Source organism: Pan troglodytes, chromosome 16 (genome assembly GCF_028858775.2).
Source record: "Pan troglodytes isolate AG18354 chromosome 16, NHGRI_mPanTro3-v2.0_pri, whole genome shotgun sequence".
In the NCBI taxonomy this organism is placed as follows: Eukaryota; Metazoa; Chordata; class Mammalia; order Primates; family Hominidae; genus Pan; species Pan troglodytes.
The window spans coordinates 80291454-80363176 of NC_072414.2; the positions used below are offsets into that span (position 1 = coordinate 80291454).

Consider the following 71723-nt stretch of genomic DNA (forward strand, 5'->3'; position numbering starts at 1 on the left):
GCCAGAAGCCTTCCTCAACCCCCCAGTCTAGGTCAGATACCCAAGGTCTCTGTGCTCCCCCAAACCTTGTGCAACTGTCACCTAATTTCAGTGAATCCCCCCAGCCCATTTACTTGTCTGTCTCTGAACCTGGTCCGTAAGCTCAGGGAGTCCAAAGACCACACTGTATTGATCTTTTTAGCCTAGTGCCTAGCTCAGGGCCAGATACTCAAAAGAAACTCAATAAATGTTTGTGGAATGAATGAATAAATACGAGGTGGCCCCTGCAGACACAGCCATGCTCACCATTGTGGCTAGAGAAGGACACAGGAATCTCACACTCAAACAGGGTTGAAGGAGTGAGGAGGGGACTGTGTAAGCTGGAGAGCACACATGCTCAGTCTAAAGGGGGCCCCGATTATTGGCATGTGGGACTGTTAGGCTTCCTGACAGCAATCATGAAAAAGCAGGATATTCTTTAAAACTTCAAAACTGCAAACATACCAAATAAAGCATGTCAGTGTGCAGCACCTCATCTCAAGGCCTCCAGTTTGCAACCTCTGCAGAAGCCCTTGGGAGGAACCAGCCTGGTCTGAAGTCTAGTCTCTGAGCAGCCATCTCTCAAACCTGGTGAGGAAGGCAAGTTCAGACTCACAGTGGTGGCTGCTTTGGATATCTGCCATCACACTCTCTCTTTCCAAGGGCCCTAGTTAGCCAGTTAGCCAGTCACCTAGGATGAGGCTGAAGCTCCCCTTGCTCCTCTTGCACAAGGTGGTGTGGTGCCAGGGCCTCCAATACCTCCCCTCCCTAGTCCATCCTGAAAGGCAGGCCTCCCAACTGGGGCTGAGGTCATTCCCTCTTCCTCAAAGTCTCTCAGCTGTACCTTAAAATCCCAGTGGACTTTTCTGGGCCATGTTGCTCGGTCTGTGTTATAGCTGGTCACATTCTGTCTGCTCTAATCATGAACCTGAAGGAGAGGCGTGGTGGAGCTCCTGAACCGCTAGTAGGCAGTTCAAGGATCAAGAGGTTCAGTCCCACAGCTGGCAGGAATAACAAGTTCAGACCACCCTCTTCTGAAGAGTTAGCCCCAGACCCAAGGACACCCCTGCCTCCACCCCAGGCTATGACAGCAGGTGAACTGGCTACCCCCTCGTCTGGAGAGAAAGGGCCCTAGAGCAATCATGTGAGTACTTCATGTTGCTAGGGAGCAACAGGCAGCAGCTGGCTGAGAAATAAGTCGTGTCCTTGGGAAAGCATGTTCCTGGCCACTAATTAAATGCTGCTGCAGCATCTCCTCCTTCAGGGAGCTATAGAAATGTGCTGAATTAATGCAGATGGGAGCAGCTGGTTCACAAGCCTGCTAAGCCTCCTCCTGTCTCTGCGCAAAGGAAAGGCTCAGGGGGCAGGAATGAAATTGCTAAACCCCTGGGAGGCTGGTAAAGAAAATCTGGCCTCAGACTACTCAGTTCAACTAGCCCACAGAGTGTCTACCTAATACCACCTCTACTGCTGCAGGTGAATTCATCTGTTAAATACTTTTAAGAAAATCTCATTAAATGCCACTTCTGGGTATATGCCCAAAATAATTGAAAGCAGGCTCTCCAAGAGATAGTTACACATCTATTGTTCATCACAGCACTATTCACAAGAGCCAAGAGGTGGAAGCAACCCAAGTGTCTATTGATGGGTGAATGGATAAACAAAAGGTGGTATCTACCCACAATGGAGTATTATTCAGCCTTAAAAAGGAAGGAAATTCTGACACACACTACAACATGCATGAACTTTGAGGACATGATGCTAAGTGAAATAAGCCAGTCACAAAAGGACAAATACTAGTATTCCACTTATATGATTAATAGAGTAATCAAATTCATAGAGACAGAAAGTAGAATGGTGGCTGCCAGGGTCTGTGGGGAGGGAGAACGGGGAGTTGTTGTTTAATGGGTATGGAGTTTCAGCTTCGCAAGATGAAAGTTCTGGAGACTGGTTGCATAACCACCTGAATGTACTTAGCACTACTGAACTCGCAGTGGTATTACACTTAGAAATAGTTACGATGATAAATTTTATGTTTTTTACTGCAATGAAAAAAATTTTCTTAATTCATGTTCACAGTGAAAAAAAATTACAAAGATAAAGGGAAATGTCTATCTTCCCTCACTTCCATGCCCACTTCCCAGAGAAAACCATTAATAGTCTTCTGCATCCTTTCAAAAGCATTCTATGACTCTACAAGCATGTATGTATTTATATGCAGACTGAATTTAAGTTCAGCACGGTTTAGTTTTTTCTTCACACGAAAAATAGCGTCATGCTAAACACAGTTCAACTAATGTCTCAGAGAGCTTTCCAAATCAATATGTACAAATTTGCCTCATTACTTCTAACAGCTCTATCAGATCCCGTTGTATGGCTGTCTGACGATGTATGTAGTCTGTTTTCTACCGATGCACATTAAACAGTTCTCACTTTTTCATAAAAAGTTGCAACGAACATATGTCTTGTTCACATATACAAATGTTTTGCCCTGACACATTTATCATTTTTTTCTTCTGATACCTTTGGTATTGACACATAGAGTTAGAATTTAACTGGGTTAAAAGTTATATGCATTTTTTAACATATTGCTTTTTTGTCTTTCAAGAAATCTGAACCAACTTACTCTCCCACCAACAGTGGGTGAGCACCCTACATCCTTGTCAATACTAGGTCATCAAACATCTTTAACCCTTGCTAATCTGATGGGTGAAAAATAAATATTATAAACAATTGTCGTGTGGTTGTTGACCATGTTTATTTATTTTTTTCTGGGAACACTCTGCTAATAACATAGTCCATTTTTTCTTTTCTAGTGTTCATATTTTTATTAGATATTTATAGGATGTTTTGTAGTAAGGAAATCAATCCTTTGCTGAAGGTGTTGTCGTTTGACTTTGTTTTGTTTTTGCTTTTTTACCACGCATAAATTTTCATTTGTGGGATTTTTATGGGACTTTTCCCCCCTAGAAGGGGCTTTCTCACTGCAAAATTATAAACAGAAACCCAGAAGACAATGGCACCCCGGCTATCACAAGTCCATTTTGCATACTTGTTTTTCTCTGACCTTGGTCCCTGTTGCTTGCCTCTCCCTGAATCCTTCCAGCATGAGAGACACAGAAATGTTCCTGCATCTGGCTCCAACTTTCTCCATTCTGCCTTTTTAGGAAACTCAATATTTTTCCAACATGTTTCTTAACCTTCTAAAATGTATCCCCTCATTTGATAACTAGGTAAACCTCATGTTCTTCTAAGATTTTGAGGGGATGTACCCCAGTTATGAATCACTGCCTTCTGCATAACCTCATCAGACAAGATTGCTTTTCAAACTCTCTGAGGTTTGTAATATGAAAATGTATGCATTTTGCATTTTCCCAATAAAATTCCCAATAAAAAATGTACTGAGGTTTTTTTGTTTGTTTGTTTTTGTTTTTGTTTTTTTTTTTTTGAGACAGAGTTTCACTTTTGTTGCCCAAGCTGGAGTGCAATGGCGCGATCTCAGCTCACTGCAACCTCTGCCTCCCAGGTTCAAGCAATTCTCCTGCCTTAGCCTCCGAAGTAGCTGGGATTATAGGCATGTGCCACCACGCCCAGCTAATTTTTTGTACTTTTAGTACAAACGGGATTTCACCATGTTAGCCAGACTGGTCTCGAACTCCTGACCTCAGGTGATCTGCCCACCGTGGCCTCCTAAAGTGCTAGGATTACAGGCATGAGCCACCACACCTGGCCTATTTTTTTTTTTTTTTCCCAAAGTATATCCCTTTCAGGATTCTGACATGGCTACTATGTCAATCTCATGCTGAACCTACCCTGAGGGTTGACAATCACTTTTCAGATAAACATTTTTAAAAAATTGTTTTAGCCAGAAGGACATTTAAAAAAGAAGATCTGAAAGGAAAACAAGCTAGAGTCCATTTGTTTTTGCTGTTGTTGCTTTTTATTTCAGCAGCTTTTGGGGTAGCAGTGGTTTTGGTTACATGCATGAACTGTGGTGAAGGCTGAGATTTTAGTGCATCTATCACTGGAGTAGTATACACTGTACACAATATGTAGATTTTTATCCCTCACCTCCTCTCATCCTGCCCCTTCCAAGTCCATCATATCACACTGAATGATAGAGGCAATTTATTTTGAGTAATACATCCCTCCTTAAGACAGATTTCAAATTTTGTAACCCCCAACAGAAACTTTTAAAGACTAGGGCAAATAACCCCCAACAGAAACTTTTAAAGACTAGGGCAAAGAGACTGAATCTAAAGATTACCTTTCATTCACTTTTTCATTCCTGTTCAGAATATTCCCATTCCCCAACTTCTCCTTTCTTTCAGTAGAAATATGGCCCCTCTCTATTCTTTCAACAATTAATTAAAACTAAGAGACAGTCTCTCTCTCTTTTTTTTTAGTCTCTTCTTCTCACTCTGGGAAGTTAATGACTACACTTAGAAGAGAAACAGTACTTGGAGACCAGATCTGGGGTCCCAGGAAGCAGAACGGGCTGGGCCAGGAAGAGCAGCTCAAGGTGCAGCAGTGTGGGGAGCCTTCGAGCTCCACTTCTGCTCACTAGAGTTAATGTGTGCTACTGCCAGGCAGCAACTGCTGACAACTCGGCTGGGGTGCTGCAAATGCTCCCTGCAGGAGGTGAAACTTCAGCATCAAAGAATTAATGAAACATTACATGGATAAGCAGTGAGCTTCCACAAAAAAGCCGCCCAACACTCAGCTTTCTGGTTAACTCCATACTCAAAGACTGGTTTCCTGGTTCCCTTACTGATGGTGGGACAGTTGAGAGAGAGGACAAGGCACCTCTTTCTAAGAGAGAGAGAGATCGGCATTCAGAGACATTACCAGACTAGAAAGGCAAAGGTTAGAGCTGTGATTTACACATTCTTCTATTCCTAGTCCCTGGCCCTTAGCAGGTCCTCAATAAATGTATAACATATGAATAAACACGCAAGTCAACTAACACACTAGTGTTAAGAAGGAGAAAGAGGCCAGGGTCACACCTCTAATCCCAGCACTTTGGGAGGCCAAGGCAGGTGGATCACTTGAGGCTAGGAGTTGGAGACCAGCCTGGCCAGCATGGCAAAACCCAGTATCTACTAAAAATATAAAAATTAGCTGGGAGTGGTGGCACATGCCTGTAATCCCAGCTACTTGGGAGACTGGGGCATGAGAATCACTTAAGTCTGGGAGGCGGCGGTTGCAAGAGCTGAGATCTCACCACTACACTCCAGCCTGGGCAACAAACTGAGACTCTGTCTCAAAAAAATAAAAAATAGGCCGGGCGCGGTGGCTCACGCCTGTAATCCCAGCACTTTGGGAGGCCGAGGCGGGCGGATCACGAGGTCAGGAGATCGAGACCATCCTGGCTAACACGGTGAAACCCCGTCTCTACTAAAAATACAAAAAAATTAGCCGGGCGTGGTAGCGGGCGCCTGTAGTCCCAGCTACTCGGGAGGCTGAGGCAGGAGAATGGCGTGAACCCGGGAGGCGGAGCTTGCAGTGAGCCGAGATCGCGCCACTGCACTCCAGCCTGGGCGACAGAGCGAGACTCCGTCTCAAAAAAATAAAATAAAATAAAATAAAATAAAATAAAATAAAATAAAATAAAATAAAATAAATTTAAAGAAAAAAACAGGAGAAAGAGAAATTATGTGGGATATATTGTCAACCTATAATAAAAAATACTTTGCTAAGCCATCCACCTACAAGGAAGAAGATGGATACAAAGACACAAAAATATCAAATTTCCCTATTAATATTTTTAGAAATCAGTAAAATAACCAGTTTAGACCTAAATAAATTCAGAGATTTAAATGAATTCTGACATAGGCCAGGTTAAAGTTTACTTGACATTAACCAGTAATGTTACTTTTAGCAAATTGCTTGATCTCTCTAAGGTCAGTTTCCTTATCTACAAAATAGGAATACTGCATTTTTCAGAGGATGCCATATTGGAAAAAGACACCTTTATTTATGTATGTGTTGGCTATACATTGCTACACAACAAATTACCTCCAAAATTCAGCAGCTTAAAGCATTTATTGGCCAGGTGCAGTGGCTCATGCTTGTAATCTCAGCACTTTGGGAGGCCAAGGTAGGAGAATCGCTTGAACCTAGGAGTTTGAGACCAGCCTGGACAACATAGGAAGGCCCTGTTTCTACAAAAAGTTAAAAACAATTAGCCAGGCATGGTGACATGTACCTGTGGTCCCAACCACTCAGGAGGCTGAGACGGGAGGATCGTTTGAGCCCAGGAGGTCTACAGTGAGCCATGATCATGCCACCACACTCCAGCCTGGGCAACAGAAGGAGACCTTGTCTCAAAAAAAAAAAAATCATTTATTATCTTACACAATTTCTGAGAATCAATAATCTGGGAGTGGCTTAGCTGGGCAGTTCTCACTCAGAGTTTCTCATGAGGTTGCTGTCATCTATAGGCTTGAATGAAGCGGGAGGACTGGATTCCAGGATATTTCATTCACATGGCTATTGGCAGGAAGCCTCAGTTCCTCAGCAAGGAGATCTCTCCAGGAGCTTGCCTGTGTGTTCTTGTGATATGGCGGCTGAATGATTCCAGGGGTGCGGGCGGGGTGCAAAAGCCTAGCCTTGAAATGTCTTTTATAAATAAGCCTTGAAAGTGGCACATCATCACTTCTACTGTGTTTTACTGGTCATGCCAATCAACCATGATATGATGTGGGAGGGCATGAATATAGAAGGTAGGGTCACTGTAGGCCATCTTAGAGGCTGACTACCACAATCTGTCACTCTAAGAACAAATTAAACCATGACAGTGCTTATTGCTTGGAATCATTTTTATATTATATTAACCATGCTTTTTGTTTTCTGATGACTTGACATCTTGGGGCTGTACTGACCCTGGATTGCCCCTCCCAGAGTTTGCTAATTCCTGGAGATAGCAAACAACTTGCCTGAGAACATGTCTTTCATATGCAAACCAACCAATCCAGAGCCCACACCTCAAGCACCTTTTTATAGGGCTCTCACACTCAGCCCTAATCACCCCAGGGCCAGGTACCAGACAACTAGGGATAGCACCTAGACCCCAGGGCCCATCAAAATTCAAATTAGTCAATCCCAAACCTGTTTACCTGCTGTCTGGCACATTAATTTCTGCAGAAACCACAACACAGGCTCTTATCCATGTTTTCGCCTGTTCCCTCTGCCTCCTGACCAATCCAGGTGCTTACCCATGGCCCTGCATGCATACCACGCCTTCAATTACTAGGGACCTATGCGTATAACAAATTTCTTTCTTCGTGACAGTCATTTCCTGTGTGCCTTCCCATAGTTGATTAAGACAAATGCCAGTACCTTTAAGATATACGTATTCAAAAAGCGCTTTTGGCCTTTTTCAGATTTTGTTTCTTATTTGACTTAACCTCTAGTTTCACTTCTTTCTATATTGAATCACATGTCCCTGGAAATTAATCAGCTCCTGTTCAAAGTCAGCAGGAAGCATCTAACAAATCGATTCACATCGCAATGATTAGTCCTGTGCTCTGCATGAATTGTTACACTAGGCCTCTCACTACATTAAAACTTCTTCCATTTATTCCAAAGGATGGGTCAACTTCTCCTTTAGTTGCGCCTTGTTTGCTGTTTGATAGGCAATCCTTTAGCATGAATCTCAGCATGTCAGTAAAACTTCATTTACTAGTGGGTATCTTTCTTTCTTAGTTCCAAAAAAACACCTCCTGCTTTGTAAAAAATCATGTTCATTCCTCCAATGGCAAATCTGTGCTTTACTAATATCAAATTAACCCCACTGCTCTGCCTTTCTGAGTATAAAAACCACCTTTTATTATACTACCAAATCACAGTATAATGTTTTTGAAGGCATCTTAAAAAGCGCTTACACTGAACACATGTGGTTATCAACAATGCACATTACTCAACAAAAATGATGACAATGGGAAGAGCACACCCAGTTTGCACATCCACAGGCGACGAGAACAGCAATGTTGCAACTGCTGCCTTGCTGACACTGAGAAGACACCAACTTTAAGATACACTCCAGTTTCAAAAACTGCATCTCAAAATTCATGAAATGCAAATACTTTCCTATATAAGGTGCTTGGCATAGCATCTGGCCCATAGTAAGTAAGCTTTTAATAAATGTTAGCCATCAACAACACACCAATAACAAACCTTCAGCAAACAAAGCTCCCTTTAACCAATGTGTTTGGTGGCAAAGCAGGTTAGAGGTGTTCTGGTCTCCTCAGCCTTAGGTATGCGTAGGTGATGCATGGCAAAAGAATGGCACCACCTCAACTGACATGGGTGGGCAGGGGTTGGGCCTAGAGAAGCGGCAAGCTTATGTCAGTTGGTCACTAGGAAATGAAGAGGTACAACCTGGGCTGGGAGCAGACTGTGACACTAAAGAGGCGGGAGACCCTCCCACACAGGCCAAGAGATTTACAGAGAGGGGAGAAGGCAGGGTGCATTTACTGAGCACTTATTATATCAAGAGCTTTAATTAGTACTCATTTAGTGCTCACATCGACCCTGAAAAGTAGAAATTATCCCCATTTTACAGAGGAGAAACAGACTTACTAAAATTCTTATCATCAAGCCCAGGGGTACATCATAGGTGACAGAGCCAGGGTTTGCACCAGGCTTCACATGAAACTTATTCCCATAATTCTATCAGGCACCATGGATAAAGAATCCAAGTCCTACTAAGTATCTCCCTGCCTCCTACACTGGTAATCAAACATTGCCTGATAGGCAAAGACTTCAGAATTTTTTTTTTTCAAACAGAGGGTTATAGCTATAAAGGGTATATACTGAGCAGATAAAAGCTGTAAACAAAATTGCCCTGTGGAACATCAAAATCACTTAATATGCTCAATTGCTTTCAAAGCATGCATTGCAGAGAACCGTTATGCTGATTACCAATAATTATAATCTACTCATTAAGGAAAGTCCCTAAGGGCTTCTACAAAGGAACACTTCATGACTGAGTTTAAGTTACTCTGTGTACTTGAAAATAATGAAGCTACCATTCTTTTAAAAATTATCTAATTTAGGTTTTTCACTCATTTATACTGTGCTTCTCTGCCAAGGGCTCCAAATGAAAGAGGTTTTGCTATCCTTAAATGGAGCCCTTCTCTCAAGGTCCAGAGCAGCTTGGCACTGATAGCTGACATGTCAGCTCCCTGCCAAGCAGGGATGGGAGGAGAGAGGTTCAGGGAAGAATCTGGATCTGAAAGTCTGTCCCTGCTTTTCTTATAATTTTGGTTCCAAAGAACTTGTTTCTCCAGATTCTTGAGATCCATCAGACATTTGTGGAGAGAAGACACTAGAATTGACTAAGAAATGCCTTAAATCCTTTAGGAATAAAACTAATATACAAAAAAACAAAGGCATTGATAACTTAATATAAGCCAAGTACTCAATGAAGTGAGTGCTTCCCCTCTGCTCTCCTTCAGCTGTTGGAGTGCCCCAGTGCCTTGGATCCTCACCTCTTTTACTCTATATAGTCCATTCCCATGGCTTTAAATTCTAGCTATATGCTAATGTCTTTTAACATTATAAATCCAGACCTGACTCCTTTCTTGAGCTCCAAATTCATGCATCCCATGACTTAAAACATCCTCATCTGGATATCTAATAGGCATTTCAAAACTAGCACATCTAAAACTACACTGATTTACACCCACCACCCACCCCACTAACGGGTCTTTCCTCCAAGACTTCTCATATAGCTTCAATATCTATCCATTTATTTGACTCCAAAACTTAGGAATTATTCTCAATTTCTCTTTTTTCCATCCCCCTCTGTTCTGTCCATCTCCCACACATCCGACTTCACTCTAGGGATGTCCCCTGAGCAGTCTAAACCAATCACGATAGTCCCATACTCTTTGCTAGTGATCAGAATCCTTGGCCAAAACTAGTCTGCATGGAATGTCATGTGTCTTAATTCAGGTCAATGGTACAATGAGGTAAAGATTTCTGGGAACATTTCTTTTTTGAGGATGTCAGTGAAGAAACATGTATCCCACATTTCCACTATCCAGTGCCCTATGAGCATACTCAAAAAGAATCCACCTTAGGATGAAGCTGATTTTCTGGATGGAGGGAAGAGGAGGAAAGAATTTGGCTCATAGATGACATGGCTGATTACCTAGAACAGGGGTCCCTGATCCCTGGGCCATGGACCAATACCTGTCCACGGACTGTTAGGAACCAGGCCGCACAGCAGGAGGTGAGTGGTGGGCAACTGAGCGAAGCTTCATCTCTATTTACAGCTGCTTGCATTACTACCTGAGCTCCACCTCCCGTCAGATTAGCGGCGGCATTAGATTCTCATAAGAGCGAGAACCCTATTGTGAACTGTGTATGCAAGGGATCTAGGTTGTGCGCTCCTTATGAGAATCTAATGCCTGATGATCTGTCACTGTTTCCCAACACCCCCAGATGGGAATGTCTAGTTGCAGGAAAACAAGCTCAGGGCTCCCACTGATTCTACATTATGGTGAGCTGTATAATTATTTCATTATATATTACAGTGTAATAATAATAGAAATATGGTGCAGAATAAATGTAATGCACTTGAATCAGCCCAAGCCATTCCCCTGTGCCCAACCTGTGGAAAAATTGTCTTCCATAAAACCAGTTCCTTGTGCCAAAAATGTTGGGGACTGCTGACCTAGAGCATATAACCCTGAAATTCACTCTACATCTGGATTTCCAATTCTGTGAGACAATAAATTTCCTTATTGTTTAAGCCAGAAATTTTGGGTTTTCTGTTTTTGCAGCTGAAAGCAACTTAATAGATGCAAACAAGGGGAAGCCAACAAAGAGGACCAAGAAGCAACAATCATTAAGGCAGGAAGAAAAACATATACTGTCCTAGAAACAAGAGAACCAAGTATTTCTTGGTATAGAGACAAATCAACTATGTCCAATATTGGGAGGTTGAGGCAAAGAAGGACTAGAGGTGACCACTGTATTGGCAACATGAAATCACTGGTGACCTGGACAACTGCAGTTTCAGAGGAGGGGTGGAGACAGAGACTTCTTTGGAGTGGGTTGAGGAAATGGGCCACAGGGAAGTGAAATCATTTAATTTAGACAACTCTTTTAAGAAGTTTTGCTATGAAGGGTAGCAGAGAAATGAGCAGTAATAAAGGAGAATAAGGGGTCAAAGCAGGACTTTTTAAAGACCAAAGATCTTCTAGCAACAAAAATGATTTATCAAGAGAAATATGATGCAAGATAGATAAAATAATTGCAGGAACAAAGACCAGGGTCTTTTGAAAAGCCACAAGGAGACAGGATCCAGTGGACAGGTAGAGGGGCTTGCCTTTTAGAGAAGCAGGGATTATTCCATTTGCTGCAATAGGAGGTAAGGCAGGGAACAAGTACAGATGCAAGTCATAGCTAACATGGTAAAGAAAGGCGAGTTCCCACCTGATTCTATTTCTGCCAAGTGGCAAGATGACCAGCTGAGATACTGGAGGAGTTTTTTAATGTGTTTTTAATAAAAAGGGTGTCGCTCTGTTGCCCAGGCTGGAGTAGTGAGGCTCACTGGAACCTTGAATTCCTGGGTTCAAGCAATCCTCCCACCTTGGCCTCCCAAAGCACTGAGATTATAGGCCTGAGCCACCAAGCCTGGCCTACTGAAGGAGGGGTTTTGAAGTGAGAGGCAAAGGTGCAAAACAGCAATTTCAGAGAGTTGGAAAGTAAACAAATAAGGAAAGTCTTACAATGTTGAAAGGATTGCTCGGCGATCTTGAGTGCCCATTTTAAGTCTGTGGTCATGAATTTAAGAATAGACATGGTTTTTCTGCAGCTATTTTCAGCTGTTCAGAGACAGACATGTACAGAGTTGAGAGTTTTCCAAATTTGCATGAAGGAGGCAGAACAGCAAGGAAGTTAAGGGAGTGATTATCGTGTTAGATCATGCAACCTAGGCTGAATAACGAAAGAAGAGAGGATCTGAGGGTAGGTGACAGCTATGAAGATGCTGGTATCCCAGCAAAAGCTAGTGGTCCACCAAAACTCATTCTCTTTTCTTCTGAATGCAAGAGTACACAGGACACAGCTGGCCAGGCACACTACATTTCCCAAGCTCCCTTGCTTGTTAAGTGGCCATATGGTGAGGACCTCTCCAACGGAACATGAAGGGGAGTGATGTGTGATCCTAATGGAGAGTCTCCTCCACACTCATCCTCTCCCTATCTCAATCCAAGACAATACCACAGTGAATGGCAAAGAAACAAGATGGACGCCACTTGGGTCCTTCAGGCTGTGTGTGGCAGAACCACTCACTGACGCTGAACATCTGCCTTGCACTGTGACCTGAGAGAGAAAAAAACTCCTCTCTTGTTTAATCACTGCATGTGGGGTCTTTTAGCTATAGCAGTTTATCCTTATCCTAACCTGAGTCAGGGATTGGAGGCTTCAGTGGGGTCTAAGATCCTCTGTAGTGGAGGTAGTAAAGAGAGTGAGGTGAAAGGCTAAAAGGGAGTGGTCAGAGTGGGGTGTATGGATTATGAAATTGAAACTTCAGAGGTGGGCAGTTTGAGGTGATAAAAAGATCTAAGATAGGACCAATGGAATGTATGACTAAGGTGGAGGAAAGTGCAAATTAAGTTTCAGAAAAGATAGAAGATTGGCCTAGGATCACACATGAATGAGCAGAAGGGCCCAGATTCCCATTGGGACCTGAGTGACTTCACACTCCATGCTCTTTCCACTCTGCCAGGTCCTCAGGTTCAATCAAACCACCTGGTTCAATGAAAAAGCTGCAGATAAAGTGTTTCTATGAAGAAAGGTTAGTTCAGCCCCACGAACATGTAACACAACTTCTCCTGGGTAATGGGTAGTACACTACAAGAACACAATTATACCCAGTATCTGACTTAATATTGGCTCAACTCAGGATTTACTGACTTACAGGACTGCAAAAGCAATACACATTGAGTAAAGTCCTTAAGATGGGGTTATGCCCAGGTAAACCCGTCATCAGATATCTTCAACTTACAATGGGTTTATCTGGCCGTAACTCCCTCGTAAGTTGAGAAGCAACTGTATTGTTTGTTTGGTTGTTTTTTTTTGTTTTTTGTTTTTTGTTTTTTGTTTTTTTGAGACAGTCTGGCTCTGTCCCCCAGGCTGGCTGGAGTGCAGTGGCGCAATATCGGCTCACTCACTCAAGCCCCACCTCCCGGGTTCACGCCATTCTCCTGCCTCAGCCTCCAAAGTAGCTGGGACTACTGGCGCCCGCCACCACGTCCCGCTAATTTTTTGTATTTATAGTAGAGACAGGGTTTCACCGTGTTAGCCAGGATGGTCTTGATCTCCTGATCTCGTGATCCGCCCACCTCAGCCTCCCAAAGTGCTGGGATTACAGGCATGAGCCACCACGCCTGGCTGAGCATTTGTATTGCTAATACATAATTAGAATCATCATGCTTTGCAACCCTACATTTTTCATGATCTACTAAGTATTTCATCCATCCAGGGGCCCAGTGGCAGCATTCACACCCTCCTGTTCTCCTTTGGATGACCACCACGGACTCACCTGGCCTCTCCCTCTACTCTCTATTCCCTCCAAGCCATCTTCTAGACTGCTGAAAGTTACCTTGTGAAATTCGTATTATGCCTTCTACTACATAAAACCCTAGCAACCTGCACAAGACCTCTCTTCCCAATATCCCCTCAGTCTACCTGTTCAGTCACCTTTCCCATCTCCCTTGCCCCAGTGTATGCTGCAGCTGTATTCGCTTATTTACCATCTTCATACTTCCATGCCTTTGTATATGCTGGGCCTCTCCTTGAAACATCTTCAACCCTTGGTCATACAACACATTCCCACTGATCCAACTCCATTGCTCTTCCACAGTATATTTTTCTTTTTCTGCCCTTCCTTCATCTGTCTCCACTGTCCCTAGAGAGACACAATGAGAGCTGTTATTGTACTGTATTATAATAATCTGTCTATTTCTCTCCTCATCCTTGGCATCCTGACATAGTTTCCACTTGACTCATAGCAGGTGCTCAAATCCTGCACTGAATGCTGAAGGAGACTGAATTTAGCTACTCCATTTTGATCACACTGAAATTAGATGAACTGTTTTTGGTGGGACTCAGGATTTCATATCACATTTCTTATTTTCCCAGAGAAAGTCAGTCTGGATGGCAGAGGAAATACAGGGTCCAGCTGTTTGCATCCATGGCCCCTTTCACAGTCTGCTCTGGAACCCAACATTTCAAAGCTACCTTCAAAGTCAGATGTTACTAAACAAGCCTACTACACTACTGGCGGATACATTATGCAGATGAAACATAAACAGGCTGGCAAGAGTTGAGAATGTGACAGAGGATGTGGCTGGGGCCACCAGGTATTTGTGGGATGGCTGTGATGGCTCAGCCATCCAGGAACAGCCAGTCTGGTCTCTGTAGGGACACCTGCGGCTTGCCAGCTCCCACTACCCAAATTACAGTACGTGCTACACAGTATTTGTTTCTGCTGTGGCCAAGGAGAGCTGCTCACTCTTCCACCTGCATGACACAGATGGTACAGATGGGAGCATGCTTCCACATGAGGATGTGCAATTACACCCAGTTCCTCCAGCTGTGACAATTACCAAGCGAAAACCCGAGGGAAGGAAACAATCCTGGCAGATAACTGTCTTCCCTGCTGGCACTTACCACTTAGTTCTCCCAGGAACAGCTGCTGCATCCATGGCCTCTCATCTCTTTCACAGTCCTTCCTGGAACCCAAGTACTTGAAAGCATTGGGTATGATAGGAACATAAAGCAGTCATCCAACCACATATATTTAAGTATGAAAATACCATGGCTTTATTTTTCTCTTAAAAAGATAGCCGTGCTTATGAGCTAAATGGAAAGGATGTATGTCATTCTCATCAGTAAACAAGATTTAACTGCTGTCAGATGCAAACCATAATGCCGAAGAAGTGACATGAAGGGGATAAAAGTCTAATGCTTTCATCTTCACAGCAATCAAATGCAAAGTAAAGCAAAAATGAAATGGACTTAATTAATGCTGGGCATTCCCACAGGGAAAACGCAAGAGGATATTATAACAATCAGTAGCAGTATTGTATACAATTTAAAAATTCCATTAGGTTGAGCCACCCTCACTCCTCTCTCTGGCTCTCTCCCATCTGAGGTATAGCAGGCTGGAACTAACAGAGCTAGTAGTCGGGAGCTTTTGCTTTGGAGTCCACTGAGATAAGTGAGTGGCAAAGTCTTGGAAGACCAGATAACCTGGCTCTGGTGAGGCACCTACGTGCAGCAGTGTCGCATATGGAAGTTGACAACATACTCAGCATTAGTCCTCTGCACAGAAATAGCGAAAGGCTCAAAAGGGTGAAAGGTGAAGGCAACAAGGCGTCGCACTGTGTGGTTGATGGGGCGGCCCAATAACCCCGCCTGGATCTCAAACTTGAGCAGGCCCGAGTCCCGGGCATAGAACCTAAAAAGAACAAGGACAGAGACAGAGAAAGAGGGGACAGGATTGATATTCACCATCAAACTGAAATCTAGACAGCAGGGGAATGTGGCAACTCATTATTTTACCTTATTAATGAAATCGCCTCTTATATCAGCCCCAGGTTATCAGAACTATAAAATCACTCTGGTATGACCAGCTCATTTAGTGAAGAGTGATTATAAATTTTACTATGTTGCACTGAGTCACTGGTCATTTCTCTTTCCTAAGATGACTCAGTTTTACAGCCTTAATTATAGCCTCTCCGCTTCCAGACGTTCCTGCCTCAAGGTTGTCTAGGCCAGGGCTAAAAATGAAATGCAAGCCACGTGTGTAATTTTAAATTTTCAGGTAGCCATATTAAAAAAATAAAAATAAAAAGGGGAAATTTTAATAATACATTTCATTTACTCCAATATATCTAAAATATTATTTCAACCTATAATCAATATCAAAGTATTAGTGAGATTTTTTTTTTTTTTTTTTTGGAAATCTGGTATGTATTTGACACTTGAGCACATCTGAACTTGAGCCACATTTTAAGTACCCAACTGCCACATGTGGCTAGTGTCTACAATATTGGACAGTGTGGATCTAGGCTCACCTTTGAGTTTTTCATATTTAAGAATAAATTCTTTTAAAAGGTTCTTTTTCATGCACGGAAACAAAATACTAAGTAGTGTTTAATTTTTCTTCTAATATGTGAGACTAAAGATGCTTCCATCCCTCCTAGTATTTAAATGCCTTTGCCATATGCAAAATAAATGCCCTGTGGTTTGGGGAACTACAGATGATTAGTGAGTGGAGGCTGCATGGCTGAGGCAGGTGGGGGTGGGGTGGCAGGGAGGATTCCAGAAAATAAAAAGCCCTGAATTAAAGAGTCCTATAATCTCCTTTTGGAAATTCAATATATAAGCAGACCTAAAGATATTTATACCTTTTGACTCAATAATCTCATATCCAAGAATTTATATCCTCAGAATTTGATTTAAGTGAAATAACTAGTACATGAATAAAGATGACTACTATGGCATTTGTTTTAATGTAAAAATGTAGAAAGAGAATAAATGCTCAGTGATGGGGGAATAGTTAAATAAATCATGGTACATCCATTTCACAGAATAATATGCCTTCATTAGGACTGTAATTGTGAGGACTATGTATAATAACATGAAATAACATTTATAAAATAAAAACAGACTACAAAAAATGATGCTAACCGTGATTACAACTATGTAAATGTAAATATGCATATTGACAAAGACTAGACTGGATTATACAATACAGATATTGCAGGAATGGCATTCTCTCTTCAAATGCTGTTAATATCCTTATATTTCTCATTTTAAATTAAAAATATAGAGAAGAATTATAAGAGAAACCCCTTTATTCAGGAGCAATACCATTTCCAAATTTTAGATTCATCTTCTCCAATTAGAAAGGTAGGAAAGTCAGAAAGGAGAGAGAAATGTATCTCATGGTACTTGACTCATATCAGATGAGGCCCATCTTTTTTATGTATAAAAAACACATAGCCTTACTCCCACAATCCCCAAACACAAAGGGATTATAATTTAAAGTGGGTTGTTTGACCTTCTAAATCTCATTCCCGCTTTACAGGACATATGGGTAAATAGGAAATACAGTAAATACTATCCCAGGGATGTAACAAGCAAAGTCTAGAATTTGGAGAATGCTAGAGGAAAAACAACCTGGTTTCCTCAATAATTTCATTGCAAAGAAAATAAAAGGGGAAAGAAGAACCTACAGAATAAAAATGACTGGCCAGGCGCGGTGGCTCAAGCCTGTAATCCCAGCACTTTGGGAGGCTGAGGTGGGTGGATCACCTGAGGTCAAGATTTCGAGGCCAGCCTGGCCAACATGGTGAAACCCCGTCTCTACAAAAATACAAAAATTAGCCAGGTGTGGTGGCGGGCGCCTGTAATCCCAGCTACTTGGGAAGCTGAGGCAGGAGAATTGCTTGATCCTGGGAGGCAGAGGTTGCAGTGAGTCGAGATCGTGCCATTGCACTCGAGCCTGGGCAACAGACAGAGACTCCATCTTAAAAAAAAAAAAAAAAAAAAAAAAAGACCGAAGGGACCAAATGCAATGCATGAACCTTGTTTGAATCTGATGCAAACAAATTAACTATAAAAAGAATATTTATAAGACAACAGGGATACATAAAAACTGACTAGATATTTGAAGATATTAAAGATTTTTTGTTAATTTTTTAAAGATGGGGTAATGGTGTTACATGTTTTGCTAGGATAACTTGGATTTCCTTTAAAATAACCCAGGACAGTGGTGGGAAGGGGAGGGAGTAGGGGTCGTGATGGAAATAGCTGAAACAGGAGTGGCCACGAGCTGGTAACTGTTGAAATGGGTGATGGGTACATGAAGGTTTATTATGCTCTTCTACTTTTTGTATATGTTTAAAACTTTCCATAATAAAAAAAAATTAACTAGTTTTTGGAACTTGACTCTAATTTCCCAAAGGAAATATTATAAATGGTGATTAATTATACAGACTATGTCACACAGGCACATTTAATACACAATGAGACTGGATGATGAAATATATCTATCATAAAGATCTAACTACCACTGTTTCTGTGTGAAAAAGACCTTCCAAGCTCCAGCCTATAGCCCCAGGAACACACCCCCCTTGAGATAACTCCACTAGTGACAGTAATTCCAGCTCCTCCCCCTAATATTATTACAGCACACAGAACAGGCTCCATATATGGAGTGACAGTTGGGTCTGTGAACTAGACTTCTGTGAGGAAAGAATTTCTTGTAAGACGTCAGTTTCAAACTTCTAACAATAACACAGTAGTCTACATTCCAAAATTCCTCCAAGTGAGGAAGCATGAGTTTCTTCTAAATCTGTCAGCAGTTCCCCAAATTGTCTCTGCTATTTTTTCTATGAGGTAACATGGCGGGATAAAATAATTTGTGTTAGATACATAATTATAAAGTCTCAATGTCAAAAACTATTATGGAATGGTATTAGATTATTAAATGGGAAAGTACAGCTTCCTCCCCTGGATACCTTTAAAAGAGGACAACACTTATCTGAATTAGATGTTCTGATGAGAAGCAAAGAGTAGGAATAATTTAGGAGACTAGCACCTAAATGATCATAGCACTCACTGCATTATAGAAATAGCCTGCCTTTTCAACCTTACCCATGAGTACGAGTCACAGTCACAATCAAATGATGTCCAGAAAAAGAGAAAAAGAAAGCAGGCCATCTTCAGCCCTTGAGCAGTTTGTAGCTATAGCAGTGACACTGTACCTGATTGGGTGATCTCCACAAGTCTTGGGCCGCTCCATGACAGATACCCACTTGTCATCGTAACTGAAGAGAGACAAATCCAGATAGGGGCTACCGCTGTAAGACTGAGCACTGATGGGGAGCTGACCCAGCAGCCGGCGTACTGCCTCTGTGTGCCCTCCATACTTGGCATTTATAATAGTGTCTTTGAACCTAAATGAAAGGACCGGTGAGGAAGGCTTTGTTAGTGAGTACACAAAGCTGTCTTGAATTTTAAATTGACAAATATATGTCTAAGAACAACTCATTCTTTAAATACAAATTAAAACCTAGGTAATGAATTAAGATAGAACTGTCTCTCACACATTACAAGTCTGGCCAGCTACAAATACTTTTAAAAAGCAAAACATATAACTAAAAATGGAAAACAACAAATTACTTTAGAAATGTGTTTGGGTTTTGGGTTTTTTTTTTTTGTTTTTTTTTTTTTTTTTTTGAGACCGGGTCTTGCTTTGTTGCCCAGGCTGGAGTACAGTGGTGTGATCTCAGCTCACTGCAGCCTTGACCTCCCAGGCTCAAGTGTTCCTCCCACCTCAGCCCCCAGAGTAGGTGGGACTACAGGCACGTGCCACCACACCCAGCTAATTTTTGTATTTTTTATAGAGATGGGATTTTGCCATGTTGCTCAGGCTGGTCTTGAACTCCTGGGTTCAACTGATCTGCTCGCCTTGGCCTCCCAAAATGCTAGGATTACAGATATGAGCCACCACACCCAGCCCTACTTTAGAAAAGTTAACAAAGGCTCTACAAACAAGTTTAAAATGAGTATAACTAGTTTATGACAACTATTTCTACTCTTTTCTAATAACAGCTCAACTGAGGAAAAAGGTCAAGAACTTATTTTCCCCAAATAATTGCCTTAGACTGAATTAGGAAGGAGTTACAGAGAACCCTGAACAGAAGCAGCCTCTGACTCTTCTTGGGATCACCAACTTCTAGCAAGCCTTTCACAAATAAATGATGCATTCTTTGTTTGTTTAAATAAAATTTGGAAACTAGCTACCTATATTCCTGCAGAGACACCAGTATCTAGAAGAATAGTAACAGACATAGAGTCATATATCTGACTTATCTTTGAAAATAATAACAGAACAGTTATTTCTCATCACTGTAACAAATGCTAAATTTTATTTTATTTTTATTTTTTGAGACAGGGTCTCACTGTGTTGCCCAGGCTGGAGGGCAGTGGCACAACCCCAGCTTACTGCAACCTCTGCCTCTCCTGGGCTCAAGCAATCCTCCTACCTCAGCTTCCCAAGTAGCCAGGACGACAGGTGCGTGCCACCACACCCAGCTAATTTTTTTTTTTTTTTTTGTAGAGACAGGGTCTCGCCATGTTGCCCAGACTGGTCTTCAACTCCTGGCCTCAAGCGATCCACCCACCTCAGCCTTCCAAAGTGCTGGGATTACAGGCATGAGACACAGTGCCTGGCCACAAAACTAAATTTAATACTCTTTGACAAGTACTTCTATTCTTCTGGAAATTTACCCTAAGGAATCACTCCTACAGGCAGAAAAATCTCTGTGTACATTCATACAGCATTGTTTATAGAGGAAGAAAAAATTAAAAAGCTAATGGAAAACTACCATTTTCAAAGATTATATGGTAACAGGGGAAATGTTTATCACATTTACAAATAAAAGAAGTAGGATACAATACTGTCTATATAATATGGCTAAAAACACAAAGAAAACAAAAACTCACACTTAAAGCAAAGACTGCCAGAAACACATTAAAATGTTAATAGTTGTATAATGACATTTTGAATTTTTTCCTTATTTTTCACTATCCTACAGCTTCTTAGAAAGAATGTCAACTGTCTATCAGTATATATTTTTTAAACCTCTATATTCAAGCATATCATATGGTTCAACAATCAAGGGGATATAAATTTTTTTTAGTCTGGGAGAAAAGTATAATATCTCATCCCTGAAACAAATGGAATAAAAAACTTCAGTGTTCCTAACTTTCATGAGACCACAAAGATTAATTAGTTGAGGGTAATTTTTATTTTCACTATTAACCTATGGTATTAGATGGACATGAACACTTTTCTGCTCCCCCTAAAGAAAGCCTAGCAAGCAACACTGCTTTTCCATTACTCCTACTGACAGTAATTTTCACAGCCTCAGTATAAATCATAAAAATAAATCTTGGGCCAAAGAGAGCTTATTTTTTCCCCTTCATTTGAGCTGAAATAAAAGATCCTGGGCACTTCAGTTTTCAGCAAGACCTGGCACCATCTCATCTACACCTTAGCCCTGCCTGACTCACCGACTCACTGGCTTTCAAAGGTAAAATGATGTGGGCTGGCTCACAGCTTTGTGATGACCACAAATCAAAGCATCTGTGATAATCTACAAGTTGAAACAGTTCCTCTTCCTCCACAGCACCTACCACCTCCACTCTCCATGCTCCCCACTGATTAAAAGCAGTCACTCTCTTTGATGTCTTCACACTTTAGTTCCTGCCTCAGTGTCACTCTGTCCAGCTATACCTCTCTTAGTTCTCGGTAATTTCAAAATCCTCAGAAAGGTTCTTTACAGCACCATAGCCTCCTGCTAGTTCCTTGACCTCCTCTCAACTTCAACTGCTTATTCCACAGTCACACCCTCAACCTCACCATTACCAACGACTGCAAACCCTCTCTAGTCACAGGGTAGACCGTCACGCTCTCCAACCATCTTCTCTCCCATCTTTCCAGCTCACTCCCTCTATTCATCCCAACTTCAGCAATCCTTTAACCCCCACAGGACCTATAATCCACTGATTCTACCAACTTCTTCCCATCCTGCACTCATCATATCCTCTCTTCCTTCCTTCCACATAGATGAAATTACTAAATCACTCCGTTGCACACATCCTCAACAATCTTAAATTCTCTTGCTTTGTGGTACTTGCTTAGAAAAACTACAGCCTCCAGTTAAGCTCAACTCTTCCTATTCCATGCCTGTACTACTTGGTTTTCTCCATGGCTGTAGAAAAAACATACAATGCTCACTTTAAACTTATGGCCATGAACTTTATGTGGGCTCTTAATGCTGCAGGGCACTCATGCTACATTTCCATAGTCCTTCCAGACTCCCATGCTCGTTCATGACTATTTCATCTCCCCTCCTCCATGCTCACTCTTAGCCAATGGCATCGCTTACTTTGTTACTAACAAATGGAAGTTAGCAGAAGATAACTTTTTTAAAGCCTCATCAGCACATCTACCCAACATTTGTACATATATAACTTTCTGTGCTCCCATGCAAGGCAAATCCCTCTGCCAGTGCACTAGCACCCAACCCCTCTCATACACTTAAGCAGTTCTTCCACTTTCCTAAACTGTTTCCCCTTCTCTACAGGATCAGTCCCATCTGTATGCAAACATGCCATTTTTTCCCTCTCATCTAAAAAATAACAAAAACAAAATCTAACACTACCTACCCCTCCAGCTAATGCACCACTTTTCAGCTCCCATTGTAATAAAACTCCTCAAAACACTTTTCCATACTGTCCAACTTTTCTCCTCCCATTCTTTCTTAAACCCACCCTAAAGAGGCTTTCACCCCTACTATCTCACTCAAACTACTCTTGTCAAGGTCACCAATGACCTCCACATTGCTAACTCCAATAAGTTAATTTTCAGTCCCTATTGTACTTGACTCGTCAGGTGGCTGTGACACAGCTAACACTCCTTTGAGAAACTATGAGATATCTCTACTTACAGAACTTTTGATCTTCTCCCCTAAACCTGCTCTACCCACAGGTTTACAGTTTAATGGCAACTCTCTCTTGCAAGCTGTTCAATCCAGAAACATTAGAATTATCTTTGACTTTGTTCTTTCATGGCCCATAGACCATCCTCCATTAATCAATTGGGCTCTAACCTGCAAAATACATTGAAAATATAATTACTTACTATTCCCAATGCTACCACTCTGATCCCAGCCACCACTGTTAAACAACAAATAATCAATCACAGAGGACTTGGTATGTGCCAGACACTCTTCTAGGTGCTTAGGATACATCAGTTGACAGTAAAGAATTTAAATCCTAGTGGCAGGAAACAGAATGCCATAGCTATTACTTACTGGATCACTGCAATAGTCTCTTAACTGGTATCCCTGCTGCCACCCTACCTGCCTACATTCTACTCTTAACAGAAGAGCCAGAGCGACTCTGTTAAAACATAAGTGAGACTACGTCACTCCTCTGCTCAAACATGACACAATCTACCTCATCTATAGTTAAAGCCAAAGCCATAGAATGGCCTTATGTATCTGCCTACCTCCCCACCCCAAATCAGGTCTCTGACCCTATTTCCAAGTACTCTGCCCCTCGCTCACTCCAGTCCAGCCACCCTGGCCTTCTTGTTGTCCCTCAAATGCATCAGATCTACCTCAGGGCCTTTAGATATGCTATTCCTTTTGCTGGGTATATTCTTCTTCCTGCTATCCACATGGCTTGCTCCCTGACTTCCTTCAAAAGCTTTCTCAACCACCACCTCCTCAGTGAAGCCTATGCTGACAACTCTACTAGGAAAACTGGCAATCTCTTCTTAATATACTCAAACCTACCAGTATTCTAACAATTTTATTTTTTCCTTGGACACACTTTTCTTGGACTCCTCCACTTTCGTGCTTCCAAATGGTCTGACAGGTGGACAGTCATTCTGCAAATTCCCTTTATCATTATCCTCAAGACTCTCTTTGCCTCTCTCCAGTGTCAGACTATTTCCTACATACCATTCTTTTGTGGTCTATTGAAGTGCATCTCCATAGGCTTCCTTAGAAAAGGTACATGAGAGGTAATCTTTTCAGACTTCACAGGTTTGAAAATGTCTCCATTCCACCCTATTATTTGGATATAGAATTCTAAATTGCAAATCACCCTTTTCATAGAATTCTGAGGGCATGATTTTAATGACTTCAAGCTTTCAGTATTATTGATGTCTGATGTCATTATGATGACTTATTGTTTTTACATGTGAAATGTATGTTCTTTCTCAAAGTTTTCACAATGTTCTCTTTATCACCAATGTTCCAAAATTTCATGACGATATGCCTCTGTGTGTGGGTCTTTTTCATTGACTGTACTGGATACTAGATGAATCCAGTGGTGCGCTGATAAAGGTTTAATTTTTCTTGGGGGAAAAAAGCCATGATTTGTAGTGCTTCCTGATTTCTGTGGTGTAAATCTTCCTGCCAAGGTACCAATGTGACATTACTCAATGCGCAGTTGCCAAGAGAAGAGCTGTAGCACCTTATTATATAGTATTTACACCATATAGATAAAATAGATGCAAAAACCACAAGAGCCTAAGTAACAGTAAAATCGGAAATAATTTGGAAATAAGTTTTAATAACGACTTTGTTTAACAATCAGCTTGCAAAAATTTCTGAAAGTTTAACAGTCAGATCTCATGAGCCAGGACAAGCCAGCTCCAGAACTGGATGGTCCTGCCAATCTAAAAATTCATGTTCTTCAGTCGTGGGGAAACTATCCCATTATTTCTCCACTTTGTGTTCTCCACTGCTTCTTCAGGAATTAGACAGATATTTGGCCTCCTAGGCAGATACTCTATTTTTTTTTTTTTAATGTTTCTCTTCTAGGTCCCTCCTCTTATCTATTTACTCTACTTTTTTGGAGAGTTCCTCCACTACATCCAACAAATTTTAAATTTCCAAAAGTTTCTCATTGTTCTAGGAATGTTCCTGGTTTTTTTTTTGTTTTTTTTTTTTTTTTTTTTTTTTTTGAGTTGGAGTCTCGCTCTGTACCCAGGCTGCAGTGCACTGGCGCAAACTCGGCTCACTGCAAGCTCCGCCTCCTGGGTTCACGCCATTCTCCTGTCTCAGCCTCCCGAGTAGCTGGGACTACAGGCGCCCGCCATCACGCCTGGCTAATTTTTTTTGTATTTTTTTTATTTAGAAGAGACAGGGTTTCACCATGTTAGCCAGGATGGTCTCCATCTCCTGACCTCATGATCCGCCTGCCTCGGCTTCCCAAAGTGCTGGGATTACAGGCATGAGCCACCGCGCACCCGGCTGGAATGTTCCTGTTTTTATACTTTCAATTGATTCAGCGAATGTAACATTGTTTTTTTTTTTCTTCTTCTTCTTCTTTTTTTTTTTTTTTTTTTTTGAGATAGGGACTTACTTTGTCACCTACTCTGGAATGCAGTAGCTTGATCTCGGTTCACTGCAACCTCCGCCTTCCAGGCTCAAGCAATCTTCCTGCCTCAGCCCCTCCAAGTAGCTGAGCCAACAGGCGCATGCCACCACACCCAGCTAATTTTTTTGTTTTTTCGGAGACCAGCCATGTTACCCAGGCTGGTCTTGAACTCCTGAGCTCAAGCGATCAGTCCACGCCAACCTCCCAAAGTGCTGGGATAAAAGGCATAAGCCACCATGCCAGACCTGTTTCCTTACTCTTTATTCTTTATTCTGTTTGTTTTGTGTTGGTCTCTTTTAGGATAAAGGCTTTCCTTAAATGACTCATGATCCTTGGAGTCCATTTTTATTCTTGAACATTTATTTTGACCTATAAGGGTCCCAATTTCATTGATTTTTACCAAAAGATTACTGGGAAAAGATTACTATAAAATTTAGCATTTAGAACCATGCGTTCACAAGAATTAAAAAAAAAATTTCAGCTCCCTCTCCCTCTCGCCTCCCCTTTCCACGGTCTCCCTCTCCCTCATCTCCCCTTTCCACGGTCTCCCTCTCCCTCGTCTCCCCTTTCCACGGTCTCCCTCTGATGCCGAGCCGAGGCTGGACTGTACTGCCGCCATCTCGGCTCACTGCAACCTCCCTACCTGATTCTCCTGCCTCAGCCTGCCGAGTGCCTGGGATTGCAGGCATGCGCCGCCACGCCTGACTGGTTTTTGTATTTTTTGGTGGAGACGGGGTTTCGCTGTGTTGGCAGGGCTGGTCTCCAGCTCCTGACCGCGAGTCATCTGCCCACCTCGGCCTCCCAAGGTGCCGGGATTGCAGACGGAGTCTCGCTCACTCTGTGCTCAATCTTGCCCAGGCTGGAGTGCAGTGGCGTGATCTCGGCTCGCTACAACCTCCACCTCCCAGCCGCCTGCCTTGGCCTCCCAAAGTGCCGAGATTGCAGCCTCTGCCCGGCTGCCACCCCATCTGGGAAGTGAGGAGCGTCTCTGCCTGGCCGTCCATCGTCTGGGATGTGAGGAACCCCTCTGCCCAGCGGCCCAGTCTGGGAAGTGAGGAGCGCCTCTTCCCGGCCGCCATCCCGTCTGGGAAGTGAGGAGCGTCTCTGCCGGGCCGGCCATCGTCTGAGATGTGGGGAGCGCCTCTGCCCCGCCGCCCCGTCTGGGATGTGAGGAGCGCCTCTGTCCGGCCGCGACCCCGTCTGGGAACTGAGGAGTGTCTCTGCCCCACCGCCACCCCATCTGGGAGGTGAGAAGCGTCTCTGCCTGGCCGCCCCATCTGAGAAGTGAGGAGCCCCTCCGCCTGGCAGCCGCCCCGTCTGGGAAGTGAGGAGCATCTCCGCCCAGCAGCCACCCAGTCCAGGAGGTGGGGGGCAGCCCCCGCCTGGCCACCGCCCCGTCCGGGAGGTGGTGGGGCGCCTCTGCCTGGCCGCCCCGTCTGGGAAGTGAGGAGCCCCTCTGCCTGGCCGCAACCCTGTCTGGGAGGAGTACCCAACAGCTCATTGAGAATGGGCCATGATGACGATGGCGGTTTTGTCAAATAGAAAAGGGGGAAATGTGGGGAAAAGAAAGAGAGATCAGAGTGTTACTGTGTCTGTGTGGAAAGAGGTAGACATGGGAGACTCCATTTTGTTCTGTACTAAGAAAAATTCTTCTGCCTTGGGATGCTGTTAATCTATAACCTTACCCCCAACCCCATGCTCTCTGAAACATGTGCTGTGTCCACTCAGGGTTAAATGGATTAAGGGTGGTGCAAGATGTGCTTTGTTAAACAGATGCTTGAAGGCAGCATGCTCGTTAATAGTCATCACCACTCCCTAATCTCAAGTACCCAGGGACACAAACACTGCGGAAGGCCCAGGGTCCTCTGCCTAGGAAAACCAGAGACCCTTGTTCACATGTTTACCTGCTGACCTTCCCTCCACTATTGTCCTATGACCCTGCCAAATCCCCCTCTCCGAGAAACACCCAAGAATGATCAATAAATACTATTAAAAATTTTTTCAATGTATATATACATTATATTTTCAATGTAGCAAAGTATGATTAGTGGTCAACAAAATATGTTAGCATACAATTCTGTTGGGGAGACAGAAGAGACATATAAATTTGAGAATCAGGAGAAACAATGTAAAATTCCCAATTATGGGTATAATTTGCTGTGAATTTTTCATATAAAATACTTGAATACCAAATTACTACGGTAATTAGCATCCTTTTGTTATATTTTAAAGTGTTGGAATAACTTTATTTTAAATATCAATGTTTAATATACACTGAAAATAGCATCCTCTGCAACTACTTAAATTTAGTAGTAGCAGGAAAAAAAATTTTTTTAATCGACTTAAAAATATGTGACAGTACCCCCAATTTTTCAAAATCTTTTGGTGGTACAGTAAAATTCTGAAGATCACTGAGCTGGAATATACAACCTTTCTCCTCAGTTTTTTCTGGAGCTTTCTGTAATTTTGTTTAATTCCAGAGGTATTCTGAAATAATTTTTGGAAAACAGAGTTCCTTCTAATTCCTGGATAACTTCATTCATTCAGCAAATACCTACAGAGCTCCTCCCACAGGGCAGACACTGGCCTTGGTGTTGTGGATATGGCAGTAGACATAACAGACAAATCCCTGCCCTCATGGAGCTTATAATCTAGTGACTTCTTTGATGTTTTGAGTGAGTGTACCCATCTTTTGTTCTTTTTGTTTTTTGTTTTTGACGCAGGGTCTTGCTCTGTCACCCAGGCTGGAGTACAGTGGCATGCTCATGGCTCATTACAACCTTTGCCTCCCAGGCTCAAGTGATCCTCCCACCTCAGCCTCCCTAGTAGCTGGGACTACAGGCATGCACCACCACACTCGGATATTTTTTTTTTTTTGCATTTTTTGTAAAGATAGGGTTTTGTCATGTTTCCTAGGCTGGTCTTGAAACTTGGGCTCAAGCAATCCACCTGCCTTGGACTTCCAAAGTGTTGGGATTACAGGCATGAGCCACCACACTCAGACTGTTACTTGTTAATTATCTGCTTAATTTTGAAGCAAATTATAAAAGAAAATTCATCCCAAAATGAAAAAAAGCAAAATCTGACCCATGTTCTGCATCTAAAAATTCTTCTATACTGAAGAGATACTAAGGCAGATTTGTGTGAACCAAAGAAAAAGGAAAATGCAAGACGGTTGTCTGAATTCAATAGCCATCTATCTGTAATTGAGTACTATCTTTTTATATGAACATGATGCCACTGCATTAAGATATATGTTTTTCCCAGTGGCAGTAATGCTTATTCTGATTCATCCACTCACTGTGGTCTGATCTATCTTTGGACCTAAAACAGGTATTTTCCATTACTGTCTAAAGTAAGGGAAACAATTTAAGGATGTGAAATATGATGAGGCACTGTCTAACTAAAGTAGGATTTAATTTAGGCCCTTGGCCCAAAGGAACCATTTGTTTCATAATAATGCACTATGGCAATTATCAGAAGCTCTGGCTCATAGGAGGGCCTTGCTGACTGTGGGGTATATATTTAGGGTGACCTAAGTGATTTGTAAAGGGACTCCAGGTGTCAATATCTGTAAATCTCCTCTTTGTGTTGGTCAGTTTTCCTAGGGAAGAATCTCTAACCTCCTGCCTGGAGAGTACAAGCCTGGATGCCATATCTGGGAAGGGGGATAGGACTCTTACCCTTCAGTATGTCAACTTTCACCTAATTCCTGTTTTTAGCATAACACGTCTCATCCCTATTTTTAGATATACCTCATGAACTTGAGACCAGAGCCCATCTGGTTCAATCTGTCCAGAGAATAAACTTCCAGCCTTTTGCAGAGGTAAAAGAAGAGATAGTCACTTGGCTATGTAGACCTAGAAAAGGGATCTAGAGGGTCTGACTGCTCCTTTTAAGAACTTTACCAATCCTCCTCATTTCAGCCTACCTCACAGATACCTTCAGAAGTATTTTCAGAGGCACCTGGGACCTCCAACTTCCTGACCCTTTCCCAAGTTATCTGGTGTAAGGCAGCTTGTTTCTTGATGACTAAGCTCTGCAGCCTTGAGTTTCTGCTCTCTGAGGTATGCTAAGTCAGTTCTCATTCATTCACTGGCTTTTCAGCTTTTAAAACTTTGTTAATATGTCCTATCTCCCATCGTCTCCTCTCCTATTCTCTTTGTTCTTCCAGAACAAAGAGTTCTATACTCTTTGTTTATACCTCTAATGTTTATACCTCTTATTCCTTTATTGTCATTTGAGTGGGACTTAGGGATGGAGCAAAGATAAATACATGTGTTCAACATATCATGTTTAACCAAAAGTTTCTAAAATGATTTTCTTATTCATTCAATAAACGTAAGTGCTTGACAGTGTACCACTGAAGATATAGCAATAAATGAAGACACAGCTTCTGTCTTTCTGCAGCTCACATGCAGTCTAGAAAGAATCACAGACAATGCACAAATAATTCCACAGGTGCTGAGACAGAAAGAAGTTCAGGAAGAAACAAGGGGTTATAATAGGCAGAATAACCAAAGCTATGTGGACAGACAGAATAAGAGGTTTCCTAGAGACAACAGCTATTGGCCTAACACCAATTTTTCTAAAGAAAAATTAAGACTGTTGAGTCTGGTGGAACAGCTTACCGGCGCTGGATCTGCCTTGCAAAATTGTTGCTAGAAGCTGAGCAGGGAAACTGAACTTCACTGTGCAGGGTAGCATTACGAAAAAGGTCACAGAAGTTCTCAAAGAGCTCCAAAAGCTCATCTGATGTATTCTCAAACACAGCAATCACCTCTGTCGTCACCATATTGTACACCACAAAGAAAGATGCCTGCAGAAGAAAAGAGAGGTATGGGACAGCTGAGTATAATGCCACGTGTAGGAAACTTATCACTTATCACTTGGCTGAAAATTCAAGGCATGAATTTTCCAAAAAAAACCAAACAACAACAACAACAAGCAAACACCTCGGCTTTACCACTAAGGTGGAAACATGGCTCCAAGTGGTTCTGGGAAAATAGGAAGCAACAGTGGGATTTATCAACTGAGAGCCTCAATGTTGCCAGATTTCCCACTATATCTGTGCTGCTAGAATTACTGAGATGGCCAGCATATAAGTATAAAAAGGTTTTAAATTTTCATTTCAAACTGTGCAAATTCAATATTTTTCCTTCCAACTGTTTATTCCCTACTCGCTCCCCAACCCACCCTGAAATAAAAAGCACTTCTTAAAATGCCAGATTTAATTTTCTTTCCTGCTGAAAAAGTGATTTGCAGCCTGGAGCTGCCTGTTGGCAAATTATTTTCTCTTGTATGTGTACAGTTGAAAGTTCAATTTAGGGATATTTATTTTTCCCTCTTAATATTTCTAACATGCAGAGAGACACCTTAAGTACATCGTGTTCTAAACTGCCCTGGCAAGTTGTATACAAGCAGGGTACTGCTGAACAAATGAAAAATCAGATAGGCATTTTCCACTTTTTCCTCATAAATGTTCTTTCAGCCAAGAGCATTTGTAAAATACATTTGAGATTTGTAGCAATTAAGATCAGAGGGGGAACCTGAAAAGCATTCAAATGCCATAGGTGGCAGAGTTACTGCTTTTTCTAAATGGGCCCCTAGGTGGCTAGCCCTCTTCCTTTAAACCTCCAGTGATCTGCTCTGCCTAACAAGGAAGCTCCAAGAACCCCTAATTTTTGCTACAGTGAATGTAGCAGTGTGAATCAACTACTTCTGACAGGACTCTAGAAGTTCTCAGACCACTAGGATTAGTACTCCAGCCTCCTATGATTGAGTTTAAATCTCCATTACCAATTTCTGGAGCCATTCGACCCACCTGTTTTACTAGTAATTAGTCCTTCTCAGAGCTTATATTACATGGCTTTTGCAGTCACCTGCAAATTAAATTTGGCTGTAAATTAAAGAGGCTAGAGGGTAACCTGAGAATAATACTCATAATATTACCGAGGCCTTGTGTTTGGATGTACTTTTTACTTATTAATCTTATTGGAACCTATCAAATTAAACTGGGGGAGGAGAGCAAAGGACAACTAGGGCAGAAAGATTGGGTTTAGAGTTACAAACTGTATAAGCAAAGCATAGAACCCTAGTTATGTCATTAGCTACAACTTATTGTAGCTACCAGAAAAAACTAGGCCACCTTTTAGCAAAGAAGAAAAGGATAATCTCAAAGGCAGCAGTCACAGACAACTTATTCCCTCCAAAATAAAAAGGTAATTATAGTTCAAACCTAAACAAAAGATTGATTCATGTCCTTTCTATGGCCCTGGACAACACTTTGATCCTATCAGGGCTTCACCAGAATCTCTCATAATTACATGGATATAGAATTACTCAAACATTTACTAGCCTTCCCTCCAAGGCAGACTGGGAAATAAAGAACAGGAGAGTAGAGAAGTCAAGGACTTGACTGCAATATCCCATGATACATAAGATGAACCAGATGCTCACCCGTGATTGCTCAATGGGTGACTTCATCATTGATAGGGAAGAAAAAAAATCCACAACAAATGATCTCTAACCATATTACTCCCCTACTTCTTTTTAGAACACATAAACTACAATTCGGAAGGAAAATGTTAGAAGATATTTTACCACAGGTAGCTGGTGAGGTTTTAGGACACGATACCCTGTACAGAATCTGTTAATGGTAGAATCAGCTACAGGTCAATAAGAGATACCAAACTCAGTTGACTTCGTGGTTTACTGATTTGCTGGTTGTTCTGAATTTCCAAACTAGTGTCTAAGGAGACAATCTGCAAACAGGAGAATGGGGAGACATAGGTGTAGAAAGGTAGTTCTCTAACTTGGTCAACACTGAAGTGGAGAGGTTTTCAAAGACAAATGCCCAGATTACCCTTAATTTCAACATAGTGTTTCAATCCCCAAATCTTAGCAGTTCTGTGCTCTTTATATCACCTTATTCCCTTTTGAGAAATGCTTCTTCCCCCTACTGAAAGAAAGGCATTCTTCCCCCAAACTGAAAAACCTTTAAGATTTGCTGTCCTGATGACTCTCCTCACGGATCATAAATTTCGGCTTCCTTTTGACCTCTTCACTGCTCTACAACCTATATCCCAGCATGTGGGCAAGGTCAGGGTAAAGTCACAAAACTTAATTCTGCCAAATGAATGCACCTATTAGTTACCTTATAAATAGGACTTTACAGAGAAGTAAATTGACATTAACCATTTAAGGATGAAAGTGGGGTTACTTAGAGAATTTTCTTTTTTGTATGGTGTACTCATTCTCATTGCCAGAACTAAAACAGCCAGACCAATACGTACAATCTTACAAAATCAAGGGAGGTTATCCATAAGTAGTCCAAACCTTGACCTTGTAGCATTTGGGCTTCCATCTCATGAGTACTGAAAATACTCTGCAGAAGAGTTAGGGTAGCAATCAGAGTTGACTATCTTCCTGTCTATTACTTGAACTTTAGCTTCCATTTGTCCAGATAAATACATATGACCAGAGAAAAATGGAGCTGATTTTAAGTTTGGGCCCTAGGATATCAATTCAGACTACGTGAAATGTCTATTTCTGAGGGGTGGGCTATAAACAAACAGAGAAACCTTCCCATTTTGCCAAGGAGATTTGACAAGTAAAAGGCAGGAGTGTACCTCATACCTGTGATGGATCTGTGACTCGCAGTGTTACTACATCCTCACTAGTGTACTTGATAAACAGGTGGTTTTCATCCAGAAGCTGCATTTTCCACATTCGCAGCTGCCGCAGTTGGTCAAAATACTGGAAGAAGCGCCTCTTGGCCATTGCACTACCATCCTGTTCTGCCCGGCGCCACAAATATACCAGCAACCGGTGTTTGAGGGAATTGATGAAAGGATCCCTAAAGGGATTGGCCATGCCTGTCTGACTGTCCCGCTGTACCTCAGGGAAAACAGCTGACACAGTGAGCAGGTCATCCTCATAGCAAAAGCGGCCAATGGTCCGCACATCAATGAAAGTGCCTTCAGGAGTCACCTGGAAGACATGGATGGTCTGTTGTTGCACAGACAAGATGGCCAGGATGTTTTTGTACAAGTACAGCCCTTGGTTGTGTGACAAGACCACCTTGTCACACTTGAACGTGCGTGTATCACATAAGCGGCCAGTGTGAAGGTCAATGATGTGGAGGGAATAGTCTTCTAGAGGGGACCGTGGGTTAGGGGTCACTGATTCACTGTTCCGATATACCTCAAAAAATGGAGGGTGAGGCTCATCTGGGAGGTAGGCAGCTGAGCCCACGATGACACAGCGGCAGTCATCAGTGAAGAGACTACACTCCCGGTTCAGGTGCTCACCATTGGCCGCAACATTGGTAATGTGCAGCAGGACAAAAAAGCGTTCAAAGAGCCGGCCCCGGATATTCACTGACCGCTGGTCATTGCCATTGGACAGGATTTCTCCTTCGTATCCCTGCAGTAGGTCCTCTGCTGCCTGGCAGCCCTGGTACTCATAGATTTCAAGAGATGTCTGGTCTGAAGAAAAAGCAATAAAGTAGCGTCCATCAGGTGAGAATTTACGCAAGAAACAAGGAGGCTTTTCAACGTTGACAACTGTGAAGTTGGGGAAGACATTCTGATGGAACACTCGGACTTGGTGCCAGTGGGTACCTGCCTTGCCTGAACTGATCCGCCGGCGTTCCAAGCGGTGAATGACATTTTGGTTTTGGATTCTTCGAGGCTTGATGGTAGAAACATGATGATCCATTATCACATCTCTAAACAGAAAAGTAAAGCAGAAGTCAAGAAAATGAAACAGAATTTACCAAAATATAAATATATACAAGTGAAACAGATTTCTCTTCTTATATCCTGAACCTAGGAGCTCCCAAGATGACAGTGACTGGCATTACTACTTCCCAGATTATACTGAGTAAGTGGTCCTAACATTTCTAAGTCTAGAAACAGGTCTAAGGGAAGGATCTAGTTCACTAGGAATACCTTCCAAGTATGCTCAGCTGTTGGGAAAGTTCAACAGAAAAAAACCTACAACTACAAATTTGAACAGTATAAGACACATTCGGCCGGGCGCGGTGGCTCACACCTGTAATCCCAACACTTTGGGATGCCGAAGCAAGTGGATCACCTGAGCTCACTAGTTCAAGCCCAGCCTGGAAAACATGGCAAAACCCTGTCTCTACAAAAAAATATAAAAATTAGCCAGGCATGGTGGCACATGACTGTAGTTCCAGCTACTTGAGAGGCTGAAGTGGAAGGATTGCTTAAGCTTGGATCATTGAAGCTGCAATAAGCCGTGGTCACAACACTGCACTCCAGCCTGGGCAACAGAGTGAGACGCTATCTCAAACAAACAAACAAAAAAATCATATTCAATGTGCATTCATTCCAGCAAAAATATTTATTGGGCTGTTAAGATATCCATATTACCCAAAATAATCTACAGATTCAATACAAACCCTATCAAAATACTAATAGCACTTTTCACAAAGATAAAAAATTCATCCTAAAATTCATATGGTATCTCAAGGGCCTCCAAATACACAAAATAATTTTGAAAAAGAACAAAGAGGATTCAAGCCTCTTGATTTCAAAATATATTACAAAACCACAGTAATCAAAAAATTGTGGTACTGGATAAAGACAGACACAGACCAATGAAATGGCCCACAGATAAACTCTGGCATATACAGTTAAACAATCTTTGATAAGGTACTACTACTACTCAATAGAAAAAGGACAGTCACTTCAACAAATGGTGTTGGGAAAACTGAATAGCCACATGCAAAAGAATGAAGTCAGACCCTATCTTACACCCTATACAAAAATTAACCCAAAATAGGAAAAGGATCTAAATATAAGACCCATAACTATAAAACTACTAGAAGAAAATACAGGAGGAAAGCTTCATGACATCAGATCTGGCAGTGATTTCTTGGATAAGACACAAAAGGCATAGGCAACCAAGACAAAAATAGACAAATGGGAATACGTCAAACTTAAAACTTCTGTGATCAAAGGACACAATCAACAGAGTGAAAGGGCTTTCTACAGAATGGAAGAAAATATTTGCAAATCATATATTGGATAAAGGGTTAATACCTAGAACATATAAAGAACTCCTATAACTCAGTAACAAAAAATCATATACCCAATTTTAAAATGGTCAAAGTACTTGAACAGACATTTCTCCTATACAAATGGCCACAAAGCATATGAAAAGATAGATGCTCAATGTCACTAATCATCAGAGAAATGTAAATCAAAACTACAATGGGATATCACCTCACACCCATTAGAATGACTGCTTTTTTTTAAAAAAGAAAATGACAAGTTTCATTGAGGACATAGAGGAAGTTGAACCCTTGTGCATTGTTGGTGGAACTGAAAAATAGTACAGCTACTAAGGAAAACAGTATGAAGATTCCTTGAAAAAAATTAGAACTACCATAAGATCCAGCAATTCCACTTCTGGGTATAAATCCAAAATAACTGAAAGCAGGATTTCTAAGAGATATTTGCACACCCATGTTCATATCAGCGCTATTCACAGTAGTCAAGAGATGGAAGCAACCCAAAAGTTCACTGATGGATGAGTGGATAAACAAAATGTGGTATATACATACAAAGGAATATTATTCAGCCTTCAAAAGGAAGAAAATTCTGACATATGCTACATCATTGAACCTTGAGGACATTATGTGAAGTCAAATAAGCCAATCACAAAAAGACAAATACTGTATGATTCCACTTAAATGAAGTATCAAAAGTAATCAAATTTAACAGCCAGGTGCCATAGCACACACCTGTAATCCCAGCTACTTGGGAGGCTGAGGTGGACCACTTGAGCCCAGGAGTTTGAGTCTAGCTTGGGCAACAGAGAAAGACCCAATCTCTAAAAAAAAAAAAAAAAAAAAAAAAAAAAAAAAAAAAATTTTAATGTAAAATGCTTATCATTAAAAAAGAAAAAGGAATCAAATTCACAGAAACAAAGAAGAATGGTGGTCACCAGGGACTAGCAGGAGGGGAAAAGAGAAGGTGCTGTTTAATGAGTTAGACTTTTCAGATTTTCAAGATGAAAAACTTCTCGAGATCAATTTCACAATGTGAATATACTTAATACTACTGAACTGTACACTTACAATCGGTTAAGATGGTAAATGTTAGGCTATTTTAAAATCACAATAAAAATATGTTTTAATATTTATGGGGCATCTATTATATGGCAAAGTTTTCTAATTGTTTTATTATACCTTGATTCAAATCAAAGTTAAATCACAGGCCATAAAAGTCAATGGCATTTAGTGAAAAACTTAAGTTATAAAGCTGTTGCCAGATAAGATGGAATAATCAAACACCACCTTCTCTCTCCCACTAAAAATGCAGCTATAAAACCTAGACAGAATGCATAAGACAGGCATATGAAAAAAACCAATTGGCTAACAATAAAGTTCCACTGAATGGGCAGTGAGGTTAACATTGTCTCCCCTGGTTCTCCTGCTGCTTGGAGAGCAAGTGTGTTGCAAGGAAGGATAATTAAAGCCCCAATTTTGTCATCAGAGGATCAAAAGGGAGACCCCAATGGAACCAGAAGGTACTGGGGAGATATCAGAGGGGGAGGAGCTCAGAAAAGTAACATCATGAAGTTGTTCATGAACTCCCAAGCTGCACACGTGTGGATCTGGTCCAAATCATACTAAAGGCTTTGAGAACTGAAATAATCAACACCCAGATCACAGACTGGCCACTGAATGTCACATACATGGGACAGATCCAAATAGCACTGCAAAGACTTTCTGAAAATTCATCTGCCATTAGAACCATAGCCTAAAGAGAGTTACAAATTGCAAATTCCCTGAAGCTAATTAGGTAGATTGCCTACCAAGCCAAAAATCACCAACATCCTCTTAGGATTTAAACAAGCCCTATCATCTTATAATATTCAAAATGTCTAGGATACAATCCAAAACCATTCAGCATATGAAGTACTAGGGAAAAACTCAATCTAGAAAAGACAATTGACAGACACCAATGTTGAGATGCTACAAAAGTTGGCATTCTCTGAGACAGATTTTGAAGTACCTATTATAAAAATGTTCCAATAAGTAATCACAAACACTCTTGAAATGATGGAAAAACAAAGTCTCAGCTAAGAAACAGAAGATATTTCTTAAAGATCCAGATAAGAAGTTTAGAGCTGAAAAGCAATAACCAGCATACAAAACTCTTCTAGCTTCCATAGAATCTAGTAAAATTTCTTTTAAAAATTTAAAAACAATTCTGAAAAAGAATAAAAAACTCACTGATGGGCTCAAGGGCAGAATGAAGTCATCAGAGAAATGAGTCAATCACCCTGAAGATAGATTAGTATACATTACCCAATGTGAACAAAAGAGGGAAAAAAAAAAAAGACTGAAAAAAAGTCAGTAAAGCCTCAGGGCCCTAGGGAAAATATCAAAAGGTCTAACACCTTGATCTTGAGGAGTACAATGCTTAAAAAAAAAAAAAAAAAAAAAAAAAATTAAGAAATAATGGCTGTAATAGTTGGCGGTGGTGGCACACATCCATAATCCCACAATTTTGGGAGGCTGAGATGGGCAAATTGCTTGAGCCCAGGAGTTCAAGACAAGCTTGGGCAGCATGGCAAAACCCCATCTCTACTAAAAATACAAAAAGTAGCCAGGCACAGTGGTGTGCACCTGTAGTCACAGCTACTCAGGAGGCTGAGGTGGGAGGATCACTTGAGCCTGGGAGGCAGAGGCTGAAGTGAGCTGAGATCACGCCACTGCACTCCAGCCTGGGCAATGGAGTGAGACTCTGTCAAAATAAAAAAAAGAAATAAAGAAAGGAAGGAAGGGGAAAAAAAGAAAGAAGAAAGGAAGGAAGGAAAGAAGAAAGGAAGGGAGAGAGGAAGGAAGCAAGGGAAGGAGGAAGGAAATTTCCCAAATATGGCTAAAGATATAAACTCCAATTCAAAAGGTTCAGAGATCCCCCCAAATTCAGGAAGTTCAGAGACCCTCAAATAGGATAAATCCAAAGAAATCCATGCCGAGACACATCATAGCTAAAATGGAAAAAACTAAAACATATACAGTAAAAACCTCTAAAGTAACCAGATAGAAACCACGTATCACCTATAGAGGCACAATTCAAATGTCTGTAGATTTCTCATCAGAAACCATGGAAGTCAGAAAGAAGTGGAACAACATTTTTTAAGTGCTGAAAGATCTACCTCTGTTTCATCATTCAAGTCTCAGCTAAAATAGTACCTTCTCAGAAATCTTCCCCAGCCACCTTACTTCTGCCCACATGAATCTACTGATACACCCTATATTATTAATGGTCTTTATCTCTTCCTGAAATTAAGTTGTTTACCTTTTTAGTATCTGTCCCACCATACCAGAGAGCAGGGAACTGGTCTAATTCCTTGCTGTATTCCCAGCACCTAGGAGAAGGGACAGTTAAGCGCTCATAAATATGTTAAAATGAATTAATGGAGCAACAATTGGCATGAGCCTTGAAGAATAAGAATACACTAAACAAAGTAAAAGAGGAACAAACCGGCCGGGTGCAGTGGCTCACGCCTGTAATACCAGCACTTTGGGAGGCTGAGGCAGGGAGGTCACAAGGTCAGGAATTCGAGACCAGCCTGGCCAACATAGTGAAACTCCATCTCTACTAAAAATACAAAAATTAGCTGGGCATGGTGGCGGGGACTCCAGCTACTCAGGAGGCTGAGGCAGGAGAATTGCTTGAACCCGGGAGGCAGAAGTTGCAGTGAGTCAAGATTGTACCACTGCACTCCAGCCTGGGCAACAGAGCAAGACTCCATCTCAAAAAAAAAAAAAAAAAAAGGAACAAACCAGATAAAAAGGTACCTAAAAGACTAAAAGACACATTTTTAAAAAGCATGACATGGCACATTTGGGAAACAGAGCAATTTCAAGTGGTTAGAGCACAGGAAGCACAGAGTGAGTGATAAGAGAGGCCTAGAAAAAGACTGGAAAGCAGGGGAGTGATTGGATCCAATCTGTATTTTAAAACGTACACACAATGAGGTATTTATTCATATTCTGTCTCCTTCTGAAAAGGTTCCAAATGCCTTATATAAGTATATATAATACCCAGTCAAGTTAAAAATGTACATACCTCCATGACTGAGCAAGTTTCTCAAACTGCTAGTCACACCTCATGAATAGGGCCTTGGATCAATTTAGTGAATAGTCTTACTGACATTTTAAAAAATGAAATACAAGAAAATAGAAAGTATCAAGCTATCATATATTGCAATGCTAAGCACTGTTTTGTAAAACGTTTATTTCAATTATATTGGAGTTACATGCACTGAGTAAAGACATAAAATGTATACTGATCTAGACTAGAGCAAGGGTCTGCAAACTACTGCCCTCGGCCCAAATCTAGCCCAACTCTCACCTCCTGGTTTTTTTGGGATCTCACTCTGTCGCCCAGGCTGGAGTACAGTGGCACCACCGTGGACCTCCCTGGCTCAAGTGATCTTTCTGCCTTGATCTCCCAAAGTGCTAGGATTACAGGCATGAGCTACCACACCTGACCCCTACCTCCCAGTTTTTGTAAATGAAATTTCATTGGAACCCTCCCATACCCAATCATTTACATATTGCTTTTGCCCTACATAGGCAGAGTTGAGCAGCTGAGATGAAGATCTTACTTATGTTTATGGCCCTCATTAGATGGTGATGTCCCACCGACCAGTACGCAAACACTATATTCTGTATGCTCATCACAGTGTTTGACACATGGTAAGCCTCCCTTCTTGAACACTGGACCTGTCTAATGGGAAGTTCTGTGTCAACTCAGGCATCCACAGGGACTATTCCCTCTGCCTGGAATGCATTTACCCTGCCCCTTGCTGTAACTTCTCAAGTTGCAGCTTAAGTGCAGTCTCCTTTAGGAAGTGTTCCCTGACCATCCTATCTAAAACAGGACTCCCATTATTATTACATTTTGTCTTCTCCATAGTAATCATTGCAAGTTGTATTTACACTTTCACTTGCATGCTTGTGTTTAATGTCTGATTCCCTTGCTAACCTGTACTCTCCAGACAGGAAGTAACCAGGTCTACCTCAGTCATGCGGTATTCTCAGAGCCTAGCACTGGGACTGGCACATGGTAGGCATTTGGTACTTTATGGAATGAAAGAAGAAAGCCTGACTGAATTGGGACACTTGTAATGCCCAAACTGGTTTTTACTAACTCTGTTTTTAGACTCTCCCTTAGCTAAGAGAGCCAGACAGACTCCATCTTGGCTCTTTCACTGGCAGCCCCTTCCTCAAGGACTTAACTTGTGCAAGCTGACTCCCAGCACATCCAAGAATGCAACTAACTGATAAGATACTGTGGCAAGCTATATCCACAGTCCCCAAGAATTCATCTGATTGATAACACCCAAAGCCCCACGTCTATCACCTTGTAATAGTCATAAAGCCCCTGCACCTGGAACTGTTTACTTTCCTGTAACCATTTATCCTTTTAACTTTTTGACTACCTAACTTCTGTAAAATTGCTTTAACTAGACCCCCCATCCCCTTCCTAAACCAAGGTATAAAAGTTAATCAAGCCCCTTCCTCGGGGCCGAGAGAATTTTGAGCGTTAGCCATCTCTCGGTCACCGGCTAATAAAGGACTCTTAATTCGTCTCAAAGTGTGGCGTTTTCTCTAACACCCCGGGTACAACATAATGGAGGCCCCAGCGAGAAATTAATGCCACTGGGTGAGAGTTGGTCTTGCTCCAGGCTCCCCCGGAAGGACGGCCGGCTCAGAGGGGGTTACTACCTGAGGAAAGAATTTTCAGGTCCCCAAACAGTGACCACCTTCCGGAGGAGAGCGGATTGACTACCATGTCAGTGTCCTAAAATTCAACATCTGAGTCCTCAGCTTCTCACCCCGGGGTCAGGTAGGTCAGATTTGACTTTGTTCTGGTTCTGGTAAGAGGGAAGTGGCCCTGACGAGGGCATCCCTCTTTTGACTCAGCCCGTTACTCTAGGACGCTACTGGGTTGAGCCTTGGTTTTCTGGTAGGCGCCTCTGTGTCTTGGTTTAGGTGGGAAGTGGTCCTGAGCAGGCCCCTCCCTTGGACTTAGCTGAAGACCCAGGATGCTGGGGAGCTGAGCCTTGGTTTCTGGCAGACCGCTCTCTCTCTCTCTCTCTCTCATCTTTCTCTTATTCAAGTTTCTTGGAGAATCTCCAGGAAAGAAAAAAAAAAACTGTTACAAACTCTGTGTGAATGGTGAGTGAGTGTGGGAGGACAAAGGCTTGCGTTTGTCTTCCAGGTTGTAGCTCCACGGCGAAAGCTACAGAGTTTGAGTGGGCCCTCACCTGCAGTTCTGGGGCGACCTCGTAAGGCTTAAGGCAGCATCGGACATAGCTCGATCCCAGCCGGGGGTTTATACCGGCCTGCCAATGCTAAGAGGAGCCCAAGTCCCCTCAGGGGGAGCGGCCAGGTGGGCATCTGACTGATCCCATCACGGGAGGGCCCCCCCTTGTCTGTCTAAAAAAAAAGAAGGAAAAAAACTGTCAAAACTGTTTACCTGCCCTAGGGTCAAATTGTTTGTTTTATGTTTATTGTTCTGTTTAGTGTTTATTGTCTTGTTTAGTGGTTGTCAAGGTTTTGCATGTCAGGACGTCGGTATTGCCCAAGACGTCTGGGTAAAAACTTCTTCAAGGACCTTAGTGCTGATTTTTTTGTCACAAGAGGTTAAATTTCTCATCGGTTGTTCAGGCTGGCCACCACAGTCCTGTCTTTTCTGCCAGAGGCAAGTCAGGTGTTGTTACGGGAATGAGTGTGAAGAACATTCATCTGATTGAAATTTCTGGCACCATGGAAGTTGTGGGCATTTAGATTGCCATACCCCACGTCCAAGTGATTGGACCTCCTCTAGATTAAACCGGTGGTGGGTTCAAAACAGCCACCCTGCAGATTTCCTTGCTCACCTTTTTTGTCATTCTGTAACTTTTTCTGTGCCCTTAAATAGAACACTGTGTAGGGAAACCTACACCCGTCATGCTTTACTTCGTTTAGACTCCTACTCTGTTCCCCTGTGGCTACTCTCTCATCTTAAAAATGACCTGAGTGGTCCCTTTCCCCCTCGTCCCTGCCCCCTACTCTGCACATTTCGGTTTCCACTGCAACAGCAAGTTCAGTGTCTCCAGGACTTGGCTCTGCTCTCGCTCCTTGAACCCTTGAAAGAAAGAGCTAAATTTAAGCTATTTGCCTTTGAGTCATGGAGACACCAAAGGTATTTAGGGTACAGATCTAGAAGAAGAGGGAGAACGCCTAGATCCAACTGACCCAGGAGACCTCAGGCTGGCCTCTAGTCCCCCTCCCTCAATCTTAAAGCTACAGCAATGTGGCAAGTGGTATTAGCTGTTGTGATTTTTCTGTTCTTTCTGGTTATGTTAATTCTGTTTTTCTGATACTCCAGCCCCCCAGGGAGTGAGTTTCTCTGTCCATGTTGGATCTGATACCTCTGCTCAAATTCTGTTAAATTGCCTTCTAAAAAAAAAAAAAAATGGGAAACACTTCCTCCCGGCCTTGCAAGTGTTGGAGCCCCCTCCAATGTATGCTGGAAAATTTTTCTCTTGGTTTTTCAGAGAATTACGGAGTCTGCCTTTAAAAAGGCAAGCTCCGGACACTCTGTGAAGTAGAATGGCCAAGGTTTGGAGTTGGGTGGCCCTCTAAAGGATCATTGAATCCTACAATTGTTCAAGCCGTGTGGTGGGTTGTTACTGGAACTCCCAGCCACCCTGATCAGTTTCCCTATATCAATCAATGGTTAAGTTTGATTAGAAATCCTCCTCCATGGCTCCGTTCATGTGCCATTCACAATTCCACCTCCAAAGTCCTCCTGAACCAGGCCGTGTTTTCACCTCGACCCTCAGCCAGTTCGGCTCCCCATGTTTTGCCTCCCTCTGAAGAAGGGAGGACACGTCTCTTCGAGGAGACGTCCCCTGTGGGCTCACCGCCCAATTGCCTCCCGGCTGTGACCGCGCTGGGAGGAAGCAGCCCCTCTACTACCACTGAGAGAGGCACAAGTTCCTCCAGGTGATGAGCGCTCAGCCCCCTTCCTGGTTTATGTCCCTTTTTCTACTTCTGACTTGTATAACTGGAAAACCCATAATCCTCCCTTCTCTGAAAAGCCTCAGGCTTTGACCTCACTGATGGAGTCCGTGCTCCAGACCCATCGACCCACCTAGGATGACAGCCAACAGCTCCTTTTAACTCTCTTTACCTCTGAGGAGAGGGAGCGCATCTGAAGAGAGGCCAGAAAACACTTCCTTCCATCAACCGGTAGGCCTGAGGAGGAAGCTAGAGACCTCCTGGAGGAGGTCATTCCCTCCACCCGGCCTAATTGGGACCCAAATTCCTCAGGTGGAAGGAGAGCCTTGGACGATTTTCACCGGTATCTCCTCACGGATATTAAAGGAGCCGCTCAGAAGCCCATAAACTTGTCTAAGACAACTGAAGTTGTCCAGGGGCCTGATGAGTCACCAGGAGCGTTTTTAGAATGTCTCCAGGAGGTTTATCGGATTTATACCCCTTTTGACCCGGCGGCTCCCGAAAATAGCCACGCTCTTAATTTGGCATTTGAGGCTCAGGCAGCCCTGGACATTAAGAGAAAGCTCCAGAAACTGAAAGGATTTACTGGGATAAATATCAGTCAGCTTTTAGAAATAGCCCAGAAGGTTTTTGACAATCGAGAGTATGAAAACAGAAACAAGCAACACAGGCAGCTGAAAAGGCCGCTGATAAAGCCTATAAAAGACAAGCAAAAATCTTACTAATGGCTATCCAAGAGGGCAGAAAGGAAAGGCCCCCATTCCAGAAAAAATGGCCAAGGAACCTTGGGTTCCCACCAGAAAAGTAAAAGAGGTGAACAGGCCTCTCTAGGAAAAGACCAATGTGCCTATTGCAAGCAGACTAGGCACTGGAAAAAGGAATGCCCACTACTGCCACAAGAAAAGTCAGAAAACAAAAAGTTCTCACCCTGCCTGCAACAGAAGAGCCTGATTGACAGGGCCGTGAGATACTGTCATCTCTGGATATTGGGGTTTGCGGAGATTGCAAAGCCCTTGTATACTGCTATAAGAGGTAATGGCCCATTGATTTGGACAGACACCGAAGAACAGGCTTTTCAAAATCTGAAAAAGACTTTAACTGAAGCCCCTGCTTTAGCCCTCCCAGATACCTCAAAGCCTTTTCATCTGTTTGTCCATGAGAGCCAGGGAATTGCTAAGGGGGTGCTTACTCAGACTTTAAGACCTTGGAGACACCCAATGGCTTATTTATCTAAGAGGCTGGATCCTGTGGCCTCTGGATGGCCAAGTAGCAGCTAGAGCAAGCCTAGTCCAAGAAACTGATAAGTTAACTCTGGGCCAGGATTTAACCCTTACAGCTCCTCATGCTGTAGAGACTACTACAAAGTGCTTCAGGTAAATGGATGTCAGATGCTTGCATTTTACAATATCAGAGTTGTTGAATCAGCCTCGTTCGACTTTCTCTCCCACATGGTGTTTAAATCCAGCTACTATCCATGACTGTAAGGAACTGTTAGAAACTACCGAAACTGGCCGACCTGATCTTCAAGATGTGGCCCTAGAGAAGGCAGACGCCGCTGTGTTCACAGACGGTAGCAGCTTTCTCAAGCAGAGAGTATGAAAGGTTGGTGCAGCTGTTACCACGGAGACAGATGTGTTGTGGGCTCAGGCTTTACCAGCAAACACCTCAGTGCAAAAAGCTAAATTGATCGCCCTCACTCAGGCTCTCCGATGGGGTAAGGATAAACATATTAACATTTACACTGACAGCAGGTACGCCTTTGCTACTGTGCATGTACATGGAGTCATCTACCAGAAGCGTGGGCTACTCACCTCAGCAGGAAAGGCTATCAAAAACAGATCAAGCAGCTCTCCGGTGCACAACCTGCGCCCAGGTAAATGCCAAGCAAGGTTCTAAACCCAGCCTAGGCCACCGTCTCTGAGAAAACTCGCCAGAAGAAAAGTGGGAAATTGACTTTACAGAAGTAAAACCACACCGGGCTAGGTACAAATAGCTTCTAGTACTAGTAGACACCTTCTCCAGATAGACTGAAGCATTTGCTACCAAAAATGAAACTGCCAATACGGTAGTTAAGTTCCTACTCAATAAAATCATCCCTCAATACGGGCTGCCTGCTGCCGCAGGATGATAATACACCTGCCTTCACCTCGTCCATAGCTCAGTGGGTCAGTAAGGCGTTAAACATTCAGTGGAAGCTCCATTGTGCCTATCGACCTCAGAGCTCTGGGCAGGTAGAACGCATGAACCGCACCCTAAAAAGACACTCTTACAAAATTAATTTTAAAAACCGGTAAAAATTGGGTAAGTCTCCTTCCTTTAGCCCTACTTAGAGTAAGGTGCACCCTTTATCAGGCTAGGTTCTCACCTTTTAAAATTATGTACGGGAGGGCGCCGCCTATCTTGCTTAAGCTAAGAGATGCCCAACTGGCAGAAATATCACAAGCTAATTTATTACAGTACCTACAATCTCCCCAACAGGTACAAGATATCATCCTGCCACTTGTTCAAGGAAACCATCCCAATCCAATTCCTAACCAGACGGGGTCCTGCCATTTGTTCCAGCCAGAACTAGTGTTTGTTAAAAAGTTTCAGAAACAAGGACTCACTCCTGCTTCGAAAAGACCTCACGCCGTCATCCTCACGCCAATGGCTCTGAAGGTGGATGGCATTCCTGCTTAGATTCATCACTCCTGCATCAAAAAGGCCAACAGAGCCCTACTAAAAACAGGGGTCCCCAGGCCTCGGTCAGGCCCCTTTTAAAACTGTGCCTAAGTCAGGATGTGTATTTGCAAACACCACTTGGAGGGCCGGTACCTCTAAGGAAGTCTCCTTTGCAGTTGATTTTATGTATACTGTTCCCGAAGCCAGCCCGTACCCACGAAGAGCAACACAATCTGCTGGTCCCAAAAGCAGGAAGTGTCGACCTTGTAGCAGGATTTGGGTGCTCTGGGAGCCAAACTGGATGTGTGGAAGCGCCAAAGGTGCAGAAAAAGAGCTCCAAAATGTTGACTTTTACCTCTGTCCTGGGAATCACCCTGACGCTAGCTGTCGAGATACTTATCAGTTTTTCTGCCCTGATTGGACATGTGTAACCTTAGCCACCTACTCTGGGGGATCAACCAGATCTTCATTCGGTAACTCGTGCTTCTCATCCTAAATTATGTACTAAAAAAAAAAAAATTGTAATCCTCTTACAATAATATTACGGCATGTCATGGAAATTAACATTTTATATTCCAGGATTTGATGTTGGGACTATGTTCACCATCCAAAACAAATAAATAAATAATAGAAATAAAAATCCTGGTCTCATGGAGCCCACCCAAGCCAATCGGGCCTTTAACTGCTCTAGGTGACCCTATGTTCCAGAAACCCCCTGACAAAGTTGATTTAACTGTTCCTCCACCATTCTTAGTCATAAAAGATACACTCCAAAAAGTTCGAGAAAATCTAGATAGGCAACAACAGGAACGAGAAAATAACATCTCCTGGTATCAAAACATGTTCCACTGGAACCCCTGGCTAACTACTTTAATCACTGGGTTAGCTGGACCTCTCCTCATCATACCATTAAGTTTAATTTTTAGGCCTTGTATATTAAATTGGTTTCTTAATTTTGTAAAACAATGCATAGCTTCTGTCAAACTTATGTATCTTAAGACTCAATATAACCCCCTTGTTAAAACTGAGGAATCGCCTTTCGGCCGGAACCGCCATCTTCCAGTAATTCGCCAAAATGACGAACACAAAGGGAAAGAGGAGAGGCACCCGATATATGTTCTCTAGGCCTTTTAGAAAACATGGAGTTGTTCCTTTGGCCACATATATGCGAATCTATAAGAAAGGTGATATTGTAGACATCCAGGGAATGGGTACTGTTCAAAAAGGAATGCCCCACAAGTGTTACCATGGCAAAACTGGAAGAGTCTACAATGTTACCCAGCATGCTGTTGGCATTGTTGTAAACAAACAAGTTAAGGGCAAGATTCTTGCCAAGAGAATTAATGTGCGTATTGAGCACATTAAGCACTCTAAGAGCCGAGATAGCTTCCTGAAACGTGTGAAGGAAAATGATCAGAAAAAGAAAGAAGCCAAACAGAAAGGTACCTGGGTTCAACTAAAGCGCCAGCCTGCTCCACCCAGAGAAGCACACTTTGTGAGAACCAATGGGAAGGAGCCTGAGCTGCTGGAACCTATTCCCTATGAATTCATGGCATAATAGGTGTTAAAAAATAAATAAATAAAGGACCTCTGGGCTACAAAAAAAAAAAAAAAAAGAGGAATCAATGATTTGATTCCCCAAAAACACAAGTGGGGAATGTAATGCCCAACCTGGTTTTTACTAACTCTGTTTTTAGACTCTCCCTTAGCTAAGAGAGCCAGACAGACTCCATCTTGGCTCTTTCACTGGCAGCCCCTTCCTCAAGGACTTAACTTGTGCAAGCTGACTCCCAGCACATCCAAGAATGCAATTAACTGATAAGATACTGTGGCAAGCTATATCCACAGTCCCCAAGAATTCATCTGATTGATAACGCCCAAAGCCCCACGTCTATCACCTTGTAATAGTCATAAAGCCCCTGCACCTGGAACTGTTTACTTTCCTGTAACCATTTATCCTTTTAACTTTTTGACTACCTAACTTCTGTAAAATTGTTTTAACTAGACCCCCCCCTCCCCTTCCTAAACCAAGGTATAAAAGTTAATCAAGCCCATTCCTCGGGGCCAAGAGAATTTTGAGCGTTAGCGGTCTCTCGGTTGCCGGCTAATAAAGGACTCTTAATTCGTCTCAAAGTGTGGCGTTTTCTCTAACACCCCTGGGTACAACACACTAACTCACTGTGTGGTACTAAGTCCTTTACCCTTGCTGGGTCTCAGTTTCCCTATGGGAGAAGGTGCACATGTCCCTCAATTCCTTGCGACGGCCTCTAAACCAGAAGGGGATGCCAAGGGGCGGGCACACATACCCAAAGGGGCGCCCCCGGAAAGAAAAGCCTGGGGCGGGGCCTCAAAGGGAAGAGAATTCTGAGGGAGGGCGGGGGCCCCGGGGCCTCTGGGCATCAGCGTCATGCGGGGAGGAGCCTGCCGGGGAGGGTCTGACGGGCTTGGAGGCTGGGCCAAAAATGGTAAGTCCTCACCTGTCTGGTCCGGGCTCAAAGAGCCAGGGCGAGGGATGCCCCAGCCTGTTCTGTGCGCGCCTCCCCCTGCCCCGCCCCCGCCATGCCCCAGGACTCCTGCACCCGCGGCTGCACGTTCCCGTTTCCGCCAGCCACCGGAACTGCGGCCCAGCAAAAAGGGAAGTAGGGGAGAGCGCGGCACTGTTCAGCCAACACTAAGAGACAGGTACAGCGCACCCTTGTGCCCGGAGGAAGGATCGAAGCCGTACAGGCTCCATGGCTCCGAAGGAAAAATTAAAATGGCACCTAACCTGGCAATCTCTGTGAGTCCCAGTGGCAGTGTCTCTGCACCTGCTGGGCACATTTGAAAAAATATGAATAGAATTAATTTTTCACCTATTGATTAGATGCTGAGAAACTTCCTAATCTGTTATCTTCTAGATGGCGAGCACCTTGAAGACTGAGATTGTATTGATCATCTCTGACTAACGGGGAATTTGCCTTGCTAGTTTTAAGATGGAGTTGATTTTAAAATGGTGTCACTCTGGCTCTCGTAGGCTCCTGCTTCCCTAACAAAAAGACCTTCAACATCATTAATTATCAGAGAAATGCAAATCAAAACAATGAGATACTACTTCATACCCCTTAGGATGGCTATAATATCTTTAAAAGGAAGATATCACATACTGGTGAGGAGGTGGAGAAATCAAAAGCCTCATACACTGCTGCTGGGATGGGTGCAGTCACTTTCATGGGCGTCCGTGTGAAGAGACCACCAAACAGGCTTTGTGTGAGCAATAAAGCTGTTTATTTCACCTGGGTGCAGGTGGGCTGAGTCCGAAAAGAGAGTCAGCGAAGGGAGATAAGGGTGGGGCCGTTTTATAGGATTTGGGTAGGTAAAGGAAAATTACAGTCAAAGGCGGTTTGTTCTCTCACGGGCAGGAGTGGGGGTCGCAAGGTGCTCAGTGGGGGTGCTTTTTGAGCCAGAATGAGCTAGGAAAAGGACTTTTACAAGGTAATGTCATCACTTAAGGCAAGGACCGGTCATTTACACTTCTTTTGTGGTGGAATGTCATCAGTTAAGGTGGGGCAGGGCATACTCACTTCTTTTGTGATTCTTCACTTACTTCAGGCCATCTGGGTTTATATGTGCAAGTCACAAGGGATGCGATGGCTTGGCTTGGGCTCAGAGGCCTGACATTCCTGCCTTCTTATATTAATAAGAAAAATAAAACAAAATAGTGTTGAAGTGTTGGGGCGGCAAAAATTTTTGGGGGGTGGTATGGAGAGAGAATGAGCGATGTTTCTCAGGGCTGCTTCAAGCGGGATTAGGGGCGGCGTGGGAACCTAGAGTGGGAGAGATTAAGCTGAAGGGAGGTCTTGTGGTAAGGGGTGATATTGTGGGGATGTTAGAAGAAACATTTGTCATATAGAATGATTGGTGGTGGCCTGGATATGGTTTTGGATGAATTGAGAAACCAAATGGAATAACAGAAGGAGAAAAACAGGTATAAAAGGTCTAAGAATTGGGATGACTCAGGATATCTGATTAGAGAGTGCCTAATGAGATTCAGCATAGTCCTGCCAGCAAAGATTATTTATTTACTTCAAGAGTTAAGAGTGGCAGTTTGTGGATAGCACCTGGAGATATCAGCTGTGATGGCTTAGAAAAACAGTGTAAACAAGAGCAGGGCAGTGTAAACAAGAGCAGGGCATGTATGAGTAGTTGAGAACGGTGAATAGGAGTGTGACTAGACAGAAGATAGTAGGGATGACAAGTTTTTTTGGGGCACAGTCTAAGTTGGTCTGGTGTCTGGAATAAGACTGGGGCCTAATAAAAAGGAGCATCTATACAGGAGCTTAAATAGGCTGTACCCTGTAGCATTCTGAGGACAGGCCTGAATTCTGAGAAGGGAAAGTGGTAAAAGTATTGTCCAGTCCTTTTTAAGTTGGTGGCTGAGCTTGGTGAGGTGTGTTTTTAAAAGACCTTTAGTCCATTCTACTTTTCTTGAAGACGGAGGACTATAAGGGATATAAAGGTTTCACTGAATACTAAGAGCCTGAAAAACTGCTTGGCTGATTTGACTAATAAAGGCTCATCTGTTATCAGACTGTATTGAGGTGGGAAGGCTAAACTGAGGAATTATGTCTGACAGAAGGGAAGAAATGACTGCAGTGGCCTTCTCAGACCCTGTAGGAAACGCCTCTACCTATCCAGTGAAAGTGTCTACCTAGACTAAGAGGTATTTTAGTTATCTGACTCAGGGCATGTTGAGTAAAGCTAATTTGCCAGTCCTGGGTGGGGCAAATCCTCGAGCTTGATGTGTAGGGAAGGGAGGGGGCCTGAATAATCACTGAGGAGTAGTAGAATAGCAGATGGAACACTGAGAAGTTATTTCCTTGAGGATAGATTTCCACGATGGAAATGAAATGAGAGGTTCTAAGAGGTGGGCTAGTGGCTTGTACTATAGCATAACCTGCCTTTGCTGGTGTGTGGCGATTAGGCCTGGTGGAACCACCATCAATAAATCAAGCGTGATCAGGATGAGGAACAGGAAAGAAGGAAATTTGGGGAAATGGGGTGAATGTCAGGTGGATCAGAGAGATACAGTCATGGGGGTCAGGTGTGGTATCAGGAATAATGTGGGAGGCCGGATTGAAGTCTGGGCCAGGAACAATGGTAATTGTGGGAGACTCAACAAAGAGTGAGTAGAGCTGAAGGAGCCAGGAAGCAGAAAGTATATGCGTCAGGTATGAGGAAGAAAATAGATTTTGGAAGTTACGAGAACTGTAGAGAGTGAGTTGAGCATAGTTTGTGATTTTGAGGGCTTCTAAAATTATTAGGGCAGCAGCAGTGGCTGCACGGAGACATGATGGCCAGCCTAAAACTGTAAGGTCAAGTTGTTTGGACAAAAAGGCTACAGGATGCGATCCTGGTCCTTATGTAAGAATTCCAACTGCACAGCCCTGCACTTCAGCTGTGTGGAATGAAAAGGGTTGGGATGAGTCAGGGAGAGCTAGAGTGGGGGCAGTTTCTAAAGCTGTCTTCAAGGAATAGAAAGAGGAGTGGGGAAAGGATTTAGGATCTATGGGGTCAGCTAGGTTTCATTTTGTGAGCTTACATAATGGTTTTGTTAGGATGGCAAAACCAGGTATGCAAAGGTGAAAGTATCCAACCATGCCCAGGAAGGAAAGGAGTTGTTGTTTTGTAGAAGGGGTTGGGGTTTGAGAGATCAGTCAGACATGATTGGCAGGGAGAGCATGTGTGTTTTTATGAGAATTATGCCGAGATAGGTAACAGATGAGGAAGAAATTTGGGCTTGATTGAAGTAATGGGGGCTGTCTGTGAAGCTTTGCGGCAGTACAGCCTAGGTAATTTGCTGAGCTTGATGGGTGTCAGGGTCAGTCCAAGTGAAAGCGAAGAGAGGCTGGGATTAAGGGTGCAAAGGAATAGTAAAGAAAGCATGTTTGAGATCTAGAACAGAATAATGGGTTGTAGAGGCAGGTACTGAGGATAGGAGAGTATATGGGTTTGGCACCATGGGGTGGATAGGCAAAACAATTTTGTTGATAAGGCGCAGATCCTGAACTAACTTGTAAGGCTTGTCCGGTTTTAGGACAGGTAAAATGGGGGAATTGTAAGGAGAGTTTATAGGTTCTAAAAGGCTATGTTGTAGCAGGCGAGTGATAACAGGCTTTAATCTTTTTAAAGCATGCTGTGGGATGGAATATTGGCACTGAGTGGGGTAAGGGTGATTAGGTTTTAATGAGGTGGTAAGGGGTGCATGATTGGTTGCCAAGGAGGGAGTAGTTATATCTTATACTTGTGGGTTAAGGTGGGGGATACAAGAGGAGGATGCAAAGGAGGCTTTGGATTGGGAAGAAGGGAGGCAATGAGATATAGCTGTAGTCCAGGAATAGTCAGGGAAGCAGATAATTTAGTTAAAGTGTCTCAGCCTAATAAGGGAACTGGGCAGGTGGGGATAACTAAAAAGGAGTGCTTAAAAGAGTATTGTCTAAGTTGGCACCAGAGTTGGGGAGTTTTAAGAGGTTTAGAAGCCTGGCCGTCAATACCCACAACAGTTATGGAGGCAAAGGAAACAGGCCCTTGAAAAGAAGGTAATGTGTAGTGGGTAGCCTCCATATTGATTAAGAAGGGGACAGGTTTACCTTCCACTGTGAGAGTTACCCAAAGCTTGGCATCCGTGATGGTCTAGGGGGCTTCTGAGGCGATCGGACAGTGTCAGTCTTCAGCCGCTAAGCCAAGAAGATCTGGGAAGGAGTCAGTCAGAGAGCCTTGGGCCAGAGTTCCAGGGGCTCTGGGAGTGGCTGCCAGGTAAGTTGAACAGTCCGATAATCAGTGGGGTCCCACACAGGTGGGACGCGGCTTAGGAGGAATCCCAGGCTGCGGGCATTCCTTGGCCCAGTGGCCAGATTTCCAGCACGTGTAGCAAGCTCCTGTGGGAGGAGGTTCTGGAGGAACGCCTGGCCGCTGCACTTCAGGTGTTTGGAAGTTCTTATGTGCTGGAGATGTGGCTGGGGTTTGTCTCACAGTGGAGGCAAGGAATTGCAACTTTTTTCTATTATTGTACACCTTGAAGGCGAGGTTAATTAAATCCTCTTGTGGGGTTTCAGGGCCGGAATTTAATTTTTGGAGCTTTATTTAATGTCGGGAGCAGATTGGGTAATAAAATGTATTTTGAGAATAAGACAGCCTTTTGACCTTTTAGGGTCTAGGGCTGTAAAGTGTCTCAGGATTGCTGCCAAACAAGTCATGAACTGTACTGGATTTTTTTTAAAATTTATTATTATTATACTTTAAGTTTTAGGGTACATGTGCACAATGTGCAGGTTAGTTACATATGTATACATGTGCCATGCTGGTGAGCTGCACCCACTAACTCGTCATCTAGCATTAGGTATATCTCCCAATGCTATCTCTCCCCTCTCCCCCCACCCAACAACAGTCCCCAGAGTGTGATGTTCCCCTTCCTGTGTCCACGTGTTCTCATTGTTCAATTCCCACCTATGAGTGACAATATGTGGTGTTTGGTTTTTGGTCCTTGTGATAGTTTACTGAGAATGATGATTTCCAATTTCATCCATGTCCCTACAAAGGACGTGAACTCATCATTTTTTATGGCTGCATAGTATTCCATGGTGTATATGTGCCACATTTTCTTAATCCAGTCTATCATTGTTGGACATTTGGGTTGGTTCCAAGTCTTTACTATTGTGAATAATGCCACAATAAACATACGTGTGCACGTGTCTTTATAGCAGCATGATTTATAGTCCTTTGGGTATATACCCAGTAATGGGATGGCTGGGTCAAATGGTATTTCTAGTTCTAGAGCCCTGAGGAATCGCCACACTGACTTCCACAATGGTTGAACTAGTTTACAGTCCCACCAACAGTGTAAAAGTGTTCCTATTTCTCCACATCCTCTCCAGCATCTGTTGTTTCCTGACTTTTTAATGAATGCCATTCTAACTGGTGTGAGATAGTATCTCATTGTGGTTTTGATTTGCATTTCTCTGATGGGCAGTGATGGTGAGCATTTTTTCATGTGTTTTTTGGCTGCATAAATGTCTTCTTTTGAGAAGTGTCTGTTCATGTCCTTCGCCCACTTTTTGATGGGGTTGTTTGTTTTTTTCTTGTAAATTTGTTTGAGTTCATTGTAGATTCTGGATATTAGCCCTTTGTCAGATGAGTAGGTTGTGAAAATTTTGTCCCATTTTGTAGGTTACCTGTTCACTCTGATGGTAGTTTCTTTTGCTGTGCAGAAGCTCTTTAGTTTAATTAGATCCCATTTGTCACTTTTGGCTTTTGTTGCCATTGCTTTTGGTGTTTTAGACATGAAGTCCTTGCCCATGCCTATGTCCTGAATGGTAATGCCTAGGTTTTCTTCTAGGGTTTTTATGGTTTTAGGTCTAACGTTTAAGTCTTTAATCCATCTTGAATTGATTTTTGTATAAGGTGTAAGGAAGGGATCCAGTTTCAGCTTTCTACATATGGCTAGCCAGTTTTCCCAGCACCATTTATTAAATAGGGAATCCTTTCCCCATTGCTTGTTTTTCTCAGGTTTGTCAAAGATCAGATAGTTGTAGATATGTGGCATTATTTCTGAGGGCTCTGTTCTGTTCCATTGATCTATATCTCTGTTTTGGTACCAGTACCATGCTGTTTTGGTTACTGTAGCCTTGTAGTATAGTTTGAAGTCAGGTAGTGTGATGCCTCCAGCTTTGTTCTTTTGGCTTAGGATTGACTTGGTGATGTGGGCTCTTTTTTGGTTCCATATGAATTTTAAAGTAGTTTTTTCCAATTTTGTGAAGAAAGTCATTGGTAGCTTGATGGGGATGGCATTGAATCTGTAAATTACCTTGGGCAGTATGGCCATTTTCACGATATTGATTCTTCCTACCCATGAGCATGGAATGTTCTTCCATTTGTTTGTATCCTCCTTTATTTCATTGAGCAGTGGTTTGTAGTTCTCCTTGAAGAGGTCCTTCATATCCCTTGTAAGTTGGATTCCTAGGTATTTTATTCTCTTTGAAGCAATTGTGAATGGGAGTTCACTCATGATTTGGCTCTCTGTCTGTTGTTGGTGTATAAGAATGCTTGTGATTTTTGCACATTGATTTTGTATCCTGAGACTTTGCTGAAGTTGCTTATCAGCTTAAGGAAATTTTGGGCTGAGACAATGGGGTTTTCTAGACATACAATCATGTCATCTGCAAACAGGGACAATTTGACTTCCTCTTTTCCTAATTGAATACCCTTTATTTCCTTCTCCTGCCTAATTGCCCTGGCCAGAACTTCCAACACTATGTTGAATAGGAGTGGTGAGAGAGGGCATCCCTCTCTTGTGCCAGTTTTCAAAGGGAATGAATGCTTCCAGTTTTTGCCCATTCAGTATGATATTGGCTGTGGGTTTGTCATAGATAGCTCTTATTATTTTGAGATATGTCCCATCAATACCTAATTTATTGAGAGTTTTTAGCATGAAGGGTTGTTGAATTTTATCAAAGGCCTTTTCTGCAGCTATTGAGATAATCATGTGGTTTTTGTCTTTGGTTCTGTTTATATGCTGGATTACATTTATTGATTTGCGTATATTGAACCAGCCTTGCATCCCAGGGATGAAGCCCACTTGATCATGGTGGATAAGCTTTTTGATGTGCTGCTGGATTCGGTTTGCCAGTATTTTATTGAGGATTTTTGCATCCACGTTCATCAAGGATGTTGGTCTAAAATTCTCTTTTTTTGTTGTGTCTCTGCCAGGCTTTGGTATCAGGATGACGCTGGCCTCATAAAATGAGTTAGGGAGGATTCCCTCTTTTTCTATTGATTGGAATAGTTTCAGAAGGAATGGTACCAGTTCCTCCTTGTACCTCTGGTAGAATTCAGCTGTGAATCCATCTGGTCCTGGACTCTTTTTGGTTGGTAAGCTATTGATTATTGCCACAATTTCAGCTCCTGTTATTGGTCTATTCAGAGATTCAACTTCTTCCTGGTTTAGTCTTGGGAGAGTGTATGTGTTGAGGAATTTATCCATTTCTTCTAGATTTTCTAGTTTATTTGCGTAGAGGTGTTTGTAGTATTCTCTGATGGTAGTTTGTATTTCTGTGGGATCAGTGGTGATATCCCCTTTATCATTTTTTATTGCATCCATTTGATTCTTCGCCTTTTTTCTCTTTATTAGTCTTGCTAGTGGTCTATCAATTTTGTTGATCCTTTCAAAAAACCAGCTCCTGGATTCATTAATTTTTTGAAGGGTTTTTTGTGTCTCTATTTCCTTCAGTTCAGCTCTGATTTTAGTTATTTCTTGCCTTCTGCTAGCTTTTGAATGTGTTTGCTCTTGCTTTTCTAGCTCTTTTAATTGTGATGTTAGGGTGTCAATTTTAGATCTTTCCTGCTTTCTCTTGTGGGCATTTGTTGCTATAAATTTCCCTCTACACACTGCTTTGAATGCATCCCAGAGATTCTGGTATGTTGTGTCTTTGTTCTCATTGGTTTCAAAGAACATCTTTATTTCTGCCTTCATTTTGTTATGTACCCAGTAGTCATTCAGGAGCAGGTTGTTCAGTTTCCATGTAGTTGAGCGGTTTGGAGTGAGATTCTTAATCCTGAGTTCTAGTTTGATTGCACTGTGGTCTGAGAGATAGTTTATTATAATTTCTGTTGTTTTACATTTGCTGAGGAGAGCTTTACTTCCAAGTATGTGGTCAATTTTGGAATAGGTGTGGTGTGGTGCTGAAAAAAATGTATATTCTGTTGATTTGGGGTGGAGAGTTCTATAGATGTCTATTAGGTCCACTTGGTGCAGAGCTGAGTTCAATTCCTGGGTGTCCTTGTTGACTTTCTGTCTCATTGATCTGTCTAATGTTGACAGTGGGGTGTTAAAGTCTCCCATTATTAATGTGTGGGAGTCTAAGTCTCTTTGTAGGTCACTCAGGACTTGCTTTATGAATCTGGGTGCTCCTATATTGGGTGCATATATATTTAGGATAGTCAGCTCTTCTTGTTGAATTGATCCCTTTACCATTATGTAATGGCCTTCTTTGTCTCTTTTGATCTTTGTTGGTTTAAAGTCTGTTTTTATCAGAGACTAGGATTGCAACCCCTGCCTTTTTTTGTTTTCCATTTGCTTGGTAGATCTTCCTCCATCCTTTTATTTTGAGCCTATGTGTGTCTCTGCCCAGGAGATGGGTTTCCTGAATACAGCACACTAATGGGTCTTGACTCTTTATCCAATTTGCCAGTCTGTGCCTTTTAATTGGAGCATTTAGTCCATTTACATTTAAAGTTAACATTGTTATGTGTGAATTTGATCCTGTCATTATGATGTTAGCTGGTTATTTTGCTCATTAGTTCATGCAGTTTCTTCCTAGCCTTGATGGTCTTTACATTTTGGCATGATTTTGAAGCAGCTGGTATCGGTTGTTCCTTTCCATGTTTAGCACTTCCTTTAGGAGCTCTTTTAGGGCAGGCCTGGTGGTGAGAAAATCTCTCAGCATTTGCTTGTCTGTAAAGTATTTTATTTCTCCTTCACTTATGAAGCTTAGTTTGGCTGGATATGAAATTCTGGGTTGCAAATTCTTTTCTTTAAGAATGTTGAATATTGTCCCCCACTCTCTTCTGGCTTATAGAGTTTCTGCCGAGAGAGCCACTGTTAGTCTGATGGACTTCCCTTTGTGGGTAACCCGACCTTTCTCTCTGGCTGTGCTTAACATTTTTTCCTTCATTTCAACTTTGGTGAATCTGACAATTATGTGTCTTGGAGTTGCTCTTCTCAAGGAGTATCTTTGTGGCGTTCTCTGTATTTCCTGAATCTGAATGTTGGCCTGCCTTGCTAGATTGGGGAAGTTCTCCTGGATAATATCCTGCAGAGTGTTTTCCAACTTGGTTCCATTCTCCCCGTCACTTTCAGATACACCAATCAGATGTAGATTTGGTTTTTTCACATAGTCCCATATTTCTTGGAGGCTTTGCTCATTTCTTTTTATTCTTTTTTCTCTAAACTTCCCTTCTTACTTCATTTCATTCACTTCATCTTCCATCGCTGATACCCTTTCTTCCAGTTGATCGCATCGGCTACTGAGGCTTCTGCATTCTTCAGGTAGTTCTCGAGGCTTGGTTTTCAGCTCCATCAGCTCCTTTAAGCACTTCTCTGTATTGGTTATTCTAGTTATACATTCTTCTAAACTTTTTTTCAAAGTTTTCAACTTCTTTGCCTTTGATTTGAATTTCCTCCCATAGCTCAGAGTAATTTGATCGTCTGAAGCCTTCTTCTCTCAGCTCGTCAAAGTCATTCTCTGTCCAGCTTTGTTCCATTGCTGGTGAGGAACTGCGTTCCTTTGGAGGAGGAGAGGCACTCTGCTTTTTAGAGTTTCCAGTTTTTCTGCTCTGTTTTTTCCCCATCTTTGTGGTTTTATCTACTTTTGGTCTTTGATGATTGTGATGTACAGATGGGTTTTTGGTGTGGATGTCCTTTCTGTTTGTTAGTTTTCCTTCTAACAGACAGGACCCTCAGCTGCAGGTCTGTTGGAGTACCCGGCCATGTGAGGTGTCAGTCTGCCCCTGCTGGGGGGTGCCTCCCAGTTAAGCTGCTTGGGGGTCAGGGGTCAGGGACCCACTTGAGGAGGCAGTCTGCCCGTTCTCAGATCTCCAGCTGCATGCTGGGAGAACCACTGCTCTCTTCAAAGCTGTCAGACTGGGACATTTAAGTCTGCAGAGGTTACTGCTGTCTTTTTGTTTGTCTGTGCCCTGCCACCAGAGGTGGAGCCTACAGAGGCAAGCAGGCCTCCTTGAGCTGTGGTGAGCTCCCCCCATTTCGAGCTTCTGGGCTGCTTTGTTTACCTAAGCAAGCCTGGGCAATGGTGGGCACCCCTCCCCCAGCCTCGCTGCCGCCTTGCAGTTTGATCTCAGACTGCTGTGCTAGCAATCAGCGAGACTCCGTGGGCATAGGACCTCCGAGCCAGGTGCGGGATATAATCTCCTGGTGCGCCATTTTTTAAGCCCATGGGAAAAGCGCAGTATTCGGGTGGAAGTGACTCGATTTTCCAGGTGCCGTCTGTCACCCCTTTCTTTGACTAGGAAAGGGAACTCCCCGACCCCTTGCACTTCCCGAGTGAGGCAATGCCTCGCCCTGCTTCGGCTTGTGCACGGTGCGTGCACCCACTGACTTGCACCCACTGTCTGGCACTCCCTAGTGAGATGAACCCGGTACCTCAGTTGGAAATGCAGAAATCACCCATCTTCTGCATCGCTCACACTGGGAGCTGTAGACCAGAGCTGTTCCTATTCGGCCATCTTGGCTCCTCTAAAATCTGGATTTTTATATTTGTTGAGAAAGAGCCTAAATGCTATCTGATTTGGGATAAAGAAAAAGGAGCATTAACTTTGACTATGCATTTAGCTCCAGCCACCTTTTTAAGAGTAAATTGCTGGGCAGGAGAGGGAGGGCTAGTCATGGAAGGAAACCGTAAGCCGGACCAGGTGTGAGGAGGGGAGGTGATAAAAAGATTATAGGGTGGAGGAGCAGAGGCTGAGGAAGAATTGGGACCTAGCTTGGCCTGGCAAGGAGCAGCCTGGGGAGGAAGGGAGAGGTCAGATGGGTCTGTAGAAAAGGAATATTAGAAAGACTCAGCGATGCTTGGGGTTGGTACTGAGAGGACAGGCGGGAGGGAAAGAAGGAAGATTTGGGACGAGTTGCACTGGGCACAGAGACTAGGAAGGGACTGATGTGTAAAAGAATGCCTGGACATCAGGCACCTCAGACCGTTTGCCTATTTTACGACAAGAATTATTTAGATCTTACAGGATGGAAAAATTCAAAGTGCCATTTTCTGGCTATTTGTAACTACTGTCGAGTTTGTATTGGGGTCAAGCGGCATTGCAGAAGAAAATAAGGCATTTAGGTTTTAGGCCAGGTGTGAGTTGAAGAGGTTTTAAGTTTTTGAGAACACAGGCCAAGGGAGTAGAAGGAGGAATGGAGGGTGGAAGGTTGCCCATAGTGAAGGAAGCAAGCCTAGAGAAAAGAGACAGTAGAGAAACAGAGGGAAGGGGTTTGGGGGTTCTTACCTTCCAGAAAAGTGGGAAAAGGGGTTGGGGTGCAGAGATAAGAGGTCAGGGCATGGAAATAAGGGATGGGGTGCAGAAATAAGGGATTGGGGCGCAGAGATATAAGAGGTTGGGGCGTGGAAATAAGGGATTGGGGCACAGAGATAAGAGGTTCGGGCGTGGAAATAAGGGATTGGGGGTTCTTGCCCCATAGAAAAGCAGGACTTGCCGCTAAGGGTGAAGAAGAAGGGGTTGAGGGGTACTTGCCCCTCCCCCAGAAAAGCAGAGAAGGGGTAGAGACAAGGAGAGAAGGGGTTGGGGTACTTGCCCCTTCCCCAGAAAAGCGGGACTTGCCGCTAAGGGTGAAGGACCAAAGCAGGCATCCCTGTGTGGTCTGACACCTTTGAAACCTGGGTGAATAATCAGAGAGGTGTCCCTGCAATGATTAAACACCAAGGAAAGGCTGCCTTCCCAGTCCGTGACCAGCGCCGGAGTTTTGGGTCCACGGATAAAACGTGTCTCCTTTGTCTCTACCAGAAAATGAAAGGAATTGAAATTAAGAGAAGGGAGAGATTGAAGTGTGGCACCAAGATTGAAAGGAGAAAGAGGTTGAGGGATAGTGAGGGAGGTTGGAGAAGAGAGTAAGAAGAGGCTGCTTACCAGATTTGAAATTGGTGAGATGTTTCTTGGGCTGGTCGGTCTGAGTACCTGAGGTCGTAAGTGGATCTTTCTCATGGAGCAAAGAACAGGAGGACAGGGGATTGATCTCCCAAGGGAGGTCCCCCGATCCGAGTCACGGCACCAAATTTCATGCGTGTCCGTGTGAAGAGACCACCAAACAGGCTTTGTGTGAGCAATAAAGCTGTTTATTTCACCTGGGTGCAGGTGGGCTGAGTCCGAAAAGAGAGTCAGCAAAGGGAGATAAGGGTGGGGCCGTTTTATAGGATTTGGGTAGGTAAAGGAAAATTACAGTCAAAGGGGGTTTGTTCTCTGGCGGGCAGGAGTGGGGGTCACAAGGTGCTCAGTGGGGGTGCTTTTTGAGCCAGGATGAGCTAGGAAAAGGACTTTTACAAGATAATGTCATCACTTAAGGCAAGGACTGGCCATTTACACTTCTTTTGTGGTGGAATGTCATCAGTTAAGGTGGGGCAGGGCATATTCACTTCTTTTGTGATTCTTCAGTTACTTCAGGCCATCTGGGCTTATACGTGCAGGTCACAGGGGATGCAATGGCTTGGCTTGGGCTCAGAGGCCTGACAGTCACTGTGGAAAACAGTTTAGCCATTCCTCAAAAAGTTAAACATCAAGTTACCATTTGACCCAGAAGTACCTCTCGGTATATAACCAAGAGAAATTAAAACGTGTCCACACAAAAACTTGGACACAAATGTTCATAGCAGTATTATTTATAATAGATAACATATGGAAAAAACCTAAGTGTCTATCAGTAGATGAATGGATAAACAAAAGGTGGTATATCCATACAATAGAATATTATTCAGTATTAAAAAAGATGAAGTACTGATACTTGCCACAACAAGATGGACCTTGAAAACCTTCTGCTGAGTGAAAGAAGCCAGTCACAAGAGGTCACATAATGTATTACTCCATTTATATGAAACATCCAGAATAGACAAATCTGTAGAGACAGAAAGTAGATGAGTGGTTTCTGGGGATAAGGGAAAGGGGGAATAAGGAGTTATTGCTAGTGGGTATGAGGTTTCTCTTTGGGATGATGAAAAATGTACTGAATTAGATAATGGTAATGGTTACACACTTCTGTTAATATACTAAAACCTTCTGAATTGTACATTTTTAAATGGTGAATTGTGTAGAGTGTGTCTCAATTTAAAAACAAAAAAAAAGGAACAGTTCTAATTTTCGGATTGTCCCCAGGTTTGTGGCTCCGATAGTCTGTAGAGCCAGCCCTGAGTGGGCTGCAATCCTCCCATTTCTCCATTCAGCCTGTCAGATGCTGCTCCTCTTCAAGGTTCAGCCCAACACCCTGTCACCCCTCCACAGCCCACCCTTCCCCACCTCTGCCTACCATGGGGAAGCCTTCTGATTTCTTTCAGGGGAGCCTTCCCTTGAGGAGTGTAGTGGTTTAAGCCAAAAGCATTCTCGGACACTGAGTTCATCGTACTTTTCTCTCTACTTTTGTATACATTTGAAACTTTCCATAATAACAGCAAAAAGGACTCTCCCCTCCAGCCTGCCCGGCACTCAAGCAGCTTGTGTATATCTTCGTAGATAAATGTATATTAATGATTGACCTACATGAAGATAAAACAATAAGAAGAATTCCCTCTGCTGGAGTGTAGACCCACACTGCCCTTTTCCCAGCATGGTGGTATCAGGAGAATAGAACAGGGCCTGTGCCTTCTCTTCTCTAATGATCCTTGGCTTGTAAGTTTTTTCCCCAAGAGACCATTCCTTTTATATTTTTATTTTTTTAAAGGTAGGTGAGTTGCCTTTGCAAATCCTTTGCCCATTTTTCCACTGGGATTATTTTTCTTAAAGATTTACAGGAGCTATTTATATATTCTGGATATTGATCTTTTGTCGGGACTGCAAATATTTTTTTCCCTGTGTGAGGCTTATCTTTAATTTTTAACCATATTTCTAGTGATGTCTTTAAAATGCTCTGACCTTCCGTTACTGTTCTTGTTATCTGTCAGTTTAAGGCAGGGTCCCATGTAAGAGTCCATCACTGCGCTTCCTGGAAAATCTGCTAGTGATAAAGGAGGCCGAAGTTTGTCTTCCCTCCTTGCCTTTTCCAGGAAGTGGATTTCATTTCATTCTTCCAGCTCTTATTGCTACCATAGTACAACGGAGTTAAAGGGGCAATCAGAGGCAAGATGACGACTGCATTGTGAGTCACTGCAAGGACTTTGCCTTCAATTCAGAGTAAGATAAGGAGCCAGGGAGGGCATTGAGCAGAGGAGTAGCTACAGCAGTGGTCTAGGCAAGAGATGGCAGTGGCTTGGATTGGGGTGATAGAGGTGGAGGTGGTGAGAAATGGTCAGATTTGGGGTGCATATTGAGGATACAGCCAATAGGCCTTGCCAGTGGATTAGATCAGCAGTGTGAGAGAAAGAAAAGAGACAAGGAGATCCCAAGGTTTTTGGCCTAAGTAACTGTGTCTACTTTTGCTCAAAAAGTAATCAAGTATTTGGGCTAAAAGTTAAGTCAGCTCCACAAATACAGAGACCATCTCTGTTTTGTGACTACTGATCCCCAAGCTACCACAGTGACAGGTACATAAGCACTCAGTAAATATTCGTGGAATACTAAATAACAATCTTTTTACAAATGGGCAGCATCGGTGGTATAGGCTTCAAGCACACCAGAGGACCCATTTTATTTCCACAGCCCTTTGGCATCCATCTTAACTGTCCCAACTTCTCATTCCTGGCCCTCCCTTCCATTGTCATCTCACCCTAGGAAGAGCGCTAAGTCCCCCACTGTATCCCCATGCTTCTGCCTCCTCCATCCTTCTCATGCAGGGTGGCCCAGGGAGTGGGAAGATGGAGTGACAGGCAGCAGGGCCCGAAGGACTGGAGAGCTTTCTCTCCACTCATTTCAGTCCTCCTGTGGTTCTTCTGCCAAGGCTTTTAGCAACTCTGCTCACTATCTGCATTAGCCGCAAGAGGAGTGGATGGGAACAAAAGCAGGATGAGAGGCTCTTGTTCTTTCTCCCTTTCTAGAAGAGGCTAGCAGAGCTCTTCTCACCTTGACATTTAGTGGCAGATATTCATTACCCTAAATATTACACCACCAGCAACAACACCCCCATCATCATCATCATCACCAACCTGTTAATCAAAATAATTGCAATCACCATTTAGTAAATGTTTACCATATGCCAGATGCTACTCATTTCACCTATACTATTGAATTTCATCTGTGAGGACTCCGTGAGGTAGGTAGTATCATCCCCATTTTACAGATACACAAACTGAGACAGTTTCACTTGACCCTTCTTTGGATCCCCTACCCTATTCTTGCTTTGCAAGGCTCACTTCCTCATGCTAAATCCTTTATTGCTGTTTGCAAAACATGCTCAGTTTCTGCTTGCATTTCCGCAGCCTTCAGATTTCAAATCCAAATTTTTTAGAGTCAGGCATGTTCTCACTATATTGCCCGGGCTGGAGTGCTGTAGCTATTCACAGGCATGATCATAGTGCACTGCTGTCTTGAACTCCAGCGTTTGAAGACATACCTTCCCCTCATGCCCTCGACTAAATGCTTACTGCCCAGGAGGGGCTTTTCTTTATCTTTGGTGACCCTGCAGCCTTCAGTCTTTCCCAGATACTCTCTTCCCACTGCCTCTGGCAACTATTTGTGCTCAGGCAAAGGGATGAGTATTGTTCTGCTTGATTTGGGGGAAAAGAATAACTTGTGGATTGAGCTCATAGGAACATGGCACCAGCTGTTCGGGGCTTTTGCTGTTTTACCAAAAATAGCAAAATCTCTTGCCAAAAATCAATCTCTCTCTCTCTCACACACACACACACACACACACACACAGCTTTCTCTTGGCTTGAAAATATTTTGAGGGCACATTGCTCTTGTTCACATGGCAAAGAAAAGTGTGGGTTTCAGTATCAGGCTGACTTGGGTTCAAACAGGCTATACCTGAGCTGGGTCATCATGCCCAAGAAGCATGAGTCAGGGCTGAAATCTACTCGCTGGCTCAGCCAAGCCCCAAGACCTGGCCCAGGGCTGCATCAGCCAAGGAAGGAGTGCCTTTTCCCAGCTGGTCTGCCCAGAAGACTTGCCTTTTTGCAGTGCACCCACTCAGAGGGGGAGTCTTTTCCTAATGCACACAAAGGTGCCTTATGTGAGGGGCAACCATGGTTCAAAGCCTATTTTGCCTCATGCTAGCTGTGCTGCTTAAGACAGGTGACTGTACATATTTATTGTCTTCAGCCAATAATTTGAGAACCCTGACTCTGCAGCAGGCACTGGGCCAAGTGTGGCAGGACCAGTGTGACAAAGTCACGACTCCTGCCTCAGAGAAGCCTGCAGTCTAGTTGAGAGATACTCACTGACAGTTGGATGGGCACTTAACCTAGCACTCCCAGAATAGATGCTATAGAAGATGCTGAAGGAATGGTGTTCCAGGCAGTAGGAACTGCACAGGAAAAGGTAGTGAGATGTAAAACAGCATAGTATCTGCAGAGAACAAAGCACAGTTTGGCATTCCTGAAGCACAGAGGGTCAGGTGGGCTACAGCAGGAGAAAGGGAGAGAGCCTCTGAGGCTCATTTCTCTTATCTCTAAAGCAAGGATGACTATTACCTCCATCAGTGCTGGACCTGATTAGGTATTCAATGCATGATTGCTTCTACGCCTAGGTAGTTTTGAAACTCTGTTACCCAGATTGGAGTGCAATGGCATGATCTCAGGTCACTGCAATCTCTGCCTCCTAGGCTCAAGCGATTCCCCTGCCTCAGCCTCCCAAGTAGCTGGGACCACAGGCACGCACCACCACACCTGGCTAATTTTTTGATTTTTTCAGTAGAGATAGGGTTTTGCCATGTTGCCCAGGCTGGTCTCAAACTCCTGAGCTCAGGCGATCTGCCTGCCTTGGCCTCCCAAAGTGCCAGGATTACAGGAGGGAGCCACTGTGCCCAGCCCTAGTTTTGAAACTTCTCAAAGGCAGGTACCATGTCTGCAGCTATACCCTATCATAGCACACTGCAGCTTTGAGCACCACTGTTTGAAGACATACCTTCCCCTCATGCCCTCGACTAAATGCTCACTAACCAGGAGGGTCTTTTCTTTATCTTTGGTGACCCTGCAGCCTTCAGTCTTTCTCAGATACTCTCTTCCCACTGCCTCTGGTACCTATTCATTCTCAGGGAAGGGGATGAGTATCAGACACTGTGCTGAGAATAAAATCTGTGTTAAATAAGTAGTTTTTGATTGTCTAGTGCTAGCACATATTAAAGATCTAACAAGTATTTGTTGGATGAATGAAATAAGCCAGTCCTGAAACCTGGTCCTTACCTCCTAAATCTGCCTGAGATATGGGGTTGGAGGAGGGTCTTTGGAGAGGAACGAGAAGGAGCAAGCACATCAAAACCTTCTTTCCAGAGGGAGTAGCTGCTTGGACCATAGAGCAAAGCCCTGTGAAGCATTTTCCTTAAACTGGGGGCCCCTGAGTTGCCACAGGGCCTCCACTCTCTGCTTTCTGCTCTCAGGGGCAGGACAGGGGAGCACGGCTGAGGTGTGAGTGGCCAGGGCAGGGGTGCAGGCAGAGCTCCAGTCCCAGAAAATGACTGCTCATGTCGTTCGCTGGGAGTGTAAAGAAGAGGCTGGGGGCTGAAGAGGCAAAGCCCAGGGAATATAAGAAAATCTTAGCTGCAGGGAAAAGTGCTCTTCTTCGCAATGAAGGCAATGAAATTAGAGGTAATTGCGAGACACGGAGATTCGATAAAACCTAGGGAGGCAATCAGGTCAGGGGGGCTGGAACTAGCTTGGGAGATGGAACAGCTGTTCCTCCCCTCCAGCGCCACTGGTAATAGCCCCTGTGTTGTGAGAATTGAACAAACAGTCCTTCCTGGCCCCAACCAGTGCTGCCCTGTAATGGGGGCAGCTGGAGCAGCCAGAGGAGTGGGGGTAGCTTGCCCACCTACGAGACACAAGCTTTCCCCCGAGACACCACCCTGCTGCTGGGGTCTGGAAGCCCAAGAATGGTGGAGCTTGGACCTGCTGTAAGGGCAGAAGGCTAATGGGGATGACTACCATAGGACTGACCTCCCTCTCACCTGCAGGCCACAGGCCACCAGAGGCCCTAGGAGGAGCTAGGGCATGCCCTCCTTCCCTGTTCCCCTGTGTCCTCCTTTTCACTTGCTGAGGATACAGTGGTGAGTAATTCACACCATGAAACAGAATGAAATGTGGAAAGTGCTGGTTAGGAAGCACAGGGCCACGGGGACACATACAGCAGGTGACAGCCCAGCCCAGGTGCTCCTCAGTTTGGGAAAGTCTTTAAGAAGAAGGGGTCTTTAGTGGGGCCTGATGCATGGCTGTGGGGAGAGGAGTCAGTAGGAGGGGATGGTAGCTGAGAAAGCACAAGCACCTTCTGGAAGATGCATTGCACTTCAGAGGCAAGATTTTCTTTCTTTTCTATTTTTTTAAAATTTCTTACTCTAATCTCATGACAGATTAGGGAGGCAGGTTTTGAAGAAGGTTGCTGATGAGATAGAAAAGCAACCTGGGGAGATGCGGTGCAAAGAGTGACCATGATGAAATTAGCACAATGGCTTTGGGAACTGGTGATCCTGGGCTCTACCTGGTTGGCCCTGACCATGGGAGCCCTGGGCCTGGAGCTGCCCTTGTCCTGCTGGGAGGTCCTGTGGTGACTGCCCGCCTACTTGCTGGTATCCTCCAGGTGCTATGCCCTGGGCACTGTGGGTTATGGAGCGGCCACTTTGCCTGATAGCAAGGACACCATACATGAGCTGCAGAATCAGAACCAGGAGCCCAAAGCTGACTCAGCCCACAGACACCCTACCCTCATTCCTGCGCAGACAGCCCTCTCTCCCATTCCCCATTAAAGAGCAAGTTTATTTTCTAATAAAAGAGAGAAAAGAAAAGAAAAGCAACTTGGGGGGAAGGACTATTACGCTGAAAGGAATTACAGTGTAAATGCTTAGGACTATTACACTATTACGCTTAGGGGAAGGACTATTACACTGAAAGGAATTACAGTGTCATGCCATCGCAACTAACATGTCCCACAGCGAGGAATAGCTCAGAAACTCCGCGAAGGCCCTCAGGGGACATTAAGCAGCAGCCAAAGCCTTGGTGATGAAAACCAAGGCATAATATTTTATAAGTTTATGATGAAATAAGTGCCAGAGTAGAACCCAAACTGGACAGATACCAAAAGAACAAGACTGTGTCCTTTGCAGGAACGTGGATGGAGTTGGAGGCCACGATCCTCAGCAAACTAACGCAGGAACAGAAAACCAACCGCATGTTCTCACTTATAAGTGGGAGCTAAATAATGAGAACTGATGGGCACAAAGAGGGGAACAGCAGACACTTGGGCCTACTTGGAGGTGCAGGGTGAGAGGAGGGAGAGGATCAGGAAAAATAACAATCAGGTACTATGCTTAGTGCCTGGGAGACGGAATAATCTGTACAATACAGCCCTGTGACACAAGTTTACCTACATAACGAACCTGCACATGTATCCCTGAACCTAAAATAAAAATTGAAAACAATAAATAAATAAATACAATATGTCAACAAGAACATATGGGAAGAACCATGCCCAAAATGAAATAGTACAAAATGGTCACGCTTGGGTAAGGGATTGTGGCTGATGTTTCTTTTGTTGCTTGTTTAAACAAATTGTTTTTCTTTGTTTGTTTGTTTGTTTTTCTTTGAGACGGTCTCACTCCGTTGCCTAGGCTGGAGTGCAGTGGTGCAATCTTGGCTCACTGCAACCTCTGCCTCCTGGGTTCAAGCAATTCTCCTGCCCCAGCCTTCTGAGTAGCTAGGACTATGGGTACCCACCACCATGCCTGGCTAATTTTTGTATTTTTTAGTAGAGACGAGTTATGATCTCACCACTGTACTCCAGCCTGGGTAACAGAGCAAGACCCTGTCTTTAAAAAATAAATTTAAAAATTAAAAAAAATGTAAAATTTAAAACATGAATAACAGCAAAAAATGGTAGGTTTAGAAAAATGTTGTTTTCAAGCTGCTTGTTATTTCCCTTCTCCCTCAAAACAAGGTCATTCATGGCCGTTGTCAGTGAAAACAAATTATGTTTCCTTCATTCTGCAGCCCAGAGACATTGTGTTCCGCTCAACTCAATCCAACTCAGTAAGCTCTTTATGTGAACATCTTCCCTGCGAAGGTCACCTGCCTAAATGCTAGGGCTGTGGGGTGAGGGAAGGAGACACAAGCGAAAACAAGGGGAGCCCTTGTCTTCAGATTGACTGGAATATAAGGATGAGGAAGGGAATTAGGTTAGAAAGAAAACTGTAGGAATCTTTAGAAGAGTCTCTATGCTAGGACTTGCTCTGCAGGTAGTGAAAAGTGAGGGTGTGATAGGATTAGAGTTGGTTCTTAGGAAGATCATTCCAGGAGCAGTGGGAGGACAGGCAAGAAGAGTGGAGTCAGGAAGGTGAGAGAGCCCAGAGACTGGCCCATGCTTCCAGGGGAGGAGAGCGAGGCTGGGGAAGGACAGCAGTAAGTGCAGCCAAGGAGCCCCCTCTTATTGGCCAGCAGGCTTCTCTTAAGTGTGGCAGGCAGGGAACAGGCTAACTCACCCTGTCTTCATGCCTGAAAGAAGAATGCACCCTAGGGCAGTGGTTCCCAACCTTGGCTGCCCAGTGGGCTCAACTGAGGAGCTTTAAAAATACTAGGTCCTGGGTCCCATCCCCAGATAGTCTAATTTAATAGATTTGGGGTATTTTGGAGCTTTCAGAGGATTCTAATGTGTGATCAAGTTTGAGAGCCACTGCTTTAGAGCACCATCAAACACAAGAGGAGTCCACGCTCCTGGTCCCCAGGCAAGATCTCATGCTTCTGCCTAGAAGAGATGCTGAGCAGCTGGTCACTCTTTTTATTGGGCTCTGAATTTGAAGCTTTTCTGGGGATGTGACAACTATGTCCTCTGCAGCATTGAGAGCACTCAGCTACTTTGGCTCAGTACTACTGATGGCGTTCTGCCTTCTGATCTCTCCTCCTGTGTTCCTCATCACTATGTGTCCACTTCCTTCTGTATGTCCATGCCTTTACCATGCAATTTTGGGAGGGGCAGGAAGAAACCACATGTGTTCAGGGTAACATCTTGACCTGGAAACTCCTTTCTGTCTTTTATGGGAACAGGGGTGCCGGGGAGATTCTGGGCCTTGGGGACATCCAGTCTTCCTAGTCCTCAATGGCTGAATACAGGAAAAAGACATCATTTTAGGTATATTTATAAAGCAGCTGAGCTCTGTCTCAAGATGGCTAGGATGAGCATTTGGAATAAAAAGTTGATATTTGCGATATGTAACCAATACCCGCAGTAATTAGGCATGAAGTTTGGCCATCTCTTCTATGGGTGAGGCCACCCAGAGTTATTCTTGTCTTTCCTCCACCCCATTGAGCATCTCCGATGTGACAAAACTAAAATGCTAGAGGCCTGGGTCCAGCACATGAGGCCAGAAAAGAGTGTAGGTACCTGGGAATGTCAGTCCATTCAGTGTGACCACAGTAAGGGCAATCACCCGGGCAGCTCTCCCAGGAATCTGTCCTTGTGGCCAGCCAGTGGGGTGACTTGCCAGAGTCCATTCCCCTGCCAGTCTATAAGTGGCAAGCTTGGGAGACAGACAGCCAAGGTCCTTTTAGGGATGTGGCTAGCAGCCTCTGCCAGAAACCTAGCATGGGTCAGAGGGATAGTCAGCTGCTGTGAACCACTAGATGCCCTGTCACCAACATGGGGCAAGTTGAAGAGGTAGGAAGAGGGAAGGGAGCAGTGGGGACGCCTTCCCCTGCCACCTTCACAAATCATTACTATCTGCTGGGGGCTGGGCCCCACAGTGCATCTGATAAGGTTGTTAAGTCAGCCGGAACACCTGCCCGGCCATCTGGCACTTTTATCCTCTAGACCGGGCCACACAGGCCTCTTTGCCCACCTCCTCAAAGGCAGTGGGCTGCAGGGGTCCCAGAACACCTGCTGGGGAGAATGAGTGTCCCCCAGCCACCCCACCGCCAAGCCCCAGGTGCTGCAAGGCAGCATTCTGGGTCCCCAGGTAACACTTCAGAAATGCTTCTTTACTTTTTTGAGAGATGGCTCCCTAGCAGCAATGTAGCAGGGGTGGGGGCCCCCGCTAAGGCTGCCTGGAGTTTCAACACAGGTTGATTCTGACCTCACTGAGATAACAGCAATGTAGTAGTGGGGCTGGAACAGGGAGAATTTAACCACGGCTTTTTCTTCTCTTCATATCAGACTAAATTGGAGCAGCAGCCCAGGGATCATTAATCATCTCAAATGCTGGGCTTCAGAATCTTATCTCCAGTATAATCACCTCATCCCCTCTTCTGGGCTCTGGAAACCATAGCATTTGAGGAGAAAGCACAGTACCTATGTTAGCAGATCTTGTTAGGCGCTATCTAGCAGCACGTGACCCGTTAATGTATATATTTAGCTGTTCCAATTGAGTTCTGATTTGTGTTAAGAAAAACACAACTGGGGTTGCTGGAAATGTTCTGTATCCTGGCCCAGATGATGGTTATACATTTATAAAACACCATCAAGCTCTACACTTAAATGTCCTTTATCCATGTTCTCTCTGTCTCTCTCGCTATCTCTTCCTTATCCTTCTATTAATAAGTTTTTTTAAGAAAAATAGGCTGTGTGCAGTGGCTCACGCCTGTAATCACAGCACTTTGGGAGGCCGAGGCAGGTGGATCTCCTGATGTCAGGAGTTTGAGACTAGGCTGGCCAACATGGTGAAACCCCGTCTCTACTAAAAGTACAAAAAATTAGCCAAGTGTGGTGGCGCATGCCTGTAATCTCAGCTACTTCGGAGGCTGAGGCAGGAGAATTGCTTGAACCCGGCAGGTAGAGGTTGCCGAGATCATGCCATTGCGCTCCAGCCTGGGCAACAGAGCGAGACTCTGTCTCAAAAATAAATAAATAAATCTATTTTTTAAAAACAAAAGGCACAATTGAGTGATACTAAACTCTCAAAAGTAGCAACACCACCCTTGCAACCAAGGGGCCTAGGCTGTGTGTGCGCCACTGTAACCTTAGTGGCTGTGATCTCTGGCTGCTCAGGGCAAGGCAGTAGAAGGGGGAAAAGAGGTGGAATTTGGAGGAAAGCACATCTGTATTTGCATCTTGACCCTGCCATTTTCTATGTCACTGTGGACGAGTCATTTGGCCTCTCTGCTCCCCAGTTTCCTCACCTGCAAAGTGGGGATGATATTGCCTGTCTTACTGG

The 71723-nt window shown here is 43.5% G+C and overlaps 2 protein-coding genes across 9 annotated transcripts; one reads left to right on the plus strand and one right to left on the minus strand.

Annotated features, from left to right (window-relative positions):
* Nucleotides 1–14838: 14838 nt before the first annotated feature.
* On the minus strand, nt 14839–48365 carry DET1 (DET1 partner of COP1 E3 ubiquitin ligase). 8 transcript variants are annotated; one of them, XM_016927372.3, is made up of 7 exons: nt 48220–48361; nt 38361–38430; nt 33639–33745; nt 32653–33503; nt 29646–29833; nt 18816–19007; nt 14839–15499 (listed from the first exon to the last, which is right to left on the minus strand). In XM_016927372.3, the coding sequence occupies exons 2-7, from the start codon at nt 38381–38383 to the stop codon at nt 15310–15312; spliced, it is 1551 nt and encodes a 516-aa protein (XP_016782861.1). In that variant the 5' UTR covers nt 38384–38430; nt 48220–48361; the 3' UTR covers nt 14839–15309. The 8 variants fall into 8 exon arrangements, with proteins under 8 accessions (XP_016782861.1, XP_009428065.1, XP_063650391.1 ...); XM_009429790.4 differs by having other exon boundaries at nt 33643–33745; nt 48220–48355; XM_063794321.1 differs by lacking the exons at nt 38361–38430; nt 48220–48361 and adding exons at nt 45688–45771; nt 47922–48042.
* LOC134808476 (large ribosomal subunit protein eL21-like) lies at nt 46763–47330 on the plus strand. Its single transcript, XM_063794327.1, has one exon. It carries the CDS (start codon nt 46818–46820, stop codon nt 47298–47300), a length of 483 nt encoding a protein of 160 aa, XP_063650397.1. The 5' UTR covers nt 46763–46817; the 3' UTR covers nt 47301–47330.
* Nucleotides 48366–71723: the final 23358 nt, after the last annotated feature.

Bases quoted from the DNA above. Each gene is read 5' to 3' on its own strand.
- DET1 (XM_016927370.3), bottom strand. From the start codon at position 38,383: ATGGTGGGACAGATACTAAAAAG. The intron at 19,008-29,645 runs GTAAGCTGTTCC...CCTTTCATTTAG, and splicing joins GCAAGGCAGATCCAGCGCCG to GTTCAAAGACACTATTATAA. The intron at 15,500-18,815 runs GTACAGTGTCAC...TGTTCTTTTTAG, and splicing joins TGTGGAGATCACCCAATCAG to GTTCTATGCCCGGGACTCGG.
- LOC134808476 (XM_063794327.1), top strand. From the start codon at position 46,818: ATGACGAACACAAAGGGAAAGAGGAGAGGCACCCGATATATGTTCTCT.